Source organism: Cynocephalus volans, chromosome 10 (genome assembly GCF_027409185.1).
Source record: "Cynocephalus volans isolate mCynVol1 chromosome 10, mCynVol1.pri, whole genome shotgun sequence".
Taxonomy (NCBI): Eukaryota; Metazoa; Chordata; class Mammalia; order Dermoptera; family Cynocephalidae; genus Cynocephalus; species Cynocephalus volans.
The window spans coordinates 68,092,186-68,164,274 of NC_084469.1; the positions used below are offsets into that span (position 1 = coordinate 68,092,186).

Genomic DNA, 72,089 nt, shown 5'->3' on the forward strand with positions numbered 1-72,089 from the left:
TCTCTTCAAAATCCTGATTTCAGTTCTTTTGGATAAATACCCAGAAATGGGATAGCTGGATCATATGGTAATTCCATTTTTATTTTTTTGAGAAACTTCCATACTGTTTTTCATAGTGGCTGTACCATTTTATAATCCCACCAACAGTATGCAGATATTCCAAATTTTCTACATCCTCACCCACACTTTATAATTAATAACATTTAAATTTAAAAACTGTGTTTACTGTATTATTTTAATGTAATTTGATTAGCCTGGTTTCAGATTGGGCCCTGTAAGTTCTCTTTTTTTGTAAGGGTTATATTAATTTGATATTCTATACCATCACCTTGCCTCTCCCCTAGTAAAAATGAAATCTGTGGGATAGAGTCCAGTCTCTTTCTTGTAATTCTGCCAATGTAGTCTCTACTAATACCTTAGAACTCATATTATTATCATTTTCAGGAAGGCATTTTCTCCTGAGATTTCTTCACATAAACTGTTACCTATTCCTTCTATATACATCCATTATTTAAGTCTGAAACTTTTTCATAAGAAAGAAAGTGTGCTTATTTATTTATTTATTTTTAGTGTTCACAGGTAAGTGAGAACATGTGGTATTTCTCTTTCTGTGCCTGACTTGTTTCACTTAATATAATTTTCTCTAAGTCCATCCATGTTGTTGCAAATGGTAGTATTTCATTCTTTTTTATGGCAGAGTAGTATTCCATTGTGTAGATATACCACAGTTTCTTTATCCACTCATCTGATGATGGACATTTGGGCTGGTTCCAACTCTTAGCTATTGTAAATAGTGCTGCAATAAACACTGGAGTACACGTATCCCTTTGGCATGATGATTCACAACAATTCCTTGAACTTTTTAAGACAAGTGAACAGATATGATGTGGGGGGGAGGGGAGAGAGGGATGGGGATAGAGGAATAGGTAAAGAGTCATGAAAATCGACTACAATGTATATTGAGAAGTTAAAATAAAAAAAGAAAAGAAAGAATGAATGAAAGAAAGGAAGAAAGAAAAAAGAAAAGAATACAACAATACATTGATCTTTCAGAGGAAGAGAACAAATCTATAGTTACTATAAGCGGGAGCAGGGGAAGGAACAGGGGGATTGGGGAGAGATTGGGTAAGGGGAATAAATAATAATTACAATTTATAATAATGAATATGCTAATAATATTGATCTGATCAACACATAGTGTATATAGGTTATGGTAGTCAATGCTCTATCCTAAAAATATGTATAATCAATTACGTTTCAATAAACAAACAACATTTGCTGTACAATTTCATAGTCAGTGATTTATACTGTTTTATAATCTCTTCTCAATTTAAGAGATAACTGTGGGCCTGATATGGAAACTAGTCCCCATAAACATATTTTAAATGAATACATAAATAGATTAATTAGCTAAAATAGTGAAGACGAGTAGCATGGAAGACTACACAGCTCAGTATTCATTTTTAGAGATTAGAGTCTAATGTAGAAGTAATCACGCCACTTTGAAAATGAAAGTGGAAATGATAATGATACAAATGAGAACATTTTCTCTTCCAATTTCCCACTTAAGAGCACCCCCAAATTGAAGAGGGTCTTGAGAAATATTTGGGAACTGACACAGTGGCATAAAGCTTAAGAAAAAGTTCTGCATGAGAGATGAAGTCCACTGTATCTAAGGGACCTAAGCAGAAAAAGATACAGAGAGGTCCAGCCAGTAGATAGGCTATTCAAAAGAGGACAGGGCATATTTTCATATAATTTGGATGTGGCCTATATACACCAAAACTTTTACTGACTTCTTGAACATCTATTTTTTTCTTGTGCTATGAATACGTATTTTATACTTTGTACGTAATCCTCTCTATTCATCTGCCACAGATATCTTTTCTCCCATCCCTTAGGGTATCTTGTTAAATAACATGCTACACTATATTTTATACTTTGTATTTTTCATTTTTCCTTCATTGTCTTATCGATTATTTTTCTATGAGTAGCACTAAAGTAACATCTACTAAAACAGAACTTTATCATTGCATATATTATTTCCTACCTCCATCACAATTGCCAATACAGTTACATAAACTCTACAAAACTTCCTATTTAAGAGTGTTAAATTTGATCCCCTAAAAAATATTTTAAATTTCCTGAGTTCAGATAAAATTATATTTTTTAAAGTATGACGATAATAATACCCTGTTTAGTTTAAATTCAGCGGGCCATTTTTTTCTTAAACAGAAGAAAAAGAAAAAGAGAACTAGAAAATAGAGGTTCTCATTGCTTCCCACTGGCTGTATTTATTTAATTTCATGCACTTAATATTTTTTATCTTTGATATTCACTGTAATCAGCAGAACAAGATACTTGAAATAATGCATTTTAATAAAAACAATTATGTAAAAGTGCTTTTTAAAAGTAATTGACAGCCTAATATAGCATTTCTCAAACTGTGTTGCTGGATATTTTATTAAAGACACCCTATGGCTTAAAAACAGAAGTTTGGATAATGCTGGATTACACAAAAAATCAAATGGGTATACAATGGTGATATTTTCTGGAAAATATTGTCATATAGGAATCCTAAATATGATTACACTAGCAACATTAATGAAACTGTTTTTACCATGCATGTTTTCTCTCTCTATTTTGTTTTCAATTTGTAATGTTCTATGTGTATGATACCAGATAAGCCTTATTTATTTTTTTCAAGTTAATTAAAAAATAAAACCTAAATTGAGCACTTGGGGCCGACCCCGTGGCTCACTCGGGATAGTGCAGCGCTGGGAACGCAGTGGCGCTCCCGCCGCGGGTTCGGATCCTATATAGGGATGGCCTGTGCGCTCGCTGGCTGAGCATGGTGTGGTCGACACCAAGCCAAGGGTTGCGATCCCCTTACCGGTCACAAAAAAGAAGAAAAAAATAAATAAATAAATAAATTGAGCACTTGCATTAAGTGAAGGCAAACTGACATCTCTGCATTCTGCAGTAGTGAAGATTTGACTGTGGTTTGAAGATAGAAAAGTAGAAGGCAACTTGAGTTATCACATACGTAGCCATGTAGAATTCAAAGGAGACCACCACTAGCACGCACTCAGTCTAAAACATGAGTTCACCTACTACACACAACCTCATCTTTTACATATAATAATTGTTCTTTTGCAATTTCATTTGGTTTAATCTATAATTCTGTTTCTTTTAAAGTTTTATAATGAGTAATAATTTTATACCTAAAATCATGCTGGGATGTATTTAATAACTTTAAATCAACTCACAAGATTTACGATTTTTTTTCTTCTGTGGGAAATGCTTTTTTTTAGATTCAAGATTTAGAATACTTGTCATGTGATGGATGTGATATAAAGCTACATTTGTTCAGCAAAGTTTGAGTTTCATAGCTATTCACTTAGGCTTAATAAATCACTCATATCATTGAAACTCATGTTAGGAACAAAAATAAGTTACTAATTATGATACCAAAATAACGAAGTCCCTCCAAAAAACTTACTTATCAAAAGAAAACCTCACTCTATTTAACAGCATAAAGTTTCTCAAGAACAGAAACTGTGATGTGATCACAGAACAAGTATAGAATTTGGTAATCTCTGATTGATTGTTACTAATACTTTAAACCATTCCTGGTTAAATTTACAAATTACGATTACACATATCTAATATTTTACTTTAAAATATTGTTATAGACATATATTTTTAGAGACATATAATCTGCACAGAGTGGGAATACATCGACTTTGAGAAGAGATAAAATAGAAATACCTGCTCTAACACTTACTAATTTTGGACCACTGGGCAAACATTAATAATATGAATTAGAAAACTTCCTCAAAAGACTGCTCTGAGATTGCATAAAACAATGTAATTACTGACTTACATTTTTTCCTTACTAAGTACCCTATGCCCCCATACAAATTTAATGGTTACAAAAAGAAAAAAGTCCATTTTGTAAATTCTTCTATGGACTTTGATTTTAAATCTATTTCGTCTAAGAAGTACACTTAATAATATGCATCAAGAAAGAAATGTATAAGCTCTAAGTCATATCTAAAAATATACTAAGAGGAAAATAGGTTTTCTGAGACTGTATCTCCTTATGCTTTTATGGGATAAATACAGTTTCCCAGCCCAAATGTCTTTTGGATGAATTTGATATTCAAATAAATATTAAGATAATCCACATACAATGCACATTAGTAAAGTTATGGGTAAAAATTGAAGAGAAAACTTTTTTTAGGATAATTCTCAAATAAGTGAATTGTAATAGAATATATTTTTCTTCTCATCTGGATCATAGGGTTATCAAAACTAAGAACAACTCTCACTTAATTTTCCGAATATTTCTTATTTTGTGTCATGTAATGTACTGGTATGTAACAGTTACAAAACTGGGTTAAAAGCATTAAGCATTACTGGCTATTTGACCTGTTATGGATTTTACGTATCTGCAACCTTTTCTTTATTCTTACTGTAATTAATTTATGTATCAGTTCACCACTCCACCCAAAATTCTAAAGATGAGAGAATGGTCTTTATAGACCCCTGAATATAGTCACTTGTTTAATGAGTTTGCATTGTTATTGGAACAAATCAACATATCTTCAGTGTTTTGTGATAGTATTGTCATCCTTGATTTATTTTAAGTAAGGGAGGAGCAAATGGCATTGCCATGTCGTAGTCACTGTGTCTTTTTAGTCACTAATACTGTTTTGTCATTAGAAGAATACCACTGAGTATCCTCATGTTCATTTTATAGTCAAGGTAACTACAGCTTAGAAAGGTTAAGGGACATCACTATTATGCAATAATTAAGTGGTGGATCTGGATCTATTTGCCATCCATAGCCTAGTTCCTCTTACATGCCAGACTGCTGTCCATGGTGAACTCATCACAGATAACCTGAGACTCTCTGGATCTTCTCTCTGGAAAGTTCAAATTCAAAGCCTCTTTGACCTATTTTACTGAGATTCATCTCACTTTATTTAAGAAAATATCTTTTAATTGATACTTATGATAATCCTTCTTTCTTCTTTATTTGACTTAACACAAAGCCTTTCAGTTATAGGCAACTTCAGAAACACAGGACCATGATCTTGTTGGTTAAATCTTGCCTGTGGATGACACTCACAATGATTTAAAAATTTACCTAAAATAAATGTATCCTGTTCAAGCCTTCTCTTCTAAGAACAATGATTTCTTTCTGGAGCTTCTGTACTCCGAGGAGACGCTGTGAGAGTTGGGGCTGTACAGGAGGGTATCCCTCAGTGGCACATCTGAAGGCAGAGAGAGCACAGAAAAAAGCCAGAAAACATACGTTATAGTCACTCTGAAGAACATTTTCAAGCCCACATCTAAAAAATTTGCAGCACGTATTCCTTGAGATTTCCACTCCTGTTAGGCACTAGATAAGAGCAAAGAAGACATAAATATCAGGAGGTGAAACTCACAGTTCTTAGGTGATAAATCTATGCAAAATCTCTCTCTCCATCTCTCTCTCTCTCTCTCTCTCTCTCTCACTTTGTCTCTGTCTCTCTCTCTATGTATATAAATATGTATATACACAGCTAAAATTTAATAAATATCTATTCTGATTGTTAATTTGATGCATCAACTTTCATGTGCTACAGGATGCCCAGAGAGATGTGGTAAGACATTATTCCGGGTGTGTCTGTGAGGCCATTTCTGGATAAGGTTAACATTTAAAGCAGTGAACTTTAAGTAAAGCAGATGGCCCTCTCTGATGTGGGTGGACCTCATTCAATCAGTTTAAAGTCTCAATAGAACAAAGAGACTGACCCCTTCCTGCAAGTAAGAGGGAACTCTTCCTGCAGGCTGCATTCTAGCTGGGACATTGTTTCTTTTTTCTTTCACACTTTCTTTCTCTCGTTTATTTTTTCTACAGTTTTTTTTATTGTGACAAGATACACACATAATCACATAAATCCAATCATCTTAGCCATTTTAAGCGTTCAGTTCAGAGGTACTAAATACGATCACAGTGTTGTGCAACTATCATCACCGTCCATCTTCATAACTTTTCAACTTGTAAAACTGAAACTTTTTCCCATTAAATAACTCTCCATTCCCCCCTCCCTCAGTCCCCTCCAGCACCCTTTTTGCACAAACCACTCTACATCTGTTTCTATGTATTTGACTACTCCAGGTTTCTCATATAAGTGGAATCACACAGAATTTGTCTTTTTTGTGATTGGCCTATTTAACTTGGTGTAATGAACTCAAGTTTCATCCATGTTGCAGCATAAGTAAGAACTCTCTTTTATTTTTTGTCTTTTTTTGTGACCGGTAAGGGGATCGCAACCCTTGGCTTGGTGTCGTCCGCACCGTGCTCAGCCAGTGAGCACACCGGCTATCCCTATATAGGATCCGAACCTGTGGCAGGAGCGCCGCTGCGCTCCCAAGCGCCGCACTCTCCCGAGTGCGCCACGGGGCCGGCCCTATAAGTAAGAACTTTTAATCTATTTGTGTCTTTAAATAAAATGAGTCTTTTGTAAACCACATACACTTGAATCATGTGTTTTGTTTTTTTTAAAATCCATTCTGCCAATCTCTTTCTTTTGTTTGGAGAGTTTAATCCATTGATATTTAAAGTAATTACTAAGAAGGGACTTATTTCCATTATTGTGCTACTGTATTTGTTTCCTATATACTTTATATTTTTTTGTCCCTCACTCCTGCATTACTGTCTTCTTTTATGTTTAGTTGATTTTTTGTAATGAAACATTTAAATTTCTTTCTCATTTCCTTTTGTATATATTTCACAGCTACTCTCTTTCTGGTTTCCATGGAGATTATATTTAACATTCTAAAATTTTAATGCTGTAATTTGAATTCATACCAACTTAACTTCAATAAAATACAAAAAATTCTGCTCCTTTACAGCTTTATCTTTACCACTTTTAGCTGCAGATGTTTTAAGTTATATTTTTATACATTGTGTGCCTAAAAACATAAACTAATAATTGTTTCAAAACATTAGTCTCTTAAATTATGTAAAAGACAAAATGTGGAGTTATAAATAAAAAATTACAATACTATGACTTTTAATCTTTTTAAAAATATATTATTCTCTTAAATCATATCTAAAAAACAGTGTAGCTGCAAACCTTTGTTAAGATAATGCTAGCTTTTATAATTTCTCATTTACTTACCTTTATTGAGATATTTATTTCTTCATACTGCTTCAAATCACTGTCTAATGTTCTTTCATTTCATCCTGCAGAACTCCCTTGAACATTCCTCATTGGACAGGCCTAGTGGTAACAAACTGCCTGAGCTTTTGTTTATCTGGAAATGTCTTAATTTCTTCCTCACCTTCAAAGGACATTTTTGCTAGCTATAGGATTCTTGGTGTATATGTACACACACATATATATTTTAACACTTGGAAAATATGGGCCCACTCTCTCCTGGCCCCCCAAGTTTCTGTTGGGAAACTGCTCATAATCTCATTGAGGATCCCTTGTACATAACATGTCACTGCTCTCTAGCTTCTTTCAAGATTTCCTCTTTGTCTATTTCTTTCAAAAGTTTGATTATAGTGTGTCTTAGTGGGGGACTGTTCTAGTTTATCTCACTTGAATTTTGTTGAGCTTCTAGGATGCTCATATTCATGTCTTTCATCAAATTTGGGAAGTTTTACACCACTATTTCTTTTAATATTATCATTTTTCTCTTTTCTCACTCTTTATCTAGGAGCCTCACAAAGCATATATCTCTCTTCTTGATGGTGTCCCACAGCTTCCTTAGGCTCTGTTCACTTTTCCTCAATTTTTTTTTCTTTCTGTTCCTCAGACTTAATAATTTTCATTTTTCTATCTTCAAGATCACTGAATCTCTCTTTTGCCTGCTAAAACTTGCTTTTAAATTCCTGTAGTAAATTTTTCATTTTAGTTATTGTATTTTTTAGCTCCAGGATTTCTTTCTTTTATATGTTGCATCTCCTTATTAATATTCCCATTTTGTTTATACATAATTTTCTTGACTTTCTGCACATCTTACTTTAGTTTTTCAAGCCTCTTTAAGGCAGTTGTTTTATAGTATTTGTCTCATAGATCTACCATCAGATTTTTTTCAGGGAAATTTCCACTGGCTTATGTTTTTCCTTTGAATGGGCCACAATATGCTGTTTCTTTGTATACTTCTTGATTTTGTTGTTGTCATTGTTGTTGTTTGAAAGTTCACATTTAAATCTAATAATGTGGTACTATAGACATTAGATTCTTCCCCTTCTTCAGAGTTTAGTATTTTTTGATATTGTTTTTATTTATTTTATTTTATTTTTACTTATTCTACATAACTGCAAGTTTGTATCCTTTGAACTACATCTTTCCATTTCCTCCCCCTCCTCATTACTGGTAACCACCGTTCTACCACTTATAAGTGAGATCATGCAGCATTTTTATTTCTGTGTCTGTCTTATTTTACTTAGCATATTATCCTCCATATTAATCTATGTTGCTATTTTTATCCATTGCTGTTGAATATTTTTCCAAACTACAATTATTCCTTATCATGTTCATGGTTTTGTCACAATTATATGTCATCTACACTATTGATTTGATATTTTAATAAACTCACCATTTTTTTACATAAGTGTATGTACTAAAGAGGTTTGGACACATTTCTACATTACATGGAAAACTGATATTACTGGTCATAAAGACAAGATAAAAATAAATCTAAGAAAATTAAAAAAAAAAAAAAACACTCTTACATTATAATAAGAACACATTGCCTTCAAAGCTCCGAACCTGAGGGAAGATTTGTCTTTGTTTCAAATAGAAATTAGCAAGTGTTAGAGAGATGTTAAAAGATAACACAAAATAAAGACTTTCTCCTTGATGCAATCAGTGTAGTTGAAAGATAATTCAGAGAGGAAACTTCTTGCCACTTTTAACAGTCAGTGTTTAAGAGGTATACTTTTTACTACCCCTAATTACCTCTAGTAATTCTAGTGATATGTGCATTGCATTTTGAGGAACATTATTATTGAAATTTTCTACTCAGCAGTAAATTAGACCTTCTGACCACTCAAATCCTGACCTCACTCATCCCTTCCTCATACTGACATTGCTGCATGGAGGTGCTTCCTTGGGCAAGCACTGTTCTGTTGTGAACAACTGCCTTTCTCAGATTCTTTGAGTTGAATAAATTATTGATACAATAGAATTACCTGGGAAACTTTCAAACATATCACTTTTTGAATTCCTCCTTAATCAAATGGCACAACCTCTAGAGTTAGAATCTAGAAACCAGTATTATAAAAAGTAGCCTGTATCAAGTCATAGATGTGTCTAGATTTAGGCAAGCAACTTAAATCCAATGACCTAGAATTTATTAACCTAAGATTCATCAATGACTAATAACTAAGTTGAACTAATATTTAGAAGAGAAGTTCAAAGAGATCATGACAAAATGTCATTAAAGAACCATACGAAATGTTAGAAGCAGAAGGGAAGACTAGGCAGCTGCAATTAAGAATTTAAAGAGAGACCAACCTCCTGCTTTGTGGTTCCAGAGTAAAACATGATTCTGAGTGAAATATAGAGTAAGGAAAATTTCAATAAAATATAAGCAAAACAAAACTTTTGAGTGGGAAAATGGGAGAATAGAGGTGCCCAGGACACATCCTACCACAGAAGAAGATAGAAATGAGTCCACCACCAGCATCACTGCCACAGTCGCTGAAGCCATTATCAAGTCCCAGAACTGTTGTCTGTCACAGACCAGAAGTTTTGTATGTGGCCTGCCACTGCAGCTGTAGACTCAGCAAGTGAGAGGGAGGCAGCTACAACCACTGCTACCACTGCTGTCACTGTGAGTTAACCTCGCTGTCGCCAAAGACACCACAGACATGAAGGAGGCAGTTGCAGCCACTGGCACTGCTGCCAACCTCCCACCCCAAAAGGTAACCTCACTGATGCCAGGGACACATTAGTCACAAGGCAGGCTGTTGCAGCTTCAGGCACTGATGCCACCCACTTGAGGTAAACTTGCTACCACTGTAGACATTGTAGCAATGTGAGCTGCTGCTGTGGACACTGCAAGGTAGCCACCATTATCATACTAGCAGCCACCACTGCCACACAAGCAGCTGGCCAAAGTCATAGCTATAGCCACCACTGCTGCAAGGGGGTCCTGCTACTACAGCATCAGCCACAGCAACCACTATCAATGTGTGGGTGGACCACTGACCACTCAACTACATGGACATAAGGAGGGTCACCAGCAGAGTCCAGGGAAGGAGGATAATAGAAGAAACTGCTCCACCAGATGACCAGACATTAATGTAGACATACTAGAAATATGAAAAAACAAGAAAATATGAGTCCACAAAGGAATATAATAACTTTCAGTCACCAGAACCTACACAGCAGGAAAACCTTGAAATGACTGAAAAGATATTCTTAGTAAAAATCTTAAAGAAACTCAGTGAGATAGAAGGAGAGGCAGTTAGATGACACAATGATCTGAACAAAACTATCCAGAATATGAAGGAGAAAATTTACAAAGAGATTAAAGTATTAATCTTTAGTTATAATAATAATTAATTATTTAAAGTATTAAAGAGAGAAACAGCAGAATTCAGGGAACTGAAGGAGTCATTCAATAAAATAAAATAAAAACACAACTGAGAGCTTAAGCAGCAGGCTAGAGCAGGCGGAAGAATAAAATTCTGATCTTGAAGACAGTCTCTTCAAAATAACTCAGTTGGACAAAAAAATAAAAATTAAAAAAGAATAAAAATAAATGAAGGAAATCTGAGAGGTAGAAGAGAACCTTCAGCACAAAATCATACAATTTGTGAGTGTTCCTGAAGGGGAGAAGAAAGGAAAAGGCATTGAGAAAACATACAATGAATCAACAGCACAAAGATTCCCAGGTATAGAGAGAGACATGAATATTCAGATCCAGGAAGCTCAAAGAACTGCAGACAGACTCAGTCTGAAAAGGTCCTCTCTGAGACTAAGAATCCTAAAGCAGCAAGAGAAAAGCATCAAGTCACCCATAAGGGAGTCCCCATCAGACTAACAACAGATTACTCAACAGAAATTCTATTAAACAGAAGAGAATGTGATGATATATTTGATATATTTAAAACACTAAAAGAAAAAAAGCTGACACTGAAGAATACTATACCCAGCAAGGCTATCTTTCAGAAATGAAGTAGAATTAGTGTATTTTTGTGGGGGGGGGAACTATGTGGATTCACCACCCCCCAACAACCCCTACAAGAAATCCTCAAAGGAACCTTGCACCTGGATGCCACCCCCCCATGAAAAAAACAATAGTTACTACCATAAATGTACAAGAAAGAACAAAGCCCACTAGTAGAAAAAATATGCAAACAAGAAAGAGAAAGAAAATACATCTTACCATAACCAAAAATCAACAAACACTAAAGACATCCAAATTAAAATTAATAAAATGCCAGGAGTAAGACAATACCTTTCAGTAACAACCATAAATACAAATGGATTAAATTCCCCAGTCAAAAGACACTGACTGGCTGATTGGAGTTAAAAGCTAGATCCAACTATATTCTGTCTTTACAACTCATCTCACCTATAAAGACACACAGGCTAACAGTGAAAGGATGGAAAAAGATATACCATGTAAATGGAAACCAAACATGAGCAGGAATAGCTATTCTTATATCAGATGAAACAGACTTATATTAGTCCATTTTGTGTTGCTATAAATGCCTTAGACTGGGTAATTTATAAAGAACAGAGGTTTATTTCATTTATGATTCTGTGACAGGTGCATCTACTGTGGGCCTTAGTCTGCTTCTTCTCATGGTAGAAATTGGCAGGCTGCCAGCAGGTACAAGCAGATCACATGGGGAGAGGAAGCAAGAGAGGGAGAGGGAAGTTTCCAGAGTCCTGGAAAGAACTAAGTGCAAACTCACTACTTCCACCTACCAGAGAGAACTTTAATCCATTCATATGGGACCTGCCCGCATGACTCAATCAGTTTCCAAGACTGCTACATTGGGGATCAAATTTCCACATGAGTTGTGGGAGGACAATACATCCAAACTCCATCAAGACTTTAAAACAAAAACCTTAAAAAGAGACAGTGAAGGCCACTATATAATTATAAAGGAATCTATCCAGCAAGAAGACATAACAATCATAAATACATATATTCACCCAACATTGAACCACTCAGATATATAAAGCAAACATTATTAGACCTAAGGAAAGAGATATACCCAAATGTGATAATAGCTGGGGACCTGAACACCCCTCTCTCAACATTGGATGGTCAATTAGGCAAAAAAACAATGGAAAAACACAGGATTTAAACCAAACTTTAGACGAATTGGACTTTGTAGATATCTACAGAACATTTCATCTGACAACAACAGAATGTACATTTTTCTCATCAGCACATAGAATATTCTCCAGGATAGACCACATATTAGGTCACAAATCAAGTCTGAAATAATTTTAAAAAATTGAAATCATTTTAAGTGTCTTTTCATACCACAATGGATTAAAATTAGAAATCAATAACAAGTGAAACTCTAGAAACTATACAAACACATGGAAGTTAAACAAAATGCTCCTAAATGACATATGGGTCCAAGAAGAAATTAAACAGGAATTCTAAAAACTTGAAATAATGAAATAAAGATACATCATGCCAAAACCTGTGGAATACTGCAAAAGCAGTACTAAGAGGGAAGTTTATCACAATAAACACTAATATCAAAAAATAGAAAAATTAAAAATAAACAAACATATGCTACACCTCAAAGAACTAGAAAAACAGGAAAAATCCATTCACAAAATTAGTAGAGAGTAAGAAATAATTAAGAACAGAGCACAAATAAATGAAGTAGAGACCCCCAAAAATTATGCAAAAAAAGCAATGAAACAAAAAGTTGGTTTTTCAAAAAGATAAACAAAATAGATAAACCAATAGGTCAATTGTAAAAAGAGAAATGACTCAAATCACAAAAATTAGAAATGATAGTGGAAATATTACAACCAATACCACAGAAATACAAATAATCATTAGAGACCTTGAACAATTATATGCCAACAAATTTGGAAACCTGGAGGAAATGGATATACTGTTGGACACATACAAACTACCAAGACTGAACTAAGAAAACAGAAAATCTGAGCAGACTGAAAACAAGCAATAAGATTGAAGCAGTAATCAGCAGTCTCTCAACTAAGAAAAGCACAGGACTAGATAGACTTATTGCTGAATTCAACCAAACGTTTAAAGAGGAATTAATACCAATTCTCTTCAAACCATTCCAAAAAAATTGAAACTGAGACCATTCTCCCCAACTCATTCTATGAGGCCAACATCACCCTGGTACCAAAACAAGACAGAGATGCAACAAAAAAAAAGAAAGCTACAGGCCAATATCTTTGATGAACATAAACACTGAAATCCTCAAAAAAATATTGGCAAATAGAATACAACAACACATCAAAAAATGTATATACCACAGTCAAGTGGAATTCATCCCAGGGATGCAAGGATGGTTCAACACATACAAGTCAATAAATGTGATATACCACATGAACAAAATCCAGGACAAAAACCATATGATTATCTCAATAGATGCAGAAAAAAGCATTGACAAAATTTAATATCTTTTCAAGATAAAGATTCTCAGCAAATTAGGTATAGAAGGAAAGTATCTCAATACAATAAAAGTTGTATATAATAAACCAACCACCAATATCTTCCAGAATGAGGACAAACTGAAAGCTTTTCCCTTACGAATGGGAACAAGACAGGATGCCCACTCTCACCACCCCAGTTTAACATATTATTGAAAGTACTAGCCAGAGCGATCAAGCAAGAGAAAGAAAGAAAGGGCTTTAGATCAGAACAGATGAAATCAACCTGTCCCTGTTTGCAGATGACATGATCCTACATAGAGAGAAACTTAAAACTTCTACCAGAAAACTCTTAGAGTTAATTAACAATTTCAGTAAGTTTGCAGGATACAAAATCAACATGCAAAAATCAGTAGTTTTTATACTCCAACAACTATCTAGCAGAAAAAGAATTCAAGAAAGCCAGCCTATTTATAATAGTCACACACACACACACAAACTAGGAATCAATTTAACCAAGGAGGTGAAAGATCTCTATAATGTGAACTACAAATCACTACAGAAAGAAATTAAAGAGGACACAAAAGATGGAAAGACTTTCCATGCTCTAGGATTGGAATAATTAACATTATAAAAATGTCCATACTTTCTAAAGCAATCTAAAGATTCAACACAATCCCCATCAAAATACCAATGACATTCTTCACAGAAACAGAAAAAAAAAATACTGATATTCATATGGAACAATAGTACCCCGGATAGACAAAGCAATCCTGAGCAAAATAAATAAATAAATAAAGCTGGAGACATAACAGTACCTAACTTCAAATATATTACAAAGCTAAAGTAGCCAAAACAGCATGATACTGGCATAAAAACAGACATACAGACCAACAGAGCAGAATAGAGAGCCCAGAAATCAAACTGTATGCTTACAGTCAACTGAAGTTTGACAAATGCACCAAGAACATACAATGGGGAAAAGACTGCTTCTTCATTAAATGGTGCTGGGAAAACTGGATATCCATATGTAGAAGAATGAAACTAGAACCGTACCTCTCACAATATATAAAATTCAACTCAAAATAGATCAAACATTTAAATATAAGACCTGAAACTATAAAACTCCCAAGAGTAAACATGGGGAAACACTTCAGGAAGTAGGACTAGGCAAAGACTTTACGAATATGACCAAAAGCAGCACAGGCAACAAAAGGAAAAATAGACAAATGGGATCATATTAAATCAAAAAGCTTCTGCCCAACAAAAGAGACAATTAACAGAGCAAAAATATAACCTACAGACTGGGAGAAAATATTTGCAAACTATGCATCTGACAGTGGACTAATATCCAGAATATACAAGGAACTCAAATAACTTAACAGTAAAGAAACCACCCAATTAAAAAAATGGACAATGGAGCTGAATAGGCATTTCTCAAAGGAAGATGAACTAATGGCCAACAGACACATAAGAAAATGCTCAACATCATTCAGCATCAGAGAAATGCAAATCAAAACCATATTGAGATATCATCTCACCCCAGTTAGACTGGCTATTATCAAAAAGACAGAGAATAACAAATGTTGGCAAAGGTTCAGAGAAAGGGGAACATTTCTGCAGTGTTGGTGGAACTGTAAGTTGGTGCAACCATTACGGAAAATTGTGTGGAGTTTCTTCAGACAACTACAAATAGAGCTGCCATATGATCCAGCAATTCTACTTCTGGGTATGTACCAAAAGGAATGGAAATCACATGTCGAAGGTATACCTGCACTCCCATGTTTATCGCAGCTCTATTTACAATAGCCAAGAGTTGGAACCAATCTAAATGTCCAACGATGGATCACTGGATAAGCGAACGTGGTATATTTACACAATGGAATACTACTCAGCCATAAAAAGGAATGAAATCCTGTCATTCACAGCAACATGGGTGAACTTAGAGAAAATTATATTCAGCGAAATAAGCCAGGCACGGTCAGAGAAATACCACATGTTCTCACTCAGAAGTGGGAGTTAAAAAATAAATAAATAAATAAGAAAGAAAGAAAGATACCACATTTCAATGATACGTTGAAAGGAGAGAGCAAAACTGAGATTACCAGAGGTGGGAAACGGGGAGGGAGTATAAGAGAGTAACTGGTAAAGGGCCACAAAAATGATTCCATTGTACAATGATGAATATACTAGTTGTCCTGATTTGAGCATCACATATTGCACACAGGTATTGATATTCAGTTCTTTACCTCGATTCCCCACAGATGTGTATAATCAACTATGTTACAATTTTTTTAAAAAAACTTTTGAATTATTAGAGTGGCTCACTAAAATATACACTCTTTTCACCATTTCTTGGGTTTTTACTACTTCCCAAAGTTGGAGTTTGGAGTACAGAAATAAATTAGCCAAAAGTCTCTGGTGTGGCTGCATCTGTTGCAGGTGAACGGACATACCTGGTGATATCTTGAGATTCCTCTGTCTCTAAAATCCCAAGAAACTTACGGAGTTGTTGCAGAGATATATCACAAATAAGGCATAATGCTTACACACACACACACACACACACAAACACACACAGGTAAGTATGTATGTGTGTCTATATATATATATATGTAAATATGTATATACACATAAATTACATAATATATATTTTGTATGTTATATATGCCCATATAATGCACATGCATACATATACATATCTATATGAAAGACATCATATGTATTCTTCACATAGGTTTTAAGTCCCCATCTACTCCTCCTTTTACAGTAAAGGGGGAATGCATTTGTACTTGGAAATGGCAATTCTTTTTTTTTTTTTTTCCATTCTGTTTTTTTCCTTTAACAACTCTTGTTTACTTTATTTCTAGGAAAAGCATGTAACATTGCTCTGCTTTGGCTCTGACAAGTCTTTCGTATTATCTGTAGTGAACAGAGTAATTTTTAGTTAGTATGTTTGGGATCGATTGTAATTTCAGGGCCCATCTCTACCACTCATGTTACCATGGGTTGAGCTTGAGGCAAAATCGTGAAGAACATAAAAATTATGGAGGTAAAAATTGTGAAAAAGTTAAAAATAATTTTGGTGCCCTCCCCGTTTTTCTTCCTTGGCTCCTACAGTCCCATTTTATGCAGTCATAGGCTTCTTCTTTGCTGCCTGGAACATTTCCAAAGGACTTTGGTCTCTATGGTATAACCTGGATAGCCCATTTTTAAATGCATATTTCTTGATTTTGTGTGACCAGCTATGGGCTAACCAGAGAACACAGAGAAAAGTAACCAGTTGCCCTTCAATACTGCAGTAATATGGTGGAAAAAATATCTTGCAAAATATTTAGTGCCTTTGGATGCCAAATTTCCAAGTGTTGGGGACATTTTATTTGGGCCTTGAAGTATGGCTTTGCAAAAGTGATTCCAGATTGAAAGAACAAGTGAAACCAATACATGAAGAGAGCCACAGGTGATATATACATGGGTTGTTGTTTCTGGGTCATATGGTCTGGAACATATAATGAAAAAATGGGAATTGTGTATAGATATAGATGGGTAAACAAAAATCCTTAAATAATTCCAAGATGTTCTTTTCCCTTAATATAAAAAAAAAAACTTAAAAATAAGCCGTTTGTTAATGAGATGAGTATGCCAAATCATGTATATAGAAACAGAAGACTTTTTGAGTTAAATACTAAATATTAGCTGTCTATGAAAGTAACATGAAATTGTCAATACATTTTTGGTTTTGCTTTTTTTTTTTTCTTTCTTTTCTGTATGTTTTGAGTGCCTTGGCGAGAGGCTTCCTCTTCTTAGAAGTGAGAGATTGGGTTTGGCATGTTTGTGAAAGAGTAACAAAGATAAGACTGGAGTGACAATTAGAATGACAATATAGAAGGTCTTGCATGCTAAGTAGATACAGCATTGTCAAGCAACACATGAGGAGATACTGCATGCCTGCTTTATTTATTTATTTTCTTATTTTATTTTTAAATCATTATTGCATTTTTATTATAAAGAAAAAATGTGGCCCTATAGAAGATTTGAAAAAATTGAAAAGTGTATAAGAGGACACGAAAATCATCCAAAGTCCATTACCCAGAGACAGTAATTGCATATTTCATACATTTCCTTCCAGTTAAACATGAACACATAACCCTGCCCCTCACTTGTTGACATTGATACAGTTGGAATCATACTGCACATATTTTTACATACTTATTTTTTTTAACTGACTCCTGTCTCATTCTATTACTAGTTTATAAAAAAAAAAATTTCCTGAACAATGTTACATTATAAGGTTAACAGCAGTTAGCCTCTGGAATCTGAGCAATGTATTTCTCCATTGCTGTACAGTTCATTTCTAAAAAGTTATAAAGACAGACCTGATTAAGGACAATTCTGGTAGTAGGAGTTTGCCAGCAATCTCATTACATGGAATTCCTGTGGAGTTCCACAGCTGAAAGCAGGTTGTTGTAAATAGCTAAGAGCCCACTTCCCAGCACAGTTCCTGTTTTAATCAACTGTAGATCTGCTCAACTGAAGAGAGATCCCTCACTCTTAATGCCAGGTTTCCAGACCACCTGGCAGATGAAATACCTGACAACAACAATATCCTGCATGCATGCCTACAAGGAGCCTACCTGCCCCTTCTACCTACAGCCAATTCCTTTAGCTGCCACTTCCTAGCCAACAGTTTTCTGGTTGTTCTAGATTGAGAGTAGAAGCAGCAATTGAGATCCTGATGACGGATGAGAAAGGAAGGTCCCTCAGCCCATCTCAACTGAAGATCACATGCAGTCATAAAAGAAAGATTGCAGCATTGATAAATACAGCATTTCTGAGCAAAGGGAAGAAACATTAGTACAGAGATAAAGGAACTCCCTAAATATCTGACTCGTGGATTTCTATCATTCGTTGCATAGCAAATGTGGGCTGCCAGTTTGTCAGATTGATTCCAGTTCTTGAAAAGTCCTGACATTTTCGGGCAAAAAGTAAACCTAATGTTGAGTATTGTTTTTGCTTCCCCACTCTCTCTGAAGATCTGGTTTAGCATCCGTTTATCCATGACCTCTTTAATGGGGCCAACTTTTCCATGGGAATACTTCAGGGATTCTTTCTGGTCTGAATCTTCCTATTTTTCTAACTACTCCCTCTGCCCTGCCATCAATTTTTTCTTATATTTGGGGGACTGGCAGATGCTTTTATCTGGTCTCCCTCCCTGTTTAAAGCACTTTGGCATTGATGCTTTAGTGCCTTTGGTTTTCTGACACTACTGTCATCTCTGGACGTTGCAAGTTCTTTTACAGATATGCTGCATCTATATCTACTCAGTTTCTAGAGCACTATCAGAGTTTTTCGGCTACCAAGTAGAAGAGGTTGGGGATTTTTATGGGATTTTAATTATTTCAATGGGAAATTGAGAAAGGCTAAGCCAGCAATTATTGGTCATTCAGATGCTGTCAAAAACTGGAAATAATTCCAATGAAAGATTTCTGAGAAGGGGAGTGAATGATTGGTGCTTTACTTAAAGATAATAAAAACTTGGCTGCAACATGTGAAAAGCTTTAAAGGGGTACTGAATTTGAAAAAAATCAGTCTAATAAATTCCTGTAAAACTTCAAGCCAGAGGTAGTGAAGGCCTGAAATAAAATAGTGTTCATGACAACAGCAAAACTGACATTATTTGGCTCTTGACTCAAAGCCAGGTAAAGAAATAAATTAAAAGAAATTCTGCGGTCTTTAGACAACTTGAAAAAGATGGTAAGCAATTTAAACATTTAATTGTTAAACATGGTGAGCTTTACTTTTTTGTGGGAAAAAAATGAAGATTGAAAATAATTTTGCCAAAATAAAGAAAACTGTGATTATTAAATTGAATAATATATTATAAAGAACCTGGCACACAGTAGGTATTAGATAAATTCTAGAGCTCTTTCATGTCATTTTTAGAACTATTTATGCTCAACTGGTTATACTTGGCTGTTTTTACGTTTATCTACCCGCTGAGTTGAAACAAACATTTCTGTTGTCTTAATTTTATTAAGCTGAATAAACAGCATTACTATCTTGCTTTGTTTCCTTGTCCTGGATCAGAAATAAATGACGAACATCACTATCTTTGGGACCCATGGGCATTATCTCTAGTTTTCAGAATTGTCCATCTTTCCTATGTGTGTCTTCAAGCTGATATGTCTCACTAAGATAACTCAATGTGAGCTGCAGAATTTGTATCATAGTATCACTGAGGCTTCCTATCGTTTGCCATGGCTGAAACAACCTGACATGAAATATAACACTATAACATGTCAGGTGGAAAATTTAAACATTGCTTTTTCCCGAGGAAGAATAGAATCTTTATATTTCAAACCACACTATTTCAACAGGGGGGTAAAAGTTATGATACGGTATTGATTCTTCTAGGGAGCTGAGTTAGCGAAAATCCCTTTCTACTTAAGAGTTATTCGTTTCTCTCTTTTGACACAAGAACAATTCCAAACAAGCTGTTTCGTGGCTAACAAAAATCCTTTAAAATTACTGACAAAATATTTCACTAAAGCATTTCAATGAGTACCAACCAATAAAACCATTGTTTAAAAATGTCTTGTTAACTTCTGCTTTCCCATTTTCCTGATAATGTTAATGTATTCAATATGATACAGTAATTTAGACTTTATAAGTCTCTCTCCTTCCTATTTGAACTAGAGAAAAGTAGAGTTACAGTTAGACTAGTTTAAAAAACAAACAAGAACTAATTATACAAGAAAGTTGAGGGTAGATGGTGCCTCAGTTTCCCTGATCAGTCTGGAGTGATTAAAAGGGTCTAGCAGAAACTATCACATTTTCTCTGTTTCTATTTATTTTTCTCTTTCTTTATTTTTCTTTTTATTACTTTTTTTCTCTCTGAGTCTCTATCTTACCTGCTATACATTCTCCTTGGCTAAATCAGTGAACAGTCTTTGGTCCCATTTAATAAAAGTATTTTATAAACGTATAATTGATCTTTCTTTCTGAGAGGTGACTCAGATTGACTGGCTACCAATCTGTCATAATATTGATGACCTTCTCCTGATCACAAGGGTTACTGAAGATGAATGAAGTAGCAAATAATAAAATGATGAGGATAATGATGACAGTGATGATGATGACACAAATAGTTATTATGCATATTTATTCCACATTGGAAACCATGGTATGTATTTCCCAAAGTGGGGGTGCAACAGTTTGGGGATAAGTACATTTAATGTTCCTATTTCCTCATGAGGGTGTTGAGTTAATACAAATCAGATTATTCTTCTGAATTACTCAGTTTGTTAGTAAGAGAAGCAAATGCAGATCTTAACTATTCTGAATGGAAATCCTAGTACCTACCCCACGTGCTGTACTAGCTTGAGACAGACTTAAGCCATATCATAGCACTTGGAGTATTTGCCAAATTCTAGCAAGGGCAGATCTGGGGGAGCGGGGGGCTCTAAACACAGGCATCGCTGTTTCCTAGTTCATCTTCTTCTATAAGACATATATGGAGTTGTGAGTTCATTCCTGTTCTTTGGATTATTGGGCACTTGGATTGTTGAATGCATGGATTCCAAGGGTAGAAGCTGATGGAATAAAATTCTATAATTAATTGGCACAGGTGGGCTAAAGTGGAAAGTATTTAAAAAGGTTATAATGGCATCATAGCAGAATGGATAAGGATATGAATCTTTGGTTGGACAGTTGTGAGTTTTATAACACAATTTACACTGTGTTCTTTCTACGACTTTGACCAATTCATTGTGCCTCAGTTTCTTCATCATACACTGACTTGTTGTGAGGCATAGACAATATGTTGTGTATAAAGTACATGGTGCAGTGCTTATACAGAACAAACATTCCACAGATGTTATTTATCTATTTTCCTTTGTCTGTGGAGTTTTGTTCTTTTCTTAGCCACCCTGGGAAAACTGATACTCACTAGTCCATCAACAACAAAAAGCCACAACAGATACTGTCATTGTTGATAAACCATTCTAGATTTAGAGCCTTCTCCCTTCTATATTCAAGAATATTGAAGGCTTACCCAAGGTGGTAAAGTATTCTTCCTGTCGTCTCATAAGTCTTTGGAACAAGATTACAGTTGAGGAGCCTTCTTGAGATTCTATTTTGCTCTTAAGACTGAACACCTATGTATGCATGTAATGCCTCGTCTAGGACGGTTAGATTTTTACACCCCATAGAGAAACTATAGCAATGTATTCTGTGTTCTGATTCTTCCTCTGAATTTTCCCAGTGCACTAAAGTTGGAGAATATAGTCTTGAGTGGTACTCCACAAGAAGTCAACCACAGGAAGAAAAGCACAGTATTTAAATACAGAATTATGCTGATCCTACAGTGTGGAATACCTTGTCCACTTGGAGCACATTATATCATCCCCCAAGACTCAGTTCAAGTGTCACCACCTTCCCAGGGCATTCCCTAGCCCCTCCCATTAAGTATAGAAATACATAATGCCTTGTCTCTGTAACTAGAAATAACATTGAATAATGGTAAATATTTATTGAGCACTTTATGTGTCCGACATTGCACTACTTCTTAATATATCTTATTTCATTAATCCTTATAAGAATCCCATGCTAAGACATTATTACTATTCCTGTTTTACTGATGAAGAAATAAAGGCTTAAAGATGTCATATAGTTTCCCCGAGGTTACAAAGCTAGTCCTGGGTTCTCCTGAGAGAAGATGGATGGGCTTTGCCCAGTTGATATACAAACTTGGCTTATTCTGGAATATTAATGATGTCAATTAATCTTTTTATTATAACCTCCCGAATTCTCTGGAAATGTTTGTCAAATATGGAATATTAATAAATAATTAAAATGCAATATACTGAATAATTAAACCCACTAGGCTGATTTATCTTTAATGCTTTTAATGATATTTTTAAAAGGGAAAGTTTTGATAACATATGTTTGGAGCAGCATATGAAGAGATGAACAAGCTGTTCCTTCTTATTGTTTATTCTTAGAGGCTGTTGGTGGGGAAGCAAAATGCCAAGGACAGTGATATTGTTGGTGTAACTGCTGAGTACATGTGTTTGGGTGGTATATTAAATTCTTCTTCCTTTGTTTAGTTTCATTTTTGTTCTGTGTTCAAAAGTCCTGTTCTTAATTGTGACTTTTTTTAAAAGAAACAAAACATTTAAAAAAATTTTTTGACAACTTATGTGTATCTATGGGGAGTTCACTAGGTTTATACTTTCAAAGTTTGTATCACCAGGTTCAAAGAAATCGAAGTTATGTCACCCAGAATGCATAGCATGCATCTTCCCTAAATAGTTATCATAGCAACAAAACAAAATAAAACTAAACTAAACTAAAACAAAGTGAGCTATAAAGCCATAAAAAGGTATGAAGGAAACTTTAATGTATATTACTAATTGAAAGCATCCAATCTCAAAAGGCAACATACTGTCTTATTCCATCTATATGATATTCTGGTAAAGGCAAAACTATGGAGACAGGAAAATGATTAGTGATTTGTGGGCAGAGAGGAATGAATATTTGGTGCATGGGAGATTTTTAGGGCAGTATGATACTATATGGGTGGGTATATATCATTACACATTTGTAAAATTCATAGACTGTACAACACAAAGAGTAAACCTTGATGTACATTGTGAACTTTGGTTGAAAATGATGTGTCAATGTTGGTTCACCTATCGTTAACAAATGTATCACATTGCTGGGGAATGTTGATAGTGGAGTAGACTGTGTGTGTGCATGTGTGTGTGTGTGTGTGTGTGTGTTTGTGTGTGTGTGTATAGAGGGGAGTGCATGGATACTCTGTGCACTTCCTACTCAACTATGCCTAAAACTACTCTAAAAAATTCAAGTCTATGAATTAAAAAAAACGCGAGGAGAATAAAAACACAATAGTTCTGCTACTTTTCATGCTTATCCTTTGTCTTACAATCCCACTTCCTAAGATCCTGCAGGTATGTGGTGATAAGAAATCCAAGGAAACATTTCTACAAATAGGAAAACTTACTAAAAGTAGGAGAATTACAAGTTTACATTGCTTTTTCTCCTTGGATCTCTCACTTCCCCTTCTTCTCCCCCTTTTTCTTCATGGATAGCTCTTTCTTGTGCTGCAGAACTCAGCTTAGATGTTACCAACTTAGGGAGGCCTTCCTTGACCACCCCACCTGTAGTAGACACATCGTTGGTGCCTAGTACATTAATATAGTCTAGTTCTCCATATAACACTTATTGATGTATGTTGTTTTTCATATTCATAAACGTCTTTATTGTCTCTTATCTGTCTAGATCTCCCTGCTTCACAGTCAGATTCCTTTGAGGCAAATTCGACACGGATTTCTTCAGCTTGCATTCTAGTTCACTGTTTTTACTAGGAAATACTCAAATAATAAGACACACTTTAGTGACCTTAAACACATAAAGGACCCTCTAAAAAGAAATAAGACCCCTGGATGAAAATACATATATATGCATATAAGAATTATTGTCACTCCAATAATTGGTCCCTTAGTAATTTTCAAATAGAGTCCTATATAGCAGTGATGTATGGTTAAGGAACATTTGTTAAGCCAAAATGAGATTTGTAACACTACTACAAAACGACTTACACTGTGTACCTACTATATCCAAACCTTGTATTAGGCCCTTGAAATGCAAAGATAAATAAGGCAGAACTACTGAGTCCTCCAAATCCACAATGAAGGGTTGGAGATGGAAGAATGATTACATTGCTATAGTACTACGTGGTATCAGCTATAATACAGACATGGCCATGCTGCAAAAAGAACAGTAATTCTGCCATGCTGATATGGTCAAGAAAGGCTTCACCAGAGAGGTAAATTAGTAACAGGTGGTCAAGATTCTGTAGGTGCTTAGAGCACAAAGGAGAAAGAAAGAGTTGCATGAGCAGATGTGACAACATGATCAAAGGCTGAGGGATGTGATAGTGCATAACTGCCATGGGAATAATAAGTTCAGAGAACCAAAAATGAGAGATGATAAGAGGACCTCATCTCCACTTTCCCTGGCAAGTCTCAGTTAATGCCCATTGTCCCAAATAATTATTAATAGAGGTGTTCCCTTTTGTTTTAAAAAGCATATGACCACCTTCGTGACAAAGCCAGGAAAGCAGAAAGGGTCTGGATTATGAGGAGCATGCTGTGTTATGGCCAGAAGACTGGGCTTTATCCCATGAGGACCCAGCTTATTAAACTTGGAAGGATAATAACCAGATAGGATTTTCATTTTTCATCTATTTATGTGGAATTTTAAAAGAACAGTTACTCTAATTGTAACACAAATAATAAAATATGCAGCAACTAAGGATCCCCAAGTGATCAGATCAGTACGTTATTGAAAACAAGAAAAGAACTGAGGACTAAATGTGGACTAAAGCTAAAGCAGAGGTAGTGAGGATCCAGAAGAAAGAGCACATTTACAGACATTTCTGTGAAACAATCAACTGGACATGAGAAGAGGGTAAAGAATGCATATCTGCAATGTGACTTCTCTGGAGCCTAAAAATACAATAATTCAGAAAGAAATGAGTTCCTTGGAGGTGGGAGATGCTGAGATTGAGGGTCTTGTGGAACAGTGAGGTGGACACAGAGATACACAGGAAAAACTGGTGGAGAGTGACAATTACTTCAGCCAGGTGAAGCCTGGGTAAGACAGAGTCTTCTGGGGTTTCCACCAGCATTTAAAGTCACAGTGACTGGGCAGAGTAGGCATGATTTGAGATCTAATAGTCTAATATCAATCAGGATTTGGAGATTTGGTGAGATAATATTTGATAAGCCCCTTGGTGGAATAAGCACTCTGTTATTATTTTGTACACACGTAAAAAGCACATAAGCCTCATAGTAACCCAGACATATAGGCTGTCATTCTTTCCTTCATTCAACTTATATTTATTTGATGTATTCTGTGTCTCAGATACTGTAACCATCATTGGATAATTGTCTTTTACTTTCAAATACGAATATGTATGCTCAGAATCACAAGCTATGCTGGTAGAGGTGGGATGAACTTAGCTGAAATTAATTCCAAAGTCCAAGCTCCTTTTCTCTTAATCACTTTGCTTTCAAGGTATTACACCTAGGAACAAATCTGATTATGAGCTGGTTAATTGTGTCTGAGTAGACATGGATTGTTCATGATGGGGCCATTCTAACTGGAGTATTCCACATAGAGAACAGCAGTGTCAGGCTTTTGAAGTATGTCTAATCAGGCACAGGAAAAAAAAATAAGATATACAGACATTATGATGACAGACACAGAAAAAAGACTCATCCATAGAAATCTGTTGTCATCTGAGGCATAACAGAGTGGTAAAGGTGGTTCTTGGTGGGTGGATAAAAGAAGCTGAACATATCAAGGAAGGTGTGACCAGAAACGCAGGCTGGTTCTTGACAGCAGTGACATTTTCCAGTAGGGAGAAGGATTCATCCTGTGTCTGTCATGATGCCAGGAAGTTCTCATTTACACAGGGTTTGTATGTGTTGGTGGTGGGTGTTGAAGGTTTTAAAGTATTTCAACTTTGTCTTCCTTCCTTCCTTTCTTCATCTTTCCTCCCCCCCTCCCTCCCTCCACAGACACTAATTTATCACTTACTATGGTACACTGGGAATATAATAAAGAACAAGGGGACATTATCACCATGGAACTTATGTTTGCATGTAGAAAGTCAAAAATAATAATTCCATTAGCAATAAATGATATAAAAATTAAAACACAGGACTGAGCTAGATCTATCTTACCTAGAGCATTCAAGACAAAGTTTTCTAAGAGCTGATATTTAAACTAAGTCTAAAAGAGTGAGAATAAGTAACTCCAAATACATGAAAGTTTTCCAAGTCTAAATAAGAGAAACCAACAGCTACCTAGTTGCTCAAATCTGAAACTGTGTCTCCTCTATTCCTCATTCTCTTCATGAAATCCATCGCCGAATCCATATCAGCCCACCATCCAACCAGGAAAATAAAAACCACTGTGAGTACCTAGAACAAAGGGGATTTGACCAGAAATTGGTTACATTTGGTGTTAAGTAAGCCAAAAGCCAAAAGACAAAATAATAATAATAATAATAATAATATCACAGGTGAGATTTCCACCATAGCCAGCAGAAACTAAAGCTATGGAAAATACACAGTTGTTTCTGAGGATGGAGCTGGGATGCAGATTGAGATGAGGTGAAATACTCATATGCTTTTTGTTTCTTTTCATCCAAATCTGTTCCCTGTGCCTCCCATTGATTGAGAAACCAGATGACAAGGAATTCTTAAAAATTAAGCCTGCTGACAATAGCCACAACTCCATCCTTACAATAAAAAGCAGAGCAGAAGATTGAAAAATGAATCTGAGGTCAAAGAAGTCTTGGTCTCTCATGTGGCATTATCTCAAAATGATGTCATACCAGTGTGCTCCTTTCCGTTTCTACAGCATAGTCTTAATCATCATCAATCCCCCGCAACAATCTCCTACTTGGCACCTGGGCTTAGTCTGATGTACTGACAATGCAATTCACAGAGCATTTAGAGAAAATGAATGAATGAATTAATGAATTAATGAATGGCATTATTGAAATGTGAGAGAATATGGTATGGGGGTGGGGAGTGAAACTTGTTATCAATGCTCTGTATGATACCCTTGACTTACCAATTTTCTTGTGGTGAAATTACAAATTTCTCTGAACCTTTCTTCCTTATTGATAAAATACCACTACTCTCTCACAGGAATGATAGAAGATAACACAATCTAGTGGAGGTGAAAGTGCTTACACTGAAAACAAAGTGTGATACTAAGGAAAAATCCAAACTATTTGTCTCATGGACATCAATGTTTGAATCTTCACTCCGTTTACTATTCATATTATTGCTTAACCTTCCTGAGCCTCAGCATTCTCACATCTACCATGACTTATTTCCCTACTTTTTGAATCTGGCTAACCTCATGGCTTGCTTTGACTAATTATTATGGATGGAATTATGCCCTCCCCCCCCCAAAGTTTAATGTGTTGGAGGCTTGGTCCCCACTGTGACAATGTTAACAGGATGGGAAATCCTATTACAGTATTTGAAAGGTTGGGGGGTGAAGAGGTGATTAGATTGTGAGGACCATGCCCGAGTGAATGAATTAATCCATTTCATGGTTTAATGGTGGTCACGGGCATGGTTCTGAGGACTCTAAAGGAGAGCGCATGAGGAGCTCTTTACTCTTGCCCTTCTCTCAATGTGATACTCTGCATCACCTCCAAAGAAGGCCCTCACCAGATTTGTTCCCTGGACTTTGGACTTCCCAGCTTCTGTAAGCAATACATATTATTTTTTTTCAAATTACCCAGTTCCAGGTATTTCTATCAAAAGCAACATAAATGGACTAATACACTCATAGGAAGTGATGAAAGGGAAACATACTGTTTCTGAGGCAGAGCCTTAAGAGGTTCTGCAACTTCCATCCTCATCTTCTTGGAACACTGCCCTGAGATTGCCATGTGCAGAAGCTGGTCTAGACTAATGGAGGATGAGAGGCCACCTGGAGCAGAATGGAGGTGTCTCAGCAGTCAGCACCAACTACCAGACATACAAATGAGGACATTCAGGAGCTTTCAAGATAGCTAACCCTCCTGATAAATACAAGGCAAGAGTGAATCCAGCTTAAAGTAGTAGAGAATCTCCCTTCCACCCAGCATACTCATTATAAATAGTAAATTGCTATTTGTAGCCAATAAGTTTTGGAGTGGTTTGTCATACAACAATAGCTAACTAAAATATTCTCCATATGTTCTCAAATGATATCAATTATTATTGAGAAATCACTAATGGTAGCATTATTATTATTTAATAATGTTATTATTGATACAATATTATCATATTATAAGCTCTTTAAAACAATTAAAGATATCATATGTCTTAAGAGCCATTTTAACTGTCTGTGTATAAAATTATGACTTCAACATTACATTGAGTGCAGGGTCCAATTGCAATTCATATTTTTTGGTCTCCTTGCCTCTCCACTGCTTAGCTTGTTATTTCATTCATAGTAGGTACCCATACATATTATTTAATTTAAAGATATATAAAAAATGTGCACATCTCAGAAGTTAAAATCCATTTATTTTCCTTCATTGGAAAGCAATTCACAGACTTTCTTTTGATTTAAAGCCTACTGAGCAAGAATTTAGGTGACACAAGCTCCTCTGCTGATGTTTGAAACAAAGATCAGGACAGGCAATTAAATGCTAGTTTCAAGGGCAGAGTCTGGCCCCACTTGCCCCGAGATCCTCTCTTGTTCTTTGTGGAGGAAGGCTCTTGAAAGTCATTTGCAGAGCCAAACTTAGAGGGTTGTTATCAAAAAGGAACTGCATGTCTCCATCTATGACTCAGATTATTTCTTTGCATATTAAATTACAAGAGACAGTTCCAGCTGGATCCATCAATGTATTTATAACTCAGCCACACAATTTTCCTCCAGGCGGAAAACTTGGCAAACAGTCTCCCAGCCTGGCTGCAACTTTCAAAGATGAGAACAGGAAAATAATCATGACAGTTTTTATATCAAACTTCTTGTTTAAATTCTAAATACAATGGGAGAATTTTAATCTCCCTGCACATGACAGTCACCGTTTTCACCTAAGGAGGGAGGAAATAGGGCAGTTGAGGAATTCAGCAAGAGTCATAATATAATTTCTTCTGCCTTCCATAGATCTTATTATTAATGAATGGTCTTTGATAGCAACAGTGAAAATGGCCCTTGAATTTTAGAAAGACAGGAGCATTGTCAAGCATTGTCAAGTGTCTAGCACAAACTCTAAACCACTGTTCAGTGTGCTAAGGAAACATTTTCTCATTAATCAATGAAATATATTGAATTTTCTTTATATGAGAGAACTTAGGCTTTGACAAATTTGTTAGTACACTTAGGGCATAGATTCATCTCCTACAATTTATTTATAGCTTTGTTTCCAGTTAAATATACACATATGACTTCATGTGCTCTCATGTGAAAGAAATTGTTGTGTACATATATCTATCGTATATATCTGTATTTTTATTTTAGCATGTGATAGAAAACCAAACTCAAAGTGGCCTAAGTAAGAAAGCAATTTCTTCAGTCATATAACTAAATATTCAGGGGTAGATGTCTAACTTCAGGTCTGGCTTTAACATAATCGAACTAGAACTCTCTCTGTATTTCTCTGGCCACCTCTAAAGTTAAAAAAAAAAAAAAAAAAAAAAAGCCCTTTCCTACTGTTTCCAAGATTAAATCATCCTATACCTAACCTATACCTAAATTATAACACAAAAGAATCTTCTATTTTCCAATAAAAGCACCTGATTTGGGTCTCACTGGCCTATTATAAGGCATTCTGACATGCCTAAACTAATTGCTTTAGCGAAGAAGAAGAATTAGACAAAAACTCAAACTGGATCATATATCTCATGATTGAATTCTAGTAGGATCTTTGTATTAGATGATATAATTTTATCAATGTTAACCTTCTGATTTTGATCATTGTAGTATTATTAGGTAACAAATTTATATTAGGAGAAGCTGGATACACATTATTGTGGGGAGCCTGAGAACAATTTTAAAAACTTTTCCATAAGTCTAAAATCAATTCAAAACAATTTTATAGAAAATTATACATTGAACCTACTGGGTTACATAAAAATTATGAAAATAATTACTCAGAGTGAGCTTATTTGTGAATGTCTTTGCTTAGCAATTTCCTTCCATCATGTGAATTACAGCCTTTGGTTTCCGTGGCTGAATACCCCAGTTTTTTGCAGTCCTCTTTGAGGTCACAGACCACCTCTTTTTAATACAGATATTATTGATTACAAAAGCATACCTAATGATTTATATGTTTGCATATTTATCTCCCCAGCTAGATTATAAGCATATTGAGGGCCAGGTTTGTATCTTGTTCTTATTTAAAATCTCAGAATCGGTCATATGGTCCAGCACAAGAATGTAAGCTCATTAAATAATAACAATTTTAGTAGAATAAATAAGCAGGAAAATGCTAATTTGTTTATTCATATCAGCAGCTGGGATTGTAAACTATTATTTTAACTAGCTAATGGCTTTATTTTAAGTAAGTATTTATGGTCCATCTCCATGAGAGACCTGAGAGGCACGGGTTCCCAAGCCCCAAGCCAGATGAGCTGGTGAAGGCTGATGGGGCTGGAATTTCAGCCCAGGCCATCCCATCTCTGTGAGTGACCTGAGAGGCTCTGGGTTCCCAAGCCCCAAGCCAGACAAGCTGGTGAATGCAAGCGGGGTGGGACATCCAGTCCAGGCCATCTGTCTCCGTGAGCGACTTAAGAGGCTCTGGATTCCCACACCACCTGACCAGCCAGTGAAGGCAGGTGGGGTGGGACTTCCAGTCCAGCCTAGTTTCTGCTGTCCAGAAGCAGCAGACCCTTCAGAATCCAAGCCAGACATCAGGGTGAAATGGGTGAACTGTGATACCCCCGGCCACAATGACAAAACACCAAAGAAAAGAAACCAGAAATATGAAAAATCAAGAATGTACATCACCACCAAAGGAAATTAATAACTTACAAGTGCTAGATCCTATAGAACAGGAAGTCTTTGAAATGACAGACAAGGAATTTAGAGTAACTATTCTAAGGAAATTAAATGGGATACAAGAAAACTCAGTGAAACAACACAGTGAAATGAGAAAAAAACATACAGGATCTGAAAGATGAAATGTACAAAGAAATCAATGCCTTGAAAAAGAATATAGCTGAGCTTGTGGAGCTGATGGATTCATTCAACAAAATAAAAATACAATAGAGAGTTTAGTTTAACCAGCAGACTTGAGCAAGCAGAAGAGAGAATTTCGGACATCAAAGACAGACTGTTTGAATTATCACAGGCTGACCAGAAAAAAGAAAAAAGAGTCAAAAAATTGAATAAAATTTAAGACAGACAACTGACAAGCTTAAGCACTCAAATATCTGAATCATGGGTATTCCATAAGGGGAGGAAAAAATAAATGGCATTGAAAATATACTCAATGAGATAATAGCAGAAAACTTCCCAGGTATAGGGAAAGTCACAGGTCCCCAGATTAAGGAAGCCCAAAGATTACCAAACATGTTCAACCCAAAAAGGTCCTATAATCAAGGTGATAATCAAACTGGCAAAAATCAAAGACAGAGAGAATCATAAAAGCTGCAAGAGAGAAAAGGCAAGTCACTTATAAGGGAGCCCCAATCAGAATGACATCAAACTTTTCATCAGAAACTCTAAAAGCCAGAAAAGAATGGGATGATATATTCAAAACACTAAAGGACAAAACTTGCCAGCAAAGAATACTTTACCCAGCGAGGCTATCCTTCTGAAATGAAGGACAAATAGTATATTTCTCATACAAACAAAAACTTCAGGAGTTCAGTGCCACACGACCAGCCCTACAAGAAATTCTCAAGGAAGTACTGGGTTTGATACCACAAAAACAACCATCACTGCCATGAATACACAAGAAAGAACAATACCTACCAGCAAAACAAAAATGCTAATAAAAGAGAAAAAATAGTTTATCTATCATCCCAAGAAACCAACAAATACAGAAGACAAACAGAAAATTTGAAAGAAAGGAACAAAAGATACTTAAGACATCTAAACAAAAATCAGTATAATGCTAGGAGTAAATCAATACCTTTCAATAATAACTCTGAATGTAAAGGGACTAAATTCCCCATTCAAAAGACACAGACTGACTGACTGGATTAAAAAGATGGACCCAACAATATGCTGTCTCCAAGGGACTCACTTGACCTGTAAAGACACACATAGACTAAGAGTGAAAGGATGGAAAAAATTATATCATGCAAGGAGAAATGAAAAATGAGCTGGAGTAGCTATTCTTACAACAGACAAAATAGACTTTAAAGCAAAACCATTAAAAGGGATAAAGATGGCCAATATATAATGATAAAAGGATCTATCCATCAAGAAGACATAACAATCATAAATATATACACACCTAATGTCAGAGCAGCCAGATATACAAAGCAAACACTATTAGATCTAAAAAAAGAAATAGACACTAACACCATAATAGTGGGGGACCTGAACACCCCACTCTCATCATTGAACAGATCATCTAGGCAAAAACTCAACAGAGAAACACAAGATCTAAACAATACTGTAGACCAACTGGATTTGGCAGATATCTACAGAACATTCCACCCAACAACCTCAGAATATTCATTCTTCTCATCAGCACATGGAACATTCTCCAGGACAGACCACATGTTAGGTCACAAAGCAAGTCTTAACAAATTCAAAAAAATGGAATTATTCCACATATTTTTTCTGGTCACAATGGATTAAAATTAGAAATCAATAATAAACGAAGCTCTAAAAACTATACAAACTCATGGAAATTAAATAACATTCTACTTAATGACATGTGGGTCCAAGAAGAAATTAAACAGGAAATCAAAAAATTTCTTGAAGTTAATGAAAATAATGACACATCATACCCAAACCTGTGGGATACTGCAAAAGTGATTTTAAGAGGGAAATTTATTGCATTAAATGCTTACTTCAGAAGGATGTAAAGATGCCAAATAAATAACCTAACACTTCACCTTAAAGATCTAGAAAAACAAGAACAATCCAAACCTAAAGTTAGCAGACAGAAAGAAATAATTAAGATCAGAGCAGAACTAAATGAAATAGAAACATGAAAAACAATACAAAAGATCAATGAAACAAAAAGTTAGTTCTTTGAAAAGATTAATAAAATTGAAAAACCATTAACACAGCTAACTACGAAAAGAAGAGAGAAGATTCAAGTAACAAAAATTAGAAAAGAAAAAGGTGATATTACAACTGACACCTCAGAAATACAAGGAATCATTAAAGACTGCTATAAATATCTATATGCCAATAAATTTGAAAATCTGGAGGAAATGGATAAATTTCCAGATGCATACAAATTACTAAAACTGAGCCAAGAAGATATAGAAAATCTGAAGAGACCAATAACAATAAAAGAGATTGAAGCTCTTATCAAAAGGTTCCCAACAAAGAAAAGCCCAGGACCAGACAGGTTTACTGCAGAGTTCTACCAAATCTTCAAAGAGGAACTGATACCAATTCTCTACAAACTGTTCGAAAAGATTGAAACAGAGGCCATTCTCCCAAACTCATTCTATGAGGCAAATATCACCGTGGTACCAAAACCAGACAAAGATGCATCAAAAATAGAAAACTACAGGCCAATATCCTTGATGAATATAGATGCAAACATCCTCAATAAAATACTAGCTAACAGAATACAGCAACACATACAGAAAATTATACACCATGATCAAGTGAGATTCATCCCAGGGATGCAAGGTTGGTTCAACATATGCAAATCAAAAAATGTGATGCACAGAGTTAATAAAAGCAAAGACAAAATCCACATGATCATCTCTATTGACACTGAAAAAGCATTTGACAAAATTCAACATCCTTTCGTGATAAAGACTCTCTACGAGATAGGCATAGACAGAAAGTATCTCAACATAATTAAAGCCATATATGACAAGCCCACTGCCAATATCATCCTGAATTGAAAAAAGCTGAAAACTTTTCCCTTAAAAACAGGAACTAGACAAGGATGCCCACTCTCACCACTCCTATTCAACATATTGTTGGAAGTACTAGCCAGAGAAATCAGAGAAGAGAAGGAAATAAAGGGCATCCAAATTGGAAAGGATGAAGTCAAGCTGTCCCTTTTTGTAGATGATATGATCCTATATATTGAACAGCATAAAGCTTCTATAAAAAAAATCTCCTAGACTTGATAAACAATTTCAGCAAAGTTGCAGGTACAAAATCAACACACAAAAATCAGTAGCATTTCTATACTCCACCAGTGAACATGCAGAAAAAGAAATGAAATAAGCTAGCTCATTTACAATAGCCACCAAAAAATAAAAAATTTAGGGATAAAGCTGACTAAGGATAGGAAAAATCTCTACAAAGAGAATTACAAACCACTGTTGAGAGAAATTAAAGAGGACACAAGAAGATAGAAAGATACCCCATGCTCTTGGATTGCAAGAATTAACATTGTGAAAATGTCCATATTACCCAAAGTGATCTACAAATTCAATGCAATCCCCATCAAAATTCCAATGACATTTTTTGCTGAGATGGAAAGCTATCCAGACATTAATATGGAGCAACAAAAGCCTGTGCATAGCCAAAGCAATTCTGAGCAAAAAAATAAAGCAGGTGGCATAACACTATCTGATTTAAACTATAGTACAAAGCTTAATAATCAAAACATCATGGTACTGGCATAAAAACAGACACACTGATCAATGGAACAGAATAGAGAACCCAGAAATTAACCCATATGCCTACAGCCATCTGATCTTTGACAAAGGCAACAAGTCTACATACTGGGAAGAGACTTCCTTTTCAACAAATGGTGCTGCAAAAACTGGTTAATCATATGTAGGAGAATGAAACTAGACCCATATTTTTCACCATATACCAAAATCAATTCAAAATGGGTTAAAGAATTAAATATACATCCTGAGACAATAAAACTCCTTAAAGAAAACATAGGGGAAACACTCCAGGAAATAGGAGTGGGTACAGAATTCATGATTAGGACCCCAAAAGCACAGGCAACTAAAGGTAAAATAAACAAACGGGATTATATCAAAGTAAAAAGCTTCTGCACAGCAAAAGAAACAGTCAACAGAGTAAAAAAACAACCGAGTGGGAAAAAATATTTGCTAAATATACATCTGACAAAGGATCAATATCCAGAATATACAAGGAACTCAAACAATTTTACAACAACAACAAAAAAACAAATAACCCAATTAAAAAATGGGCAAAGGAGCTGAACAGACATTTCTCAAAGGAAGATATATGAATGGCCAACAGACACATGAAAAAGTGTTCAATATCACTCAGCATCCAGGAAATGCAAATCAAAACCATACTGAGATACCATCTCACTCCAGTTAGGATAGCTAACATCCAAAAGACTGAGAATGATAAGTACTGAAGAGGTTGCGGAGAAAAAGGAACTCTTAGCCACTGTTGTTGGGGCCACAAAATGGTGCAGCCTTTATGGAAAATGGTATGGAGGTTCCTCAAACAATTACAGACAGATCTACCATATGACCCAGCAATCCCACTGCTGGGAATATCCCCAGAAGAATGGAAATCATCATGCCAAAGGGATACCTGTCCTCCCATGTTTATTGCAGCTCTATATACAAAAGCCAAGAGCTGAGATGTCCATCATCTGATGAGTAGATAGGAAACTGTGGAACATCTACACAATGGAATACTACTCTGCTATAAAAAAGAACAAAATACTACCATTCACAACATCACTGATGGACTTAGAGAAAATTATATTAAGTGAAACAAGTCAGGAACAGAAAGAGAAGTACCACATGTTCTCACTTATTTGTGGGAGCTAAAAATTAATAAATAAATAAACATACAAAGAAATAAAGGGTGGGGGGAGGAAGACAAAATAACCACAAAAATTCCTTGAACTATTTAAGCCAAGTGCACAGATATGATGGGGGGGGCGCTGGGAGGAGGCTGGGGGAGAGGAACGGGTAAAGAGGCATGGAAATCAATTACAATGTATTTTGAGAAGTAAAATAAAATAACAAATTAAATTTTTAAAAAATAAACAAGTATTTATATAGAATTTTAACTTATAATATGCATTTAATTTTTCTCTTTCTCAGCCACCAGTGTCCAATATCATGTTACAGCTAGGGAAAACATACCCTGAGTCTATTCCTGAGGAAAAGAAAAACAGAAAAAGACAAAACCATTGCTTTTTTTTTTTTTAATGGTGTGTGTGTGTGTGTGTGTGTGTGTGTGTGTGTGTGTGTGTGTGTGTGTGTGTGTTTGTGCGTGTGTGTGCACGTGAACATGTGGGGGAAAGCATTGAGAGTTTATTTATACATTTATTCTACTTATGCTTATGAAGTATCTCAATGCTTTCTATAGTATGGTGTACACTACACCACTTTAGGAGATTAGTGAATTCATTTGAAAAACCAGGCAATTCAGTGAGGGGGAAAATTACCTTAAAGTGTATCATATTGAGAGCAAAACTCAGAGATCCTCCACTTCACCCCCTGCCATTGTCCCCCGCTGTCTTTGGAATGAGCCAGTTTTCAATCAGCTCTGGTGTTGTCATATGATATACACCCATCAGCAAACATGCACTGAGCTCCTGCTGAGGACAAATGTCATGCATGGGACAAAATGATCTTGGAAAATGCTTACCTATCTGAATATGTCTTACTGCTGATATTTTGTGTGCCAGGTATTTGGTACAATTTTGCTAATTAAAATTATTAAGATGGTTTAGATGTTAGTATGTATTAGGCAATGCAAATATAACTTTAGCAACTAATATACACTCTATACTATTTCAGGGATAAGCATCCACATTTCCTGTAATGGTGAATATAATATCTGTTGAAATTCAGGAAGAAGGAATCAGATATCCATATGTCTGGATCTGACCAAATGTTTCAGTCTGCAGATCTAGTCCTCCATGCACTAACATAAAGAAAGCCAAAAGGATTTTCTGAGTACATGTGAAAACATTGTTGATATAAATTTCCACAGTTTTTAATAATAAAGTAATTGACTAATTACTATTATTATGCACTCTGCTGAACATGGAAACTGACCCAATTTCTACCTGCTATAGATTGAATTGCCCCCCCCACCCTTATCCCCCATTGATTCATATGTTTAAGCCCTAATCCCCAAAGTAATGGTATTTGGAGATATGCTCTTTGGGAGATAATTAGGTTTAGAAAATGTTATGAGGGTGGGGCCATCATAATTGGGTTAGTGCCCTTAAAAGAAGAGACACCAGAGTGTTCTCTCTCTCTCTCTCTCTCTCTCTCTCTTTCTTTCTCTTCGACAAACTGGAAAGGCAGCCCTCCCAGAAACTGGCAATGCTAGCATCTCAATCTAGAATTTCTAGGTTCTAGAACTGTGAGAAAATAAATTTCTGTTGTTTAAGCCACCCAGTACACAGTAGTTGGTTATGCCATAGCAAGCTAACATTGCCTTTCCCTTTCCCCATGTTTAATGACAGTTATCAAAGCTGTGAACATATACATTCAAGTCCACTGATAAATATTTTTGCCCTGGGTGCCTCTTGACTCTGAAGAACTGGAGATCAGACCTGATGGGGAGCTTCAAGAAGATGTTGGGGGAACTAGAAGTAATCAGGATGGCTTTAGAGAAAACTTGCACCAATACTGATAGCATTATATGCTTCAGAAAACCTGCAATCCAAGGATGGTGTCAGCTGTGGGAAATATCCTGCTTTGTGATTAGGACACAATGAAAGAAATGAGATACTACGTATTATTTTCTGCTTTGATCACTAAAGTACAAGTATAAATGGTTTCTACTTAAGGTTTCTAGCGTCAAAAGTACTGAATTCAAATGGTCTATATGACTGGCTTAAAATGATTGGAATGAGCAGTTCCCTACTTGTGGGGTATGTGTTCCCTAAAGATCTGTGTTGAATCTACTCTTAGGGATGCTACCAGAAGCAGTAAGCCTTGACCAAACCTGACCAAGATCTAAAACCTATCATCACTGGGAAAGCTCACAATCTTCAAAGATTTCAGTTTTCAGTAATTGGGTAGGACTGAATTTCTGATACTCATTATATAGAGAGTCTTGTGTCTCATTCATCTTCCCCATCGCCTCTTAGTTAAGTGCTGTATACTTTCTCAGTTTTCATGTCCTTTAGGTCAGTGACCTCTTCAATTCCCCGCCGTTAGCTATCTTACTCATTTCCAAATAGAAAAATGTCTAGGTATGATGGCTAACATAAAATGAAATATGTGACTTGTATTTGAATGACATATTTATTGGGAACAAAATAATGTAAATATAAAAATTAGATATTTAAGCAATTCAGAGGAATAGCCAATGATTCTTTGCTATTATTCCTGGGGAGATGAGGGATAAGATGGACCATGGTATCACAAGGACTAAAACGAGAATTAAGAATATATCAAGAGTTTGTGAGCTAAGATCCATGCATCAGTAGCAAATGGAAAATTTTAAGAAGAGTAAGGGGGCTATTTCAAGCAAACTACCCTCATCCACATCTCAAGAGAGTAATGAGAATTGATTGGAATCAGACTGGAAGTAATTCCGCATAACCACAACAATATGAATATTAGCATCTATTGACCCAAGAAATAGCATAAAACGTGCTTTAAGAATACTGAACCAACAATGCTTTATCTTAGAGTTGGGGTCTTGGGTAGAGTTGGAGATGCCAAGGCAAACAATGTTGAAGAATTTAGGTAGTCTTAAGAAACAAGTATTCTCCTCCATGAAGTTTCTACTGCTTAAAGAATTTACAACTGGAACTGGTAATCTAATAGGAATTAAAATGTTATTTTTATTAGTCTGGATTTAAGAAGGCAAGGCAGGCCCCTTTCTTCAGGCCCCTTGACCTCCGTGATGCTCAATTCCATTGATTCATTTTGGGTACTCTTTCACTGACCTTCCAGATCCTCAGGCCTTATTCCTTCCAGCAACTGTGCTTTTGTACATTTACACATCTAACTTCTCTGCCTGGAGCACTTTCTCCCCCTTGTGAATTCATAATCAACTTTCATATTTCTGCTTGACTATAACTTCTTCAGTGTGTATTTTCTACCATTCTTATATTTAGGCAGGCTGATTCTTTGCTTATATAGCCCATGTTCCTTTTGTTGATTAACTCATCTCAACTTATACCTATTCATTTTGTGTGTGTGCATATTAATTGGTGTCTATGCTTTCCCAATGAAATATAGGCTCTTTCAGAGCATGCGGAGTATCTGTACGTACTGGGAATACAGTGATGACAAAAATGAAGCCTTTGACCCATTGAATAAATATTTGTTGAATTTATGCATCAATTAATACTAAAATAACCAGTCCATAGGCAGAAAGTGGTGGAGGCTGGAGCTAAAAGTAGGTTTCTCTGTATAGATGAAAAACCCTAAAACATATCTCAAACAGATTGACATAATTGAAGAAACCTAGTGAAATAAAACTCAGTATTAAGCTTTTGTTGGTATCACTGAGATAAAATACCCTGCACTAAGATTTGAAATACTTTACCCTTAACAAAACATGGCACACCAAAAGTAACATTTTCCTCCCAAAGTTGACAATGTCAACTTTCTAACATAGGAATTTGGAATAAAGATGTAGTAAGACACCAGAGAAATGCTTGGAAGCTCATCAGTGCTGAAGGTTCTTTGCACAGGCTCCTTCTTTCCGCACAGATGAACACCATGAGCTTACTGGAAAGGGTTCAAAGAACAGCCCACGGCAGCACTCAAGTTTACTGAAGTGACTGACATGGGCTTCAGCCTGGAATCCAAAGGCGACAGCTGACAAGGAAGAGCAGAAGGGAAGGGAGAGGAAAGAGTTGAAGAGTTACAAAAGCCCAAGGCAGCAGAAAGCAAACATCTTCGGGCATCGTAGCAAGTGGCACCAGAGATCTTTCTAACAGAGTAACATCTGTTGATTGATGCAGACAGCCCTGAAGAAATATCCCTCTCCTGCTCCATTTTAGGGTCTGAAACAATAGGTACAAGAATGGATTGTCTGCATTTTGATATCTTATTTATTTATCTCTGAGGGGAAGTTCGACTATAATAAAATAGCATATATTAAATAGTGCTTACTATATATCAGACATTGTTCTAAGTGCTTTGCTTATGTTAACTAATTTAATAAGTCCAACAGTCTTGTCATATTATCATACTATTACCATCCCTTCTTTTTGGGAATGAAATCACAAAGCACTAAAATAATTTGTCCAAAGTCACACAGCTAGTATTTGATAGTTTAGCTCCTAGGAGCATGTTCTTAACTATGGCACTACACTGCCCTGATATTATAATATAAAGGTTAGCATTTACTGAACGTGTATAGCATGACTGTTTTACATGTCCAAGAGACATGAAATTCTCAGTTCAAGCTTTGGAAGAATGTTTTTCATCCTGACTTTACAGATGCGAGAATTGAAGTGAATAAAACTTATATTATATTAATAAGCAGTTATTAAGCAATTCCAGTGCACATAAGATACTAGGTGATGCCTGCCTGTAAAAAGATGAATGTCCTACCCACAAGTAGCTCTGAGTTTAACAAGGGACTAAGGGTGAAGGAATAATGGTGAAAGATGGGAATAAACATTTATTAACCACCTACCCTGTTCCAGGTACTCGGCAAGCCATTTTACATATATTATGCCATGTCATACTATGACATACTATGTCATTCTATGTCATGCCTATGAGCAAGGTGAAATTCTAACTCAGCCTTCTGTAAGTGTGTAGCTTTATTATATACATATCTATAAACCAATAAAGGAGTTGGCGAGACTACCTTGGCAGGGATGTTTAGTTAAGAAAGCTGGACATTTATTACAGCAGAAGTTATCACCGTCAGTTAGTGGTAAGGACCAAATTCGAACTCAGGACTAACAATATCAAATCCATGACATTTGGCCACAGCTTCTCTAGGTCTCAGACTCTAACCAGATTTATATCTTTAATCCTTGTCTTTTCACAGTAACCATGTGTGAGGAACTCAGTACTGATAACCAATTTAACTGCAAACCTTAGAGCACTATCCATTCCTAATGTTAGTCATGGAAATAGCCAGGTGCTGGTTCCAATTTTTTTTTCTTTGCAGAGCACTTTTAATAAGGACAGATGGGAACAGATTTTAGAAAAGAAAGGAAAATGTATTTGCATAAAATAAAAATAATCACACAGACTTTTGCACTGTTTCAAATGCTTTTGTAGGCAGAAATCGTTCTTTCTAAGAATAATTATGCATATTGTAGGAATTTATGGTATGGGTTTTCCCTTGGCAATGAGATCAGTAACTCACTAAATGGCCCTGAGTGTGTGTTCCGTCACCTCCCTTGATCACAATTTCTTCAACTTCCAGTCCTTTGTACAGGCTACACTGGCAAAATTTAAAAGAAAACCCTGCTTAGAGCTCCAAGAAGATAGTGTCCAGAGCTCCAGTTGTTCCCCTGGCTTAAAAGATTCAAATTCTGTAACGTGAATTTTAAGTCTCTGAATTGGCCTCTACTCTCTAATCACCTGGCCACCCTAATTTCTTACCACCTCCCGCCACATGGCCCTCCAGACATTCTGACCTGTGGTTTTGTTGTTGTTTGTATGTTTGTTTGTTTCAGAAAATTTCATTTTTGTTCAGGATTCAATCCCTTTTCAGATGCTGTTTCATCTTCATAGTACGTATTGTTGCACCTTTATCTCTGAACAGATGCCTACTCATCCTTCTAGACTCCAAACCACTGCTATATGAAAGCAATGGCTTCAAAAGGTTTCAATTAGAGTGAGGCCTTTAGAATGTGTATATTTGTTTGCCTATAAGCTATGTAAAAAAATCTTATTTTGTAATCCCTTAATTTTAAATAATGTTCAAGCTTTTTGTTATTTGGTAAATATTATTTCTCAAGCTAAATCCAACATGTTAGATCTCATTTCATGCATTGAGTGTGTCGTGTGTGTGTGTGTGTGTGTGTGTGTATGTGTGTGTTGCATAGTTGTTTGTTTGTTACTGTTTGCATTAAGGTGTGTTTTTCCATTTTACATTCCCTTTATAAATAGCTGGGTCTTTAGAATCAACTTCTCAGGTGCTCAGTTATAGGGTACCCTTTTGTGTAGATTTCTTAGGCAAAATCAAGTGAGGCTCTCCTGAGTTTGAGCAAGAATTTACTCTGATCCTTCTAATTGATGATGTGTGTGTGTGTCTATTGATATTTCTGCCTGAGAGTTCTCACAAATGAATGGAGGGGATTTTTTTTGTTGTTGTCCATAATTTGAAACTGTCCATTGTTCTTCTCCATATGATAGAACATATGAGGAAATGCAATTCCAGAACACCCTATACTGCCTCCAATACCTGTTTCTCCCTTTCTATCTGAACACCTATCTCACTTCACCTTGCAGAATGTAGCACTCAATCTCCATTCCCTTTTCACTCCTAGCATTTAGGTTAATAGTTTTTATAATGAAATAGAAAGGAGCAGAGTGTGTGTGTGTTGCCTAGGTTAAAAATTCTAGTTTACTGATGGACTTTCTTAGTGGACTATGAATCTGCAGAAGAATCGACCACTGGTTTCTTCTCAATTGAGTCTCTCTACACTGAAACTGATATTAATTCCCTCAAAGATATTTGAATGATTTGCATACCTATCAGTGTAGTTGTAAATTTGTAAGGCACTTTTCTTTTCATGGGCATTTTATTGGAAAGCTTTTGAGCAATGGAAGTGATTCAGCCTTAGCTAACTAGTTAGTGAGTCATGTGAATCGTATCCTAGCACTTAATTCTTTTAATTTACTGTCACTTCCCCATGGGTTCCCAAGCCTAGCATTCCTCCATACATATAATAGGTGCTCAATAAAATGTTGACTGATGAGTTGATTATTTCAATGTGCACTTCGGTAATATGGTCTATGCTAAATTAAATGCTTTCTTACTTAACCCGGCTACAAGTTTAAATATAATTCTGTTCCTATAGCAATTTCTCAGATGAGAAAGGACGTTAACTCTGCTGACATGTGTAATCTCCAACTTGACTTAGTACCCCAATTGAACATTTCTCAAATGACTTTAGTTGATTAAATGAAACTATGTGAGATTATTTGTCTCTCTGGTAGAATTCATGACTGAGTGGCTCCTCATATTTCAGTATTCAGGCTTCAGTGGGTTTCTGAGAAATATTGCCTTTTTTTTTTTGGAGAAAAGAGGCTTAAATATTTTATTTCAAGAAAGTATGCAGATGATTAAATGTACAACTTAATTGGAATAGCTTGTGTTCACTGAATATTTGAATTTATTATTCCAAATTATCTTAGTATACCATAGCTTTTCATTCATTCTCATACTTACCTAACCCCCGGAGAAAATATCCACCCCAAGAACGATCTCAAAAATTGTGTCGGAGTAGAATTAATGCTGTGATCTTTTTGTTTCATTTTCTTGTTAATTTTCAGCTTCTTAGCACTGAACAATTTAATTTCTTTTTAAAAACTGTATTTTATCCTATTAGTACTTTGAAAGTATACAGAAACATCCTCTGGCAGAAGTACAAAATTTAGAGCTGATCAAGTTGCTTTAGAATGAGCAGATCACCATCATTTTCACGGTCATCAGTTTTTAGAGGTGAAGAGAAGAAACTAATGTCCCTCAATTGACAAGTTTCTCTCCCAGAAGAGCAAGTACAAGGGGTCTTCCAAAAGGCCATGGAAAGATCCATATTATCTTTTAATTCCATTTTTCCATGACCTTTTTCAAGTACCCTTGTCCCAATTTTGAAGTTTCACATACCGAGTCTCTGACTATATCCTGTACCTGGTACACCGGCTCCTTATTTGTATGGTAAATAGTGAGATGTGCCACTCAAATTCCCCTGTAAGACAAGACTCACTGTCCAGCTTCAAGGAGTGTGGAAGCTGACAACCTCTAGTTGGCAGCATCTTTAGAGTTTGTTTCAGACACTTTTAGCTTAGATCACACTCCCTTGTGGTAGGGGGGTCTTCCATTCAATTCCTGAAGAAGGCAGTGGTACAAAAATCTGACCATTTTCACTCAATATGGGATTCCTGTGATGATCCAGATTTTCCCATTGGGTTTCCAGAGATTCTGTCGGGTCTGCATTGTGGCCTGACACCTCCCCTGCCCACTCATGTCCTTTCACTGGATGACTCCCCAATGAACCTTTTGCACTCATAACTCCTTGGTCTCAGCATCTGCTTCCCAGAGAACCCAACCTTTGGACAAAGTATTAGGAACATCGATAAGAAGGTAAAACAAATCAATGAAAGGTCAAGAAGAAGAGCCAGCTTTACCTTCCCTCTCGTCTTAAACACGGATGCTCTCTGAGGTTTCCAGCAGCCATTTACTAGTCAATTTGGACACAGAATGAAGGAGGACTGCTTTCTGTTTAGGGTTACAGTTTGGCCAACTGTTTACCTTCAGGGAGCTTTGTGCTAGAGTTTGAAGAACAAGTCTATCCAATAATAATAAAACGGTGTCATGTTTTCCCTTAGGCTTTTTCCTTTGTGCATACTTCTCCCTTTCCATGGAAAAAAGGTGTTGTTAGGCCAAGATAGAAATCAAGCCTTCCTGGTCCTCTGAGCCCACTGGATTTATTAAGAAAAGCAGAAATCATCCTAATACCTGAGTGCTGGACATCAAGAATGTCATTATCCCGGGTGTGCGTAGTTTGTCTTACAGTGAATTCATCACCATCTAGAAACCTCCCTAAAATCCTTTGAATTATGTAAAACACATTCACCCAGAGACATTGTGTCTCAGGGAGGTGAGATGGCCTGACTTAGGAATCATTATGACCAGCATCGTTATTTCTACTGAGTATTTAATATTTGTATGAGGCAGGTACTGTGCTAGGTATTTTCTATTCATTCTCTCCTTTCTAACTTACGACAGCTTTATCACATTGATATCCTGATGTCCAATTTTCAGATGTGAATACTAAGCCTAGACAGTTTAAGTAAAACATCCAAGGTCATATTGTGTAAAGTGCCCATTTTGCTCTGCTCATCAATTCTGACAAATGGATAAATTTTGCCTAGATCCAAGTCCATTGCTCTTTTTCTGTCATTTAAGAGTTTTATTAATAGATGCACAGGAGAAACTGTATGGCATTTTGGACGGATTATGCCTTTTTTTTTCTGATATATCTTTCTTGCATGTATGATGGTACACAGATTTCATTACCCAAGATGTATTTTCACTTCTCTGATCAATCAGAAATGCTTATTTCCTTTCTTCATTTTGCTTTTTCTCATGATGAATGCAGGAGTTATCCTCTTTTTTTGGAGGTGGGGTCAGATCTTCATTGTTTTCTGTTGTAACTATCCTTCCCAAACAATAATCCGATGTCTTCTACGTCATGTTGGCTGCCTCCTTATATTCTGTCAGGTATAGATTGAGTCTTAGGAAGTGATGTCATCGATATCACAGATGTCTGGGAAGGGTTATCTGTGGGGCAAGTTCTGATGACAGTGGCAACAGAGTAGGGAACTTGTATATTTTTAAATAATGAGCAGCATGGAACAAGGATTAGAGTTCTTGAAAATGAGGTAATCAACTACATTATACATTAATATATAAAATGTATTAATGAATAAAATGAACAAAATTTTAAAATAACTTAGAAAATACTTTTATTTACATTCTTAATTTGTTTTATTGTTAGGTCTGCTTGGGTTTGTGGTGCTAGGCTAATGTCAGAATCCTGCTCGCAGCACCAATTGTCGAGCTAGGGCTGCGTCTGGTGCTCACAGACCCCTCAAGCCCTTTGTCCAGACTGGGTTACAAACCCTTCACATGCCAGGCTGGGTCCCCAGAACCCTCACACACTAGGCTGGGTCACCAGACCCCTCACACACAGGTCTATGAGCTAGGTAACCAGCAAACAGTTCTTTGGAAGCCATAGGTTGGAAAACATAGCCGCACAGAATGGCAGACGCCTGAGACAGTCGCCAGCCAGGATGGCGGTGCTGCCCATGCCTACTAACTCCACCAACACAAAATTTGCTTGCCAAGAATGCTGCACCACCCCCAACCTGCCACAAAGCTATGGAACCTGACCAAACTATTCTATTTTCCCAACAATCCATTCCTTCAGTGTCCCTCCTTGTACAATCTACACATTCAGAATCTTCTGCAATGTTCCTTTAGCAAGGATGGACAACACTTACATTCACATATTACACATTCCATCCCAGTCCCAAAAGTCTTTCGCTTGTTGCCGCACCAACTCAAAATTCCAAAGTCCAAAGTCTCCTCTGAGACCAAAAGCAAAAGTCCTTCTAGCTGTGAACATGTAAAACTCAAAAACAAATTTACCTACTGCCAAGATACAATGGTGGAACAGACATTGCATACACATTCCCATCCCAAAAGAGAGGAATAGGCCAGAAAAAAGGAGAAACAGGCCCCAAACAAGTCCGAAACCTAGCAGGACAGACATTAAATCTTAAAGCTCCAAAATAATCTTCTTTGACTCCAAGTCCTGCGTCCTGGGCACAATTGGGCACCTGGGCCCCCAAAGCATCAGGCAACCTCACTCCCACAGCTCAGCCAGGTGCAGCCCAGTGGGCTGCACTGGTGACTGTGGCTTTTCCAGGCCGGTGTTGCATGTTGCTAGTGTCCTTACAGTTCTGGGGTCCCAGTAGCAGCCCTGCTGCCTTGGCTCTACTAGACATTTCCCTAGTGGGGGCTCCCTGTGGGAGCTCTGACCCCACTTTCCTGCTCAGCATTGCTCTACTTGATGGCCTCTGCAGTGGCTCCACCCCTGCAGCAGATCTCTGCCTGGGTCCCCAGCCTTTTTCATACATCTTCCAAAATGTAGGTGGTGGCTGCCATGCCTCCACTGCTCGTGTCACATACTGCTGGCCTGCAAACTTAACACAATGTGAACACCACCAAGGTTTTCGGCTTTTGCTCTTTGGAGGTGCTGATGCAGGATTGCTCCAGTGAGAGCAGCTGGAATGCAGGGAGCAGTTTGCCAAGGGCAATGACACCTCAGGTCTGTCCTCCAGTAAAACTCAGTTCTCCTAGGATGGGAGGGGTGCTCTCCCAAACTTCTCAAATGCCTTCAGGGCCTGTGATGGGTGGGGCACCCATCTAGCCTTCTCAAATGCTTTTAGGGTTTTTTTCCCATTGTCCTGGTTTTTGAATTACTTCAATCAGCTCAGCTTACATTGGCTATTCACTCAGTCTCAGGCAGTTTTGCATCGTTAACCCACAGTTCAAGCAGCTGCATTTGCCCAGTCCATCAGGAAGTGGCTGCCCTGCCCCTGTGCATATTTGTGGCTCTCCTGCAACCTCTGCCACCAAGACAGGCATGTGGTACTGGAAACTAACTATCCCACCTTTTCACCAGGTGAAAACATACTTGAAATTCTGCAGGGGCACCTGTCCTTGGGTCATCTGCCCATCTGCATGTGGCACTCTTTCCTCAGGTTTATACAGCACCCATCTGGCCATCAGGTTTAAGTGGCACTCTCTGAGCCTTTTGCCTTCAGACAAATTCAAATGTGTTTACTATATCATCTCTAGAGCACATTACACCACCTACCCCTAGGTCTCATAATTGCAGCAGCCTGGGGCTCTCTCTGTTTCTGCTGCTTTACTGTCTCAATTTCTCATGCACAACAGGTCATGCCTGGAGACACATGATTTTCCCCAACTCACCACTGGGTTGGTCTTCCCTGGTGTGAGAGGCAGGAGTGGCCAGTAACTGCATGTCATCCTCCAGGACATTTATCTGTGCTTCCAACCACTCTGCTTTCTGTGTGCAGCATAGTGATCAGCAGCCAGGCTCCGGTCAGCAGAAAAGTGGCCACTGGGCACCACATGCTCAAAGATAGCCACATTTCCTCCCCCTCCCAAGGAGTTTTGCATTGTAATACCTGGTCTATGCTGCCTTGAAGTACAGTGTGCAGCAACCAGATCCAGGTCAATAGGAAAGTGGCCATAGGGCAGAGCATATTCAAAAGTAGCCACATTTCCTCCTTCTTCCAAGGGCTTTTGGCTCCTTTGCCTGCTCAGAATCCTGTAACAGACTACGCCAATTGTAGTGCTATGGCTAATGTTGGAATCCTGCTGACTATGCCAATTGTGGTGCGAGGCTAATGTCAGAATCCTGCTCACAGTGCCAATTGTCAAGCTAGAGCTGAGTCTGGTGCTCACAGACCCCTCAAGCCCTTTGTCCAGACTGGGATGCTAACCCTTCAAATGACAAGCTGGGTCCCCAGACCCCTCACATGCCAGGCTGGGTCACCAAACCCCTCACACACCAGGCTGGGGCACCAGACCCCTCACACGCAGGTCTATGAGCTAGGTAACCTGCAAACAGGTGTTTGGAAGCCATAGGTTGTAAAACATGGCTGCATGGAGTGGCAGACACCTGAGGCAGTCACCAGCCAGGGTGATAGTGCTGCCCATGCAATACTAACTCCACCCACACACAACTTGCTTACCAAGAATGCTGCACCACCCCCAAACTGCCCCGATGTGAGGGATCCTGACCAAACTATTCTATTTTCCCTAAAGGGTTGAATGAAAACAGAGCTGTAGACAGAATTTTGTAGGTCAATGTTCTTAAAGCCATCACTCAAGAAGTTTTAAAGGGAATGGTATGTACAAATAAGAATTACAATTCTTATTTAGCAAATATGCTTATTTGGCAAAGACAATTTGTAAAAATTATGTCAGAGAACATTTATTTATTTTTTGCTTATTTATTCACTTATTCAATCACTTATTTTACATATAGATTAATTAAACTACTACTACTAGCCAGACTTTGCTAGTTGTTCAGCATATGACAAAGACAGGTTATCATCTTTACTAGATATTAGCATTTTAGAAGGGAAGGCAGATTTTAAACAAGTGATTTTAATTCCATGTGATGTGTAGCATTTAAGCAGAGGCTAGTTGTCTTGGAAGCAAAGACATATGAGCCATGATCTTCACGGAAATTGTTGGTGTTGAAGAATGACTAAAAATTCTCTAGATGTCTACAGAGGAGGAGCTAAAGTAATGTTGCAGAGCCTCAGAAGAGTACCACAACTGAGCCAAAATTTAAGATTTTGGATTATGGAGTGAGGGGAATGATTTCAAATTTTTGCTTTTTTTCTCTCTAATATTTCATCCTCACTGAGCACTTGATCCTAGGCATTGGCTAAGAAATCGATTGGATCAAGTTCTCCAATCCTCATGGTGGCCCTATGATACAATTGGCATAAATTGCTGTAGGCGCCTGATCACACAATTTAAGCAGGGATTCTCATTCATGTAGTTTGACTCTAAAGCCTGGCATCCAAGAAAGTTAATACTATCCAATCCCTTTGCTTCAGCTGAGACTTTGCATAAATGAGAATCATCATTGACCCTGGAACATATCAGGATCTGTTGGGTATTTTAATAACCCCAATAATAACAACAATAACAACGAAATAACTACCTATACTTGACCATGTTTTGTGAAAGGCAATGATTTAATCAATAGTAAAATTAGAAATGGTCATTTTTTTATTGACAGATGAAGAAGCCAAGGTTTAGGTAAGTCATATAATTGCCCAACAATATAGCTTGATGGTGATAAAACAAACAAACAAACAAACACAGGACCCTGATCTATTTGACCCCAGAGTCCACACACAGCCAACCTCATCACAGCACTCCCTCTTGCTTAGAAAGAGGCCAGATTCACTTTCTCTCCAGCTTCTGCCTGCACTGCTAGCAATGCTCCATAAAAATGCAGAACATGGCTATACTAGCAGAAAAAAAAAAAATCTGCAATTATTCAGAGACAAGAAATAGCACAAGTCAAGTCTCTGGGATGCTTGCTTGGAAGTGCTTACCTAGGCTTTCAAGGGGAGGCACCATCAGGAGCTACATCAAACAGCACTATCAACTCCCATTGATTTGATTGCCACCGTTATTCAGGTGAAAAATCTCTCTGCTAAAGCCATTCTAAGATGCACTGTGACTGTGGACACCCTCAGAAAACTCCCACATGTCTTCTTAGCAGCCCGCCTGTCACTTCCCTGCAGGAGCTAATGACAGGTGGACTGTTTTTTTTTTTTTTTTTTCCTTAAAACATATTTTGAAGCACTAGAGTCAGGCGTGTCTAGTCTCTGCTCTTTGACTGTAAAATCTAATAATCATTATTAGGTTTATTTTTTCAGCTTCAATTACTTTGTTAGAGGTACAGTGAATAGACATTATGAGGAATTAAGTGATGATAATTGACATAATGATAAATGAGATAAATAATTATTATGGTAGCTAATATTTATTAGGTATTTATTATATACCACCACTGGGCTGACTTTTACTCACTGAACTCCTTTAATAAATCTAAGGGTAAGTACTATTATTTTCTCACCTTACAAATTGGGAAGGTAGTGTAGTATATGCCCTAAGGTGACCCCCATTGAGTCATACCATGTATAACTCTCTCCCTTTGAATTCAGGCAGATTCTGTGACTTGCTAAAGGCAAAGGGACTTTTCAGATGTAATTGGGATCCCCAAAGCATTTGATTTTGAGCTAATCAAAAGATAAATAATCCTGAGTGGGTCTGATCTAATCAAGTGAGATCTTTAAAAGACTGCCAGCTATTTCACATATAAAGATGGCATGTATCTACTTTACCAGAACTTAGTATTTTAGATAGGAGGGCAGATTCTAAACAAGTTATTATAATTCAATGTGATGTGTCTTACTTAAGCAGAGGTGGTGATTGGTTGTCACGGGAGTGCAGATATACGAGCCACAACTTGCATGGAGAATATCAGTATTGAAGAAGGAATACAAATTCTTTGGGTAGATAAAGAGGAGAAGCCTAAGTAATGGTTCAAAACCTCAGAAGTATAAACACCACAGTCAAGTAGCTAATATTGGGCAAGAGAAGTCAGAGATTCTCTTGCTTCCCTTGAAGATGAATGATGCCATGAGCTCTATAGCTGGCGGAAATAAATTCAGCCAGCAACTCATGGGAGCTTGGGAAAGGATCTTTCCTCAGTTAAGTCTCTAATCGTAATGCAGCCCAACCAACACCTTAGCTCCTGACTCATAGGAACTGTGAGAAAATAAATGTGTTTTTAAAATCATTTTTCAATCAAGGTGCAATTCAGATAATATAAAATTAACCATTTTAAGGCATACAATTCAATGGCAATTAGTACATTCACCATGCTGCACAGCAACCATCACCACTATCTATTTCCAAAATATTTTTATCACCCCAAAAGGAAACCCTATAACTACTAAGAATTCATTCCACATCCCCCTTACCCCCAACCCTAGCAGCCACTAATTTGTTTCTGTCTCTATAGTTTTACCTATTCTGGATGTTTCATATACGTGGAATTATACAATATGTGACCTCTGTGTCTGAATACTTTTGCTTGCTTAATGTTTTTGAGGTTTACCCTAATTGTGGAGTTTATTAGTACTTCATTCTTTCTGTGGGTGAGTAATATTCAATTGTATGGATATATAGAATTTTGTTTATCCACCCATCTATCAATGATCATTTAAGTTGTTTCCACCTAAAGGCTATCGTAAATAGTGCTGCAATGAATACATGTACGCGTATTGGAGTTCCTGCTTTCACTTCTTTGTAGTGTTGAATTAGGAGTGGAATTTCTGGCTTATCTGAAAATTCTATGTTTACTTTTTTGAGGAACTTCTATTGAAGAAAGACTCTCGTACACTACCAAAAATACATACTATTAATCTTTCTCCCATCCTTCCCCAAGGGGACCTGTGGCCTTTTACCAGAGTAACTGTGCATTGAGAAAGGGAAATTATCAGACCTTTTGGGACTAGTAGACACTGGATCTGAACTGACATTGATTCCAGGAGACCTGAAGTGTCACAATGGCCTTCTGGTTAGAATAGGAGCTTATAGGGGTCAGGTGATTAATGGAGTCGTAGCCCAAGTCCAACTCACTGTGGATCCAGTGGGTCCCTGAACCCATCCTGTCATTATTTCCCCAATTCTAGAATACATAATTGGAATAGACATACTTAGAAGCTGGCAGGATCCCCACATTGGTTCCCTGACCTGTGGAGTGAGGACAATCGTGGTGGAAAAGGCTAAATGGAAGCCAACAGAGCTGCCTCTATCTAGGAAAATAGTAAATCAAAAATAATACATCATCCCTGGGGGGATTGAAGAGATTATTGCTACTATCAAGGACTTGAAAGAGGCAGGGGTGGTGATTACCACCACATCCCTATTCAACTCTCTTATTCGGCCTTTGAAGAACACAGATGGATCCTGGAGAATGACAGTGGATTATCGTAAGCTTAACCAAGTGGTGACTCCAAGTGCAGCTCCTGTACCAGATATGGTCTCATTGCTTGAACAAATTAACACCTTTCAGGTATCTGGTATGCAGCTATTGATCTGGAAAATGCCTTTTTCTCCATTCCCGTCCATAAGGCCCACCAGAAGCAGTTTGCTATCAGCTGACAAACCCAGCAATACACCTTTACCATACTTCCTCAGGGGTATAAAAACCCTCCAGCTCTATGTCACAATTTGGTTTGCAGGGATCTTGATCACTTTTCCCTTCCACATGGCAGTATGCCGGTCCATTACATTGATGGCATTATGCTGACTGGACCTAGTGAGCATGAAGTAGCAACTGCTCTGGACTTATTGGTAAGACATTTGTGTGTTAGAGGATGGGAAATAAATCCAACTAAAATTCAGGAGCCATCTATCTCAGTTAAATTTCTAGGGGTCTATTGATGTGTGGCATGTTGAAATGTCCCTTCTAAGGTGAAGGATAAGTTGTCATTCTGGCCCCTCCTACTACCAAGAAAGAGTCACAGCACGTAGTGGGCCTATTTGGATTTTGGAAGCAACATATTTCTCATTTGGGTGTGTTACTCTGGCCCATCTACTGAGTGACCTGAAAGGCTAATAATTTTGAGTGGGGCCCATGACAGGAGAAGGCTCTGCAACAGGTCCAGGCTGCTGTGCAAGCTGTTCTGCCCCTTGGGCCATATGTCCCAGCAGACCCAGTGATCCTTGAGGTGTCAGTGGCAGATATGAATGTTGTTTGGAGCCTTTGGCAGGCCCCTATAGGTGAATCACTGGGGAGACCCTTAGGATTTGGAGCAAGGCCCTGACATCATCTTCAGATAACTATTCTCCTTTTGAGAAGCAGTTTTGGCCTGCTACTGGGCCTTAGTAGAAAATGAACACTTGACTATATGCCACCAAGTTACCATGAGACCTGAGCTGCCCATTATGAACTAGGTGTTATCTGACTCAGATAGCCGTTAAGGTTGGGCACACATGGCGGCACTCAGTCATCAAATGGAAATGGTATATACGTGATCAGGCCCAAGTAGGTCCTAAAGGCGCAAGTAAGTTACATGAAGAAGTGGCCCAAATATCCATGGTTCCTTCTTCATGCTACACTGTCTTCTCTTCCTCAGCCTGCACCTGCGGCCTCATGGGGAGTTCCCTATGATCAATTGACACAGGAAGAGAAGGTTAATGCCTGGTTTACATGATATGCAGGCCCCACCTGAAAATGGACAGCTGCAGCATTACAGTCCCTTTTTGGTACATCCCTGAAGGGCAGTGGTGAGGGGAAATTTTCTCAATGGACAGAACTTCTGGCAACGCACCTGATTGTGCACTTTGCTTGGAAGGAGAAATGGCCATATATGTGATTATATACTGATTCATGGGCTATAGCCAATGGTTTGGCCAGATGGTCAGGAATATCGAAGGAACATGATTGGAAAATTGGTGAGAAGGAAATTTTTTGGGGGGAAGAGATATGTGGATAGACCTCTCTGAGAGGGTAAAGGATGTGAAGATATTTGTTCCCCATATGAATGCCCATTGAAAAGTGACCTCAGCTGTGGAGGACTTTAAAAATCAGGTGGATAGAATGACCATTCTGTGGAAATTAGTCAGCCTCTTTCTCCAGCCACCCCTGTCATCACACAATGGGCTCATAAGCAAAGTGGCCATGCAGTCAGGGATAGAGGTTATGCATAGGCTCAGCAACATGGACTTCTGGTCACCAAGGCTGACCTGGTTACGGCAACTACTGAGTGCCCAATCTGCCAGCAGCAGAGACCAACACTGAGCCCCCGATATGGCACCATTCCCTGGGGTGATCAGCCTGCCACCTGGTGGCAGGTTGATTACATTGGACCACTTCCATCATGGAAGAGATAGCATTTTCTCCTTTTGGAATAGACACTTACTCTGGATATGGATTTGCCTTGCCAGCACAAAAATGCTTCAGCCCAAACTACCAACTGTCGACTCAAGGAATGCCTTATTCACCATCATGGCATTCCATACAGCATTGCTTCTGACTAAGAAACTCACTTCACAGCTAAAGAAGTGCAGCAATGGGCTCATGTTCATAGAATTCACTGGTCTTACCATGTTCTCCATTATCCTGAAGCAGCTGGTCTGAAAGAATGGTGGAATGGCCTTTTGAAGCCACAGTTACAGTGCCAGTTAGGTGACAATACCTTGAAAGAATGGAGCAAAGTTCTACAGAAAGCTTTATGTGCTCTAAATCACTTCCCAGTACATGGTTCTGTTTTTCCCATAGCCAGGATTCATGTCCAGGAATCAAGGGATGAAAATGGAAATGACACCCCTCACCATTACCCATAGCAACCCACTAGCAAAATTTTTGCTCTGCTCGTTTAGAGGTCTTGGTTGCAGAGGGAGGAATGCTTCCATCAGAGACACAGAAATGATCCTGTTGAATTGGAAGTTAAGGCTGCCCAACCTGGTCACTTTGGGCTCCTCATGCTTCTGAGTCAACAGGCTAAGGAAGGAGTTACGGTGTTGACTGGGGTGATTGACCCAGGCTACCAAGGGAAAGTTGGAGTACTACTTCACAATGGAGGTAAGGAAAATTATATATGGAATACAGGAGATCCTTCAGGACGTCTCTTAGTACTACCATGCCCTTTGATTAAGGTCAATGGAAAATTACCACAACCAAATACAGGCAAGGCTATGAATGGCCCAGATTCTTCTGCGATGAATCACTCTGGCAAGTAAAGAACCAAGAACAGCTGAGGTGCTCACTGAATGCAAAAGGAATACAGAATGGATAGTGGAAGAAGGTAGTTTTAAAAATATAGCTCTGACCACATGACCAGTTACAGAAACTAAATAATTTTCAGCTGATATTGTTTCTAAAGTTTGTCTTTGAACAAACATTAGCTAATGGAATACCATGATAAACACTTAGCACTAAGAATGAGTATCTTAGTCCATTTGGGCTACTATAACAACATATCTTCCAATGGGTAATTTTAAATAATAGAAATGTATTTCTCACAGTTCAGGAGGCTGAAAAGTTCAAGATCGCAAAACCAATGGATTCTGTGTCTGGTGAGGACCTGTTCCATGCATGAAGTCTTGTGGTGGCACCCTTGCATGGTGGAACCCTTGCATGGTGGAAAAGGCAGAAGGGTCATTAAATTCCCTGGAACAATGTTCACTTTTTCAACAAAGTGTGTGTGTGTGTGTGTGTGTGTGTGTGTGTGTGTGTGTGTGTGTGTGTGTGTGTGTGTGTGTGTGTGTGTGTGTGAGTGTGATGTGTATGTATTATGACCAAGCTCTTTCTATGTGTACCTCTGAAGATAAAAATGATAGAGTCTCTTTTATAAGGGCATCGATCTCATTCATGAGGGTGGAGCATTCATGGGCTAATCATTTCCTAAAGGCCCCTTCTCTTACTACTATTACATTGGGGATTAAGTTTCAACATGAATTTTGGAGGGACACATTCAAACCATAGCAGTGAACTATCTAAGTTATAACATCTGTTTTATATAGATAGGAAAACTGAAGCCCAGATAGGAACTCTAAGTGGAAGATGTAAACCTAGGGTCAAGTTGAGATGGAGCAGGAGACACCTGGGCTACTCATGATGTTTGGCCCATTGTGGGGGCTCTGTAAGAGATTAAATGTGAAGACTTAAAAATTATTAGTGCGAAATATTGAACTAGGCTCCCTTTTAACAAACAGATAAAAGCCACAGGACATTTCTATATGCCATACAATGTTGTGCTTCTCTGTGTGCTTGGGTTTGTGTGGGCGTGCATGTGTGTTCCCACTGTTTTAAAACTATAGTTTCTTCTTTTTTTTTTTTTTTTAGAAGGATAGAACATGTTTTATTTAACATTTTGCTAGCTTGACTTACACCTTTTAAATATGTGGTCATATTTTACCCTATATCCCCCCAATAGTGGGGCTGATACTTAAAATGTTTTTATTATGGAAAATTTCATACATGTACAAAACACAGATTAGTATAATGAATACTCCTGTGCCCTCACCTGGTTTCAACAATTCTCAACTCATGCCTAGTCTTTTACACTATCCTCACCCATTTCGCCCCTCTCATATTATTTTGAAGCAAGTTAGTGTGGCGCTAGATTAATAAATTTAGGGCCTGATGGTGGAAGGTCCTGGAGTTCCCCCATTAGCAGAATGGCAAATCACAGCCTGGGAAAACCCATCAAAGACCCAAAGGCGCAGGAGCAGTGAGCTCCCTCTAAAACTATAATTTCTTCTTAAAGTTAGTGAAACTGCCAAAGTTACTTTATCAAAAGTAACTTTGATAAAACAGCACTATATATTGACACATTTTCTGGATTAATCCTGCTACATGCTAAAGGAAACATTTTGCTTGGATATGAATGTAAGTGGGGGTTTGGGAGGGGGAGTGACATTCACCCTTTCACGTGACAATAGCCAAGGTAGATGGTGCAGACATTGGCAAATTTTACCACAGGGCCATTACTTTCAAATTTAAGTTTTTCTCTGTCATGCTTTTTTGGTATGTTAACACACCCAAAGAGGAAATTGGCAAACTCACTGAGTGTAGGAGAACTTCTGGGAGAGTGTTACGTGTTCATACTGCTTTTGAGTCAGTGGGGTGTCTGTAATTTTCTCTGAAACCCCAATGCCAAACTGAAATGGAGATTACCCTAGATAGTCTACATAATTCAAGGCAGCCAAGCTGAAAGAGATTTGGAACATTTTCTTGTTTATAGAATTTGCTATTCACTAAACCTGCAATCATTAGAGATCACTCTGGAGACCATAGCTGAGCTGTGGAACACCACAGTGAGTAGAGTGCTACACTCTGCTTTTCATTTTCAGAAGCAGTCAGAGCTAATCTTTAAGTGGAAGAAACACATGATTTCAATTAGTTTCTAGGGGACAGCAACCTGGAAACTCATTTATTTGATACATTAAACTCGCAAATTGCTGTTATTCACCACAACCACAGAAGCTGAAGAAACCAGCAACTTTATCACTATCGTTTGTGTATCTTCTGTGTTACAGTTATAATGAGCTTGTTTATAATGTATACATGTCACACACAGACACACATGCACACAATTTGTTGAAGGAGTGACAGGCTTCCAGGGCTTTTTAATAACCCTGACAATTTGCATGCAGGTATTTTGAGATACGTTTCTTTGGAGAATTATTTTTGATGTAGATGAGTAGATGAAGAAAACATTAATTCAATGATACTGTTATTGTGGGAGGTGGGCAAAGACAAGGAGGACAAGAAGACGTCAATAGACACCTGAGTCACATGCTTCTTCCATCCCCCACCTCCACCCCCACGCATCATCTAGAAGTAAGGGAATATTCAGAGGCATTTTTAGTAAGCTAGTACCAAGCAGCAACCCTTAGGACTGCTATTGGGTCTCACCTGCTTGTCTGTCACTGTGAGACCACAAAACTCAGAACTTCAATATCCTGGTGGGATTGCTTCCAAAGTAGGGATGCGGGTGGGATATTCAGCATTCCAGCAGCCTTGAGTTTTCTTCGGAGTGATTCCGTGTGTGGATTCTTCCTTTTGCCTGTTAGGTATGCTCACACTTTCTCAGACTAGCTGGCACACAATACCCAAATGTTGAACGAACTGGTCACCTGGAATTGATTTGTCAGCATTACTTCCCAGATTCTTTGCTCTCTTCTGCGGAAAAGTCACTCTGATTCCTTGCCTTGCCCTTAAATCCATCTTTTCTTAACTTCACCAATGGATATTTAAACCCATGGCTGAAGCTTAATGTCCCAGACCCAAACACCTCTCTAACTCATTGTTGTTCCCTACTTTTTTTCACAAATCTTAGAAGGCAAAGCCCAAGACCTGACCCTTATTTGTCTAATTATTTTCTTTATTTACTTACAATTCTCCTTTATATGACCTTGGGAAAATTATTTTTTCTCTCTGAGTCTTATGGTCTCTTATCTACAAAGTGCAGCAAGTTGAAATTGTTGCTCTCACAAGCCTCTACGTTCCTATCAAATTATAGTGCTAAGAAAGTGATGTTGTCTATAATTAACAATAATTTATTGTATATTTTCAAATGGTTAGAAGAGGGGAGTTCAAATGTTCTCACCCCAAAGAAATGATAAATGTTCGAGGCGATAGTATGTTAATTTGCCTGATCTTATTACCACATAGTGTATCCATGTATTGAAATATTACTCTGTACCTCATAAATATTTACAATTATTACATGTCAATTAAAAATAAAAGTGAAGGTGAAATATGATATGCATTACTGGTGAGGGAATATCAAACCAAAAAATAAAAATACCTTCAAACAGTCAGTCTGAGGCTGATAACATTAGACAGTTCCACATTTCCATAATCAATAATCAAAAAATCATCAATAAAAATATAGTTCCGCCAAGACTACTCTCTTCCTTGTCTGTCTGAAGCATTTTTTAAATATAAAAGCTTAGTGAGCCCCAGTTATCTATTTTGTTTTTGATGTATGGCTCTGCAAAAGATGTCTCTCTAGCAAGTACACAGCTACAGTCACTCAATATAAAGTTCTTTGGATCACTGAGATGACACAGATAATTAATTCTCTGAGCTTCATGAGAAACCTTTGTATGAGGTAGAAGAACTTCAACGATGTGCTTCAAAGAACTCTCATTGTTAAGGCAAAAGGCACTAGAATCACAGGAATTTTTCAAAATCATAATCTGGTAAGGATCGTAGCCTGCACAGCATTCATTAGCCTGTGACTCTGTGCTATTAATGATTATCAAAAGTTTCCAACATAAACAGCCAAAAGAAAGTAAAAAACTCAACATGGTTTATCGGTTTTACTTTCTCTAAGATCACTGCTTGAAGCCTGGGGCCATCCCCACTTGGTGTCTCCTCCTCACCATCCAATCCAATCAGCCACAAAGCCCCAGACATGCTATCTCACAGGCTCCCACTGTTATGACAGCCCTGCTGCCAGTACATTTGTTCATGTATCACCAAATATTGCTTGAACTGTTAAGCGATTATTATATTTATTCTTTCTTTCCCTCTGTTTTAGCTTCTTTAACCTGTCAGATGATGCTAGAATTATGTTTCTAAAATTACATATATGATGTCACCCCCTGCCTAAAGCTTTCCAGTGGTTATTTACATTAGTCCGTTTCTGTTGCTTATAACAAAGTACGTGAACCTGGACTATATAAAAAGAAACAATATTTATTGATTACATTTTGGGGGCTGGGATGTCCAAAATCCAGGGAACACATCTGGTGAGGGCCTTGTTGTTGGTAACAGTGACACAGGGGACTCATGGCAGAATAGCAGAGCAGAGAGAGCACTAACCTTCGCAGTTGGCTTCTTTTATTAATTTATGTATTTATTTTATAAATTAAAACATAATTGATAGTACATGTCTGTGAGGTACAGAGCTGCATATAAATACTTGTGTGCAATATGTGATGCTCAAATCAGGATGATTAGAATATTCAATATTATACCATGTTGTCATATTTCATGGCTCTTTATCAAATCCTCCCTTAACCCCCTCCCCATCCGGTAATCTCAACTCTGTCATCTCCTTATGAAAGCTTAATGTATTATTGTGATTATTGTACCTTTCTTTCTCTTTTTATTTATTTGTTTATTTCTTTATCTTCCACTTCTGAGTGAGGACATGTGGTATTTCTCTTTTTCTGCCTGGCTTATTTCACTTAAGATAATTTTCTCTAAGTTCACCCAGGTTGCTACTAATGGCAAGCTTTCTTGCTTTGATATGGCACAGTAGTATTCCATTGTGTAAATATACCAGATTGTCCTTATCCAGTCATCCTCTGATGGGCACTTATGTTGGTTCCAACTCTTGGCTATCATAAATAGAGCTGTGATAGACATGGGAGTAGAGGTATTCCTTTGATATAATGATTTCCATTCCTTGAGGTATATACCCAACAGTGGAGTTGCTAGATTGCATGGCAGTTCTATCTGTCATTGTTTGTCAGATATGTCATGGTATGTCATCCATACCATTTTACATAATGGCTGTACCAATTCAAAGTCCCACTAGCAGTGCATGAGGGTTCCTTTTTCTCCACATCCTCACCGCATTTGTTTTTCTCTCTTTTTGATAATAACTATTCTAACTGGGGTGAGATAATATCTCAATAAGGTTTTCATTTACATTTCCCTGATGTTGAGTGATATTGAGCATTTTTTTTCATGTGTCTGTTACCATTTGTATATTTTCCTTTGAGAAATGTCTAAGCTCCTTTAACTACTTTTTAAATTGTATTATTTGGTTTTTTTACTGTTGTCTTTTTGAGTTCCTTGTATATTCTGTATATTTTATATTGAGTTCCCTGTACAATCATTTGTCAGATGCATAGTTTGCAAATATTTTCTCCCACTTGGTAGATTGACTTTTTCACTCTGTTGATTGTTTCTTTTGCTGTGCAAAGGCATTTCAGTTTGATATAATCTCATTTGTCCATTTTTCTTTCTGTGGCTTGTGCTTTTGGGGTCATATTCATAAAGTCTTTGCCCAGCCCTATATCCTGAATTGTTCCCCCTATGTTTTCTTTTAAGAGTTTTATAGTTTCGGGTCTTACACTTAAGTCTTTAACCAATTTTTCATTTCGGTATATGGTGAGAGGTACAGGTCTAGTTTCATTCTTCTACTTATGGATGCCCAATTTTCTCAGCACTATTTGTTGAAGAGGCAGTCTTTTCCCCAATGTATGTTCTTAATGCCTTTGTCAAAGGTCCATTGGCTGTAAGTTTGTGAGTTGTTTTCTGGGTTCTCTATTCTGTTCCATTGTTCCACATGTCTGTTTTTATGCCAGTACCATGCTGTTTTAGTTACTGTGGCTTTGTAGTGTTATGCTTCCAGCTTTATTATTATTATTTTTTTTTTGCTCAGGATTGCTTTGACTATTTGGGGTCTCTTGTTCCATATGAATGTTAGGATTATTTTTTCTATTTTTGTGAAGAGTGTCATTGGTATGTTGATGGGGATTGCACTGAATCTTTAGATGGTTTTGGGAAGTGTGGACATTTTCACAATGTTAATTCTTCCAGTCCAAGAGCATGGAATTTCTTTCCATCTTTTTGTGTCCTCTTTAATTTCTTTCAACAGTGATTTGTAGCTCTCATTGTGGAGATCTTTCACCTCCTTGGTTAAACTGTTTCCTAGGTATTTTACTTTTTTGGTGACTATTGTAAGTGGGCTAGCTTTCTTGATTTCTTTTTATGTTATTGGAGTATAAAAATACTACATATTTTTGCATATTGATTTTAAATCCTGCAACTTTATTGAAATAGTTTATCAGCTCTAAGAATTTTTTTGTAGAGTCTTCAGGTTTCTCAATCTATAGGATCATGTCATCTGCAAACAGGGACAGGGTGACTTCAACTTTTTCTGATCTGGATCCCCTTTATTTCTTTCTCTTTCCTGATTGCTCTGGCTAGTACTTCCAAAACCATGTTAAATAAGAGTGATAGAAAGTGAGCATCCTTGTCCTGTTCCTCTTCATCCTATTCAGAATGGGTTTGTCATTTATGGTTTTAATTGTGTTGAGAACTTTTCTTCTATACCTAATTTGCTGAGAAACTTTATCATGAAGCGGTGTTGAACATTGTCAAATGCTTTTTTTTCATCTATTGAGGTAATCATATGGTTTTTGTCTTTGACTTTTTTGGCATGGTGTATCATATTTATTGACTTACATATGTTGAACAATCCTTGCATCCCTGGGATGAGTCCTACCAGATTTTGGTGTATATTTTTTTTATGTGTTGCTCTAGTCTGTTTGCTAATATTTTATTGAGGATTTTTGTGCCTATGTTCATCAAAGATATTGGCCTGTAGTTTTCTTTTTTTGTTGTATCTTTGTCTGGTTTTGGTACCAGGGTGATTCTGGCTTCATAAAATGAGTTTGGGAGAATGGCCTCTGTTTCAGATTTTTCAACTAATTTGAAGAAAATTGGTATTAATTCCTGTTTAAAGGTTTGGTGGAATTCGGCAGTAAAGATGTCCAGTCCGGTGCTTTTCTTTGTTGAGAGACTACTGATTACTGCTTCAACCCCATTGCTTGTTTTTTGTCTGTTCAGGTTTCCTATGTCTTTTTCGTTCAGTCTTGGTGCTTTGAATCTGTCCAGAAATTTATCCATTTCCTCCAGATTTTCAGATTTGTTGGTGTAGAGTTGTTTATAGTATTCTCTAATGATTCTTTATATTTCTGTGGTATTGGTCATGATGTCTCCTTTTTCATTTCTGATTTTTATTTGGGTTTTCTCTCTTCTTTTTCTTACTTAGCCCAGCTTGTGGTTTGTCTATTTTTTTTTATCTTCTCAAAAAACCTAAATTTCATTTCACTCATCTTTTGTATCATTTGTTAATCTCTATTTCATTTAGTTATGCTCTGATCTTAATTATTTCTTGCTGTCTACTAATTTTGTGATTGGTTGGTTTTTGCTTTTGTAGTTCTTTGAGATTTAGTGTAAGGTTGATCATTTGAAATCCTTCTATTGTTTTGATGTAATAATTTATTATAATAAAATTTCCTTGCAGCACTGCTTTTGCAGTATCCCACATGTCTTGGTATTATGTGTCTTGATTTTTGTTAGTTTCAAGAAATTTTTTCATGTCTTGTTTAATTTGTTTTTGGATCCACATATCATTCAGAAGCATATTGTTTAATTTCCATGTGTTTGCATAGTTTCCAGAGTTTCACTTGTTATTTTTAGTTTTAATCCACTGTGGTCTGAGAAGACACTTAAAATGATTTCAATTTTTAAAAAAATTGTTGACACTTGATTTGTGACCTATCATGGGGTTGGTCTATCCTGGAAAGTGTTTCATAGGTTGATGAGAAAAATATATATTTTGTGGTCGTTGGATGAAATGTTCTGTGGGTATATGCCAAGTCCAATTGGTCTAAAGTGTGGTTTAAATCCTGTGTTTCTCTGTTGATTTTTTTACCTCAATGATCTGTCCAGTGTTGACAGAGGGGTGTTTAAGTCTTTGACTATTATTGTATTAGGGTCTATCTCTTTCTTTGGATCTAATAGTTTGCTTTATATATCTGGGTGCTCCAATATTGAGGGAATATATATTTATGATGTTTATGTCTTCCTGCTGGATAGATATCTTTGTCACTATATGGTGGCCTTCTTTATCTCTTTTCATGGTTTTTGGTTTAAAGTCTATTTTATCCAATATAGGAGTAGCTTTTCCTGCTTATGTTTGATTTCTGTTAGTGTGGTATATCTTTTCCCAGCCCTTCATAATTAGTCTGTGCATGTTTTTTTAGGTGAGGTGAGTCTCTTGAAGACAGCATATAGTTGAGTATAGCTTTTAATCCAATCAACAAATTTGTGTCTTTTGAGTGGGTTATAGAATCAATTTACATTTAGGGTTCTTGATGAAAGGTATCGTCTTACTCCTGACATTAAATTGCTTTTCTTATGGTTAACTGAAATATCCTTTGTTCCTTTCTCCTTCTTTTATTCCTTGTCTTCAGTGTTTGTTGGTTTTTTGAGGTCTCATGGTATAGTTTCTTTCTCTTCCTCATTTGCATATCGGCTGTCCAGTGGTGTTCCTTTCTTGTGTATTCATGGTGGTGATTATCATTTTTTGGCTTCCGGGTTCAGGACTCCCTTAAGGATTTCTTGTAGAGCTCATCATATACTGGTGAACTCCTGCAGCTTTTGTTTGTCTGGGAAATACAATATCTCTCCTTCATTTCTGAAGGATAGCCTTTCTGAGCATACAATTCTTGGCTGGTGGGTTTTTTTTCTTTTAGTGGTTTTAATATATCATCCCATTCTTTTCTGGCCTGTAGAGCTTCTGCTGAATAGTCTGCTGTTGGTCTGATGGGGACTCCCTTATAGATGACTTGACACATTTGTCTTGCTTGTTTTAGGATTTTCTCTTTGTCTTTGACTTTTGACAGTTTGACTACAATGTGTCTTGGCAACAACCTTTTTGGATTAAATCCATTTGGGGATCCTTGAACCTCTTGGATCTGGAAGTTGGTGCCTTTATCAAGGCACTATTGATATTTTCTGCTATTATTTAATTGAATAAACTTTCAATGCCCTTTCCTTCCTCCTCCCCTTCTGGAATACCCATGATTTGAATGTTTGCAAATTTAAGGTGGTCTGCTAGCTCTCTTAGATGTTCTTAAATTTTTAAAAATTCTTTTTATTTTATATTATTTATCTTTTTTTGGTCTGTTTAGGTTATTTTGAAAAGACTGTCTTCAAGATCAGAAATTCTTTCTTCTGCTTGTTTTAGCCTGATACTTACACTCTTAATTGTAGTTTTTATTTCATTGACTGAGTCTTTCAGTGCCAGAAGTTCTGCTACATTCTTTTGTATGGTATTTATATCTTTGTAAATTTCCTCCTTCAAGTAGTGGGTTTTTTCATTTCATTGTGTTATCTCAGTGAGTCTTCTTGTATCTCACTTAGTTTCTTTAAGACTTTTACTCAGAATTCCCTTTCAGATATATCAAGGGTTCCTTTTGTAAGGAGTCATATGGAGTCTGGTAGTTGAGAATTATAGTTTTCCTTTGGTAGTGTCATTTTATTTTTTTTTCATATTTCTAGTATCCCTATTTCTACTATCCCTAGTTGATTCCTAGTCATCTGGTCGTTGTTTCTTCTATTACTTTGGGGTGGCTTTTGAAGAGAAAGACTCCCTCCTTTAGATTTATTATATATTGCCTGTTGAGTGGGATGTTTTAATGGTTCTGGGTAGACTCAGTTTTTCCAGTACTTCCAGGTAGACTCAGTTATTCCAGGTAGACTCAGTAGTTCCATATAAATTCAGTATTTCCAGGGGATGCTGGCAGATACATCTGTGGCTGGGGCTGTGTGCATAGCTGGTCCCACACAGGTAGGGCACTATATGGGCAGCTGGTCACAGTTGGAGCAATGTAGGAGGGTGGATGGCTGGGCCCAGGTGTGCAAGTGGGGCCAATGGGTGGCTGTGGTGTCTGTGACTGTGTAGGTTACTAGGTATCTGGGGCTATGTGGATGGCTGGGGCAGCTGGGACCATGTGGGTGGCTTAATGGCTGGGCTAATATGGCTGAATGGGGCTGTATAAGTAGCTGGACAGCTGGATATAGGCAAACAGGTGGGGCCACACTGACAACCAGGCAGTTGGGGTCACGTGGGGGGCTGGGGCAGTGCAGGAAGCTGGAAGTCTGAAGCTGTAAAAGAACCTGGCACTGCACTGTCAACATGGACTGCATAGTGTGGTGAGCTGTGAAGGATGAACTCTGTGTATGGAGAAGGGTCACAGCTCTGGGACTAGATAATGGCATAAGCAACTGAGGGGTGGGGGGAACAGGCTGGGGCAGGAGCAGGAGAAAGTTTACCACTGGGAAGTGCTTATGGCCAAGCAGATTCTTTCCATCGCAACTGAGAATTCCTCCTGACTGATCTTGATTTGGGAGACATGGCGGTGGCTGAAGCCACATGCTTCTTTCTCCTCTATACCAACTTGCTTGGTTTTCATGCTCTGCAGGGACCTCCTCAGGCTCCCCTTGCCCTCCCATACTCTCCCTCATATTTAGTTGTCCTTTCCTTGCTTTGGTCCCTTTCTGTGAGAGGATCATGCATTGGATACCTCTAAACTGCTCTCTTGCCCTGCCTCATCAGTTGGCTCCTTTTAAAGCCATCAGAACCATTCCCATAACCATGATTCAGTAGGATCAATCCATACACTAGGCATAGTCCTCACAAACCAGTCACCTCTTCAGTGTCTCACCTTTCAATCACCATAATAGGATTTCCCACTCTCAACAGTTACAGTGGGGATTAAGCTCAAATGAGATTGGGGGGACATTCAATCCCCTGCAACATTTATGATCCTTGCCTCGGTCTGTTAAACATTCCTTTCTAGCTCAATCCTCTGCCATCTAACCATCTCTATATCACTTGCCTCCCTTTAAAGAAATATTTTTATAAACATACTAATCACTATAAATATCATACATTTCCAAATCTCTTTGCCTTAATACATACTATCTCATAAGTACATAATATTCTTTATTTTTCCTCCTGGTAAATCCTTACCTTATATTTAAGTCTCTGCCCTGTTGATGACAAATAGTCATTGAGTCTCTAGGAACAATTTGGTGTCCTTCCTCTGTAACACAATAGTAACCTACTAATTCATCTGTTACTACTCATAATCCAGGCTACTAAAATGGACTATAAAGGAGGACCCAGAGCAATTGCACTTACAACTCCACTACCTGTGTTGTGCCAAGAATATTCCAAGCACTAAATAAGATAGTATGTTAAAAAAAATAAAAGAAGTAGGGGAGGAAGAAATAGGAAAGAGCATTTGCAAGAGCAAGAAGGATCCATATGGTGGAATTTGATATAATGAGAAAGAATGATGTTCTGAATTAGTTTTGTGTTGCCTTTTCTGGAGAATGTTTAAGAGTATTACCAGAAGTTGCATGTGGCCTATATATAGGCTCACTGGAGGATCAGTTTTTAGGATCACTGGAGAATAAGATTTTTGGGTACATACTCTAAGCAGCTGACAATTTTCTTGTCCAAAGTCACTTTAAACGTTTCCTTCTTTTTAACCATGGACAAACACAGCCAACTCATAAAGGCAGAAAAAACACAGCAGATACTAGTGGTTGCATTGGAGGAAGCATGTACATGAGCAAACACAGATGCAGATGGAGAAAACCTGAATTAGGAAGATAGAATGAAATATCACAGCCACAACTACTATTTTGCAGAGTGCATTAGAAAGAAAAAAAATTGTAGAAATTAGTTATTTAAAACACAGTAATCAAATACTATTCCTGCAACAAGGGCAGAAGCAAAGGAATTTAGGAACCAACCTTCTTTAGCAAGTAGTGACCATTCTAGCACAAGTTATGCATCATGGAACATGCAGGAGTAAACAAAATCTACCAGAACTATATTCTTAACTTCATTATCTAGTGCTAATACTGAGTGTAAGAACTTAGTATTATACTGAGGAAGTGTAAGTTAAGAACCAAATTTACATTTTGCTCAGTATATTCAGTATATTTTGCTCACTGCATATTCTCTGTAGAGTAAGGTGTACTTAGTTGTCTGTATATATCAGTGGTTCTCAATTGGAGGTGATTTGGCAATGACTGTAGGCAACATTTGTCAATGTCTGAAGACATTTTTGGTTATTATAACTGGAAGTGAGAAGGAATAGTGGTGCTACTGGCATCTGGTGGGTAGAAGCCAAGAATGCTGCTAACCATTCTACAGTACACAGACCCACCCCACAACAAAGCATCATCTGGCCCAAAATGTCAATAACTCAAAGTTTCAGAAATCCTATTATAGAATGTTGACTTGGTTACTCTCAGCAATTCTCAGCAATTTCTTTGTTGGTTTTAATACAAGTCAGTACAAAGAAACAACCCTCCCAAAAACAAACAAACAAAAAATCCAAATATGTTTACAGGTTGATACCCAGACCTCGTGGCTTTAGCTGACTAGCAGTTTCCTGATCTTGGTGTTCAAAGAGAGACAAACTAGTAAGTTTTCACCTTTTCCTTTCCTGCTTCCCGCTATCATTGCTACTGAATCAAGATCTCCATTCACACATGGAGAGGCTGCACTTTACGTGGGCAAGCAAGCAGACGGCACCTTTAACAAAAATGTGGTGGTTCATGGCCATGAGGCAGAATCCCATATCTGGCACAACTTAGAATGAGTGGGCTGCATATATGGGACAGAAGAGTTCCCTAAGGTGAGATTTCATCCTTTATACACTTCAGTCTTCTGGAATTCAAGCTTGAAGGAACAATAGACTGAAAACCAGAGGATCTTAATTTATACCCTGGTCCTGGATTTGCCTCTCTGTGCCTCAGTTTCTACGTGTTCAAAATGGATGATCAACAATGTTCAGATATTTCCTCCCTTAAGAACAGAAAAATTTCTGAAAATGTCACCCAGTATGGAAACTCAAATGTAAACCAGCTAAAGGTAATGTGTCTCTGGTGAAAAGGAGTATCTATTTCCTGGATGCTCCTTGCTCAATCACCTGTTCTAAGGGTCTGAGGAACCCCTAGGGATAAGGAACATACAAATAATACTAAAAGCTTCTATGAGTAGAGCCATGTGGTACTCACCTCCTCCTTTTCCACTGTCTTAGAATGTTAATCATTTCTGCAGATCATCAAAAATTGGTTATTGTCCTTACTCTCTTCTGGGTAATATGCAAAGTGCTTCTAGAGGTACAGAGATAGCACACAAAGGGTGATTCTTGAATTGTAATGCTAATACAAGTCACCTGGGAGATTTGTTAAAAATGCAACTCCCCTGGCCAGATCTCCAGAGATTCAAATACACTAGCTGTCGTGGGAAAATGTTGCACCATCACCTAGTTCCTGCTTCCTCCACACCACCACCTCTATTTTCTTGTAAGAGGCCAACCATACCTACAGTCTGGCAGCTTGTCTGGTATTGACCTTGAACTTAGTTCTGCACTGGTTCATGGATGAATACATCCTTAATTTGATACAGTGCAGGCTAGGGCTGCTGGAAAATAACCTGCTTTTTCACTGAGACCTTCTGTCTCTTGAATGGTACATAATTACCTATATGAGGTCTATAACTCTTGCAACGATTGTTGCCACAAGTGAGAAGTTGAAACCCTGCACAGAATTTCCCATGTGCATTTGGAAGAGAAAATAATATATGGAATAAATTTGTGTTGAATATTTTAAGAATACATATATTTCACAATGAGAGGTAAACTCGCATTCTTTTAATTTATTCTAAAGTTGATCTTATGCTGTTAGCATTTGATATTGGTGTAGAAAGGGAGAACAGTACATAGGTGCCATGACTAAAACCCTCAAAATAGTTTATATTATGTTAGTACTTGACACTGTGCTTATGTTGAAGAAATGTTTGTGCCTAGCAGATGTGTTTTATTTTTTAACACATTTTTATATATGTCAGAGAAGGATTTTGAACTTATGTTTATTACCAAAATTGATCCCTAAGTCCAGTTCCACTAAAGAATTTTTAAGCTTAAATAAGATGCTGGAATCACAGGTCAGCCATTCTACTAAAACATAAAATTACAAAATAATCTCTTTTCACATGATCCAATAATTAAACTGATGTAAGTATAAATGATCCTTTTGTACAATTTTGAAACTTTTTTGTTACTGATGGGAAAATATTACAATAAACTGAGCACATTTGTTCAAGGATATTGTCAAAATTGTGAAGAAAAGTATATTTTGACCTCAATTTAACTACTTCTGCTAAATCAACCAGATATCATTGACATTTAATAATTTTAAAAATAAAGTTTGAAAATTGTTGAGCATTTCTTCTAAATTTGTTTGAAAATATATTTATTAATATTTTTAACTCTGTTAGAAAGACTGTGAATATATATTTTAAAACTATATTTTATTGTATCACAGATGTATTATAAAATGTAGATAGTCTCTTGGGTGACTCAGTATGTGCTGTGTTTTGGGGAAAAAAGATTAAACAATAGATATGTATATATGAAATGGGTACTACAATTAATAAGATTAAGCATTCTAATTAGCTGATTCTAATTAGAATTCTAATTCTTATTAATTGACTTTTGACTGTTTTAGGTGCCCAAAGCAGTATTAGGACATATTTCCAGCCACTATCTATAATGACCACCCATTACAATTATGTTTACAAGACACAATTGATTTCAAATTTAAAGGACCAGGTTATAAACAAACTATCCTCTTATGATATGTAATTCAAGAACAGCTTTACTGAAAAAGACTTGGCATACAAGCGTCTGGAGGAAGGTTGAATAATCTAACACTCATGGTTTTTTGCTTCCTTGCTGAATCTCCACAAAATCATTGCAGGGGCCCAGTGAATTGGGGGTCATTTTCATGACACCTAAGACTAGTTGTCACACCTCACCCCCTTGCCAAGATTTTCCAGAGATTTCCCTGAATATTCATTTTATCAGACAATGACTCCTAATTTCTTTTACCCATGCAAGCCCAGCAATGCAGCAAAAAGCTATTCTTCACTGTCACACACTTCACATAGACAAGACTCTGCTGGCAGTTCAAGATAAGTAATATCTGCTGGAAGAGAGTCAAAGATGTAAATCCTTTCTGTGCCTCATGTGTGGCAGCCTTGTTTAGCAAAAGTCTGTCTGGATGCTGGAGAAGTCGATATCCTCCAAATGACTTACAAACTTCAAAATCACATTGGTCATGAGTAAGCGGGGAGAGAAGGGCAGGAGAGGGATAAGGTGGGGCAGAGGAAAGGATAAGATAGTGACCTTCCTTGGTAGGATCAGTGGAGAATAGTGGGTCTGGCAGCAAACTTAGAGTCAGAGGTTATCAGTTCTGTTTGATGCTTCTATCTGGATATAGAATTGTGGATAAATCACTGAATCCTCAAGACCATGCAGTCTTCATTTGTAATGTAAGAATCATTACCTATAACACTTACTTCAGATGGCTGGGCATTGTGAGGGTACAATGATTTTATAGATGGTACTGTTTACACTGCTGCAGCTCTGCCTCTGGCCAAAATTTCTCTCCAAATGATGTATTTCTTCTTTTTTCATATGAGGATATACATAGCAGACAACTCCCAGAGAGATAGATCCCTCTTACAGTATAAAAAGATAAAATATAAATAGAGTAGTGTTGGCATTATGACCATTAGTTTTATTACCTCTATCTAGGAATTGGAAGCAGATAGCAGCCAGGATCATTAGTGGTAAAATAATCAGACTCTGTAATCACATGGACCTCAGTTTGACATTGAACCAGCTACTTACCTTATAAGATCTCCTTGTGATTCATCTGCAGAATGAGAGTGATGATGGCATCTGCCTCCTAGGGTTGGTGTGAGTGTTAAATGAGATTACTCTTGGCCCTGTGTCTGACATAGAAATGCTCTCAGAGGTGTGTTGTTGTTGATAGTCTTGTTTTTGTCACTGCTATACTTTTCTGTCATTAGCTTTTATGGCTGTGCAGCACTTACCAGAAAAGTCCTATAGAATTGTCCACATGAAGCAGTCCCATAGCACATCAGCATCTACAATTTGGAATTCTTGTCTCAATAACTATTGACTTGGGGCTCATATTTAAAAGCCCTTTTTCTTTGTTGTTTTTTGTTCATGGTTGTATTAGTCAATTTCTGTGGCTTATAACAGAATATCTGAGACTGGGTAATTTACAAAGAAACATAACTTATTTCTTACAGTTTGGGAGGCTGGGAAGTCCAAGATCCAGGGAACACATCTGGTGAGTGCCTTCTAGGTAGGAACTCTCTACAGGGTCCTGTGGTGACCAGGGTGTCACGTGGCAAGAATGGGTTGAGCAAGAGAGCTAATCTTCTCACTTTCTCTCCTTTTAAAACCATCAGAAACACACCCAATACTCCATGATTGAGGGCACAGTCCTCACAATCTAATCACCTCTTAAAAGCTCCACCTTTCAACTGG

At 37.3% G+C, this 72,089-nt stretch overlaps 1 pseudogene; it reads left to right on the plus strand.

Annotated features, from left to right (window-relative positions):
• Window positions 1–9,883: 9,883 nt before the first annotated feature.
• On the plus strand, window positions 9,884–57,644 carry LOC134387437 (uncharacterized; annotated as a pseudogene).
• Window positions 57,645–72,089: the final 14,445 nt, after the last annotated feature.